General features: G+C 35.2%; 7 protein-coding genes and 3 pseudogenes across 11 annotated transcripts; 3 read left to right on the forward strand and 7 right to left on the reverse strand.

Annotated features, from left to right (window-relative positions):
- Window positions 1-5,200: 5,200 nt before the first annotated feature.
- On the forward strand, window positions 5,201-8,949 carry LOC143609050 (two-component response regulator ARR2-like). The gene is made up of 6 exons (XM_077083916.1): window positions 5,201-5,419; window positions 5,895-6,047; window positions 6,155-6,526; window positions 6,622-6,698; window positions 6,985-8,035; window positions 8,561-8,949. Exons 1-6 carry the CDS (start codon window positions 5,263-5,265, stop codon window positions 8,653-8,655), a joined length of 1,905 nt encoding a protein of 634 aa, XP_076940031.1. The 5' UTR covers window positions 5,201-5,262; the 3' UTR covers window positions 8,656-8,949.
- Window positions 8,950-11,013: 2,064 nt separating this feature from the next.
- On the reverse strand, window positions 11,014-16,716 carry LOC143609051 (importin subunit alpha-2-like). 5 transcript variants are annotated; one of them, XR_013149366.1, is made up of 13 exons: window positions 16,637-16,716; window positions 16,276-16,510; window positions 14,826-14,922; window positions 14,648-14,739; window positions 14,432-14,563; window positions 14,166-14,351; window positions 13,918-14,081; window positions 13,761-13,839; window positions 13,145-13,273; window positions 12,247-12,374; window positions 11,779-12,150; window positions 11,316-11,413; window positions 11,014-11,253 (listed from the first exon to the last, which is right to left on the reverse strand). XR_013149366.1 is itself a non-coding variant. In XM_077083917.1 (12 exons), exons 2-11 carry the CDS (start codon window positions 16,486-16,488, stop codon window positions 11,781-11,783), a joined length of 1,590 nt encoding a protein of 529 aa, XP_076940032.1. In that variant the 5' UTR covers window positions 16,489-16,510; window positions 16,637-16,716; the 3' UTR covers window positions 11,313-11,419; window positions 11,779-11,780. The 5 variants fall into 5 exon arrangements, 1 of the variants encoding a protein (XP_076940032.1); XR_013149367.1 differs by having other exon boundaries at window positions 11,313-11,413; XR_013149365.1 differs by having other exon boundaries at window positions 11,316-11,419.
- Window positions 16,717-23,401: 6,685 nt separating this feature from the next.
- Window positions 23,402-25,485, reverse strand: LOC143609053 (transcription factor MYB12 pseudogene; annotated as a pseudogene).
- A 12,845-nt stretch (window positions 25,486-38,330) lies between these two features.
- On the reverse strand, window positions 38,331-41,976 carry LOC143609042 (acetate--CoA ligase CCL3-like). The gene is made up of 3 exons (XM_077083914.1): window positions 41,660-41,976; window positions 40,263-40,859; window positions 38,331-39,276 (listed from the first exon to the last, which is right to left on the reverse strand). The coding sequence occupies exons 1-3, from the start codon at window positions 41,873-41,875 to the stop codon at window positions 38,380-38,382; spliced, it is 1,710 nt and encodes a 569-aa protein (XP_076940029.1). The 5' UTR covers window positions 41,876-41,976; the 3' UTR covers window positions 38,331-38,379.
- A 1,466-nt stretch (window positions 41,977-43,442) lies between these two features.
- LOC143609045 (large ribosomal subunit protein eL29y-like) lies at window positions 43,443-44,344 on the forward strand (annotated as a pseudogene).
- A 1,217-nt stretch (window positions 44,345-45,561) lies between these two features.
- Window positions 45,562-46,125, reverse strand: LOC143609054 (putative LRR receptor-like serine/threonine-protein kinase At5g48740). Its single transcript, XM_077083920.1, has one exon. It carries the CDS (start codon window positions 46,123-46,125, stop codon window positions 45,562-45,564), a length of 564 nt encoding a protein of 187 aa, XP_076940035.1.
- A 3,042-nt stretch (window positions 46,126-49,167) lies between these two features.
- On the reverse strand, window positions 49,168-49,935 carry LOC143609055 (putative receptor-like protein kinase At5g18500). Its single transcript, XM_077083921.1, has one exon. The coding sequence runs from the start codon at window positions 49,933-49,935 to the stop codon at window positions 49,168-49,170; it is 768 nt and encodes a 255-aa protein (XP_076940036.1).
- A 13,116-nt stretch (window positions 49,936-63,051) lies between these two features.
- On the reverse strand, window positions 63,052-66,697 carry LOC143609041 (acetate--CoA ligase CCL3-like). Its single transcript, XM_077083913.1, has 3 exons — window positions 66,381-66,697; window positions 64,984-65,580; window positions 63,052-63,997 (listed from the first exon to the last, which is right to left on the reverse strand). The coding sequence occupies exons 1-3, from the start codon at window positions 66,594-66,596 to the stop codon at window positions 63,101-63,103; spliced, it is 1,710 nt and encodes a 569-aa protein (XP_076940028.1). The 5' UTR covers window positions 66,597-66,697; the 3' UTR covers window positions 63,052-63,100.
- Window positions 66,698-68,134: 1,437 nt separating this feature from the next.
- LOC143609044 (large ribosomal subunit protein eL29z-like) lies at window positions 68,135-69,049 on the forward strand (annotated as a pseudogene).
- Window positions 69,050-70,253: 1,204 nt separating this feature from the next.
- On the reverse strand, window positions 70,254-70,817 carry LOC143609056 (putative LRR receptor-like serine/threonine-protein kinase At5g48740). The gene has a single exon (XM_077083922.1). It carries the CDS (start codon window positions 70,815-70,817, stop codon window positions 70,254-70,256), a length of 564 nt encoding a protein of 187 aa, XP_076940037.1.
- Window positions 70,818-71,783: the final 966 nt, after the last annotated feature.

The raw sequence follows: 71,783 nt of genomic DNA on the forward strand, positions 1-71,783 counted from the left end.
AGAACACGTCACTTTATCAGCATGATGTCCTTTGAGATTCGCACTATATTATCAACCTCCCACATCAAGACGGAAAAACAAAAGATAATAGTTTTTATTAAAATAGAACAGATTATTGAAAGAGAAAATCAATACAATGTGTTTTTGTAAGGAAATTTAACTTTGACGGGTGGTGTCAAATATCGAAGTTCAAATTGCCATTTTATAAATGACATTAAAGTCTAAATAGCTGTGTAAATTTAATGGAATTCCTGATTTACTTGTTTTTACCGTGAAAAAGAAAATAGGGTAAATAACTAAAATTCGGGTTAATCGTCAATGCCAAAATCGAGGCTTTGGGTGATGGAATCCGGGCCTGATGGTTGAAGGCTTCTTATGTATGTATGTATGCCGCTCACTGAGATTCTTTTTAGCTACATCTTACAAGTCTAGTAACTCTTAATGAATTGAAAGTTATGCTCATTTTGATTAGATAAGGCAGCTTTGTAGATCATGAATTTTGCTTACTTTACACTATTAAATATTAATACTATTAATATATTATTATTACACTATTAAACCCCAAAAGTCTATAAGATTGAACTTCGAAAATGAATCAAACCCTCATTTCTTATAAAGAGCGTCTAGATTTGATAGATAAGATTGAACTTTTATAAATTATAATTTTCAAACTATAAAACCAAGTTAAATGGTTAAATAAACACAGGAATTATTAAATTTCACAATATATATGTTTTTATAATAAAGTATAATCAATTTAGATAGAGAAAATTCATGAAAATTTTGAAACTTAAAACTGTCAAAATGAAGAAATTTGGGTTCAAGAGTCAAAACCTCCTAGGGTTATTATGTAACTTGGATGGTATTTGATTTGCAAATTGAAACAACTAGTAAACGGTTCGCGCGTTGCAGCAGGAGCGTGATACATGTTAACTTGGCGTCGCAATGGGACGTTGATAAAACATAAAGTTATTAAAGTTTGTCCGCTCGTTACAATGTAGATAGAAATAAGGATGTATTTATGCAAAGTTAAGTTGTCGTAAAGAAAAATAAATAAATATTATATTTAACCATTTGTTTTGATCGTGCGTTGCGTGAGGTCAGTGTTGAATGTTTATATTGATGTTTGTATTTGAAATTTATAGTAGCATTACAATGTGAAAAAAGAAAAGTTAAAATATATATTATATTTGGTCCGAGTCAGTTTCAACGAAACTTATACTAGAGCGTAAATATAAATAGTCATGTTGCATTGGTTTCATGAAAATATGTCAAACATTAATTATATGAATGATACAAAATATGTCAAAATTTTTGAGTTAAATTGCAACTACTTTGAAATGCTTTGTACAGATGTAAAATGTAGTTGGTTTATTTTATGAATAGTAAAGTTTATGAGACAACCAACATATAGTTTTTAAGTTCTAGGATTAAACACATTTTATTCTTAGTGAAAATTAATTTGTTATTATTATTAGGTTGGTTTTAATAATTGTTTGATGTTATTTTTTCTTTGTATTTGCTGATTTCCAATTATGAGACGTTATAACTATTTGTTGATTTACATTTTGTTGTTATTATTAGGTTTTTTTTATGTTGTTATAAGTATTTGCTGTTATTATTTTGTTGCAAATTTTGATTCTTTTGTTGTTATTATTATGCTTTTTCTTTGTTATTATAAAGCATTGCTTATATATATTGATATTGTTTTCTACGTTCTCATTTTTTTTGTAGATTGGTATTGTTTCCTACGTTTTCACGCTAAGATTATTTTGTACATGAGTCTTCCCATAGTTTTTAATATATATATATAATATATCTATCTATCTATATAAATGTCAACCATAAAATTCTATGTGTCATTCTTCGGTTGCTCGTCACCCTCTTTCAAGCCACTAGATTACTTGATTTGTGATTTGAGGTTCCCATGCGTTTGACCCGAATTCGCGGGTATGGGTCCCACCAAACCCAGATATTCCTTAAGTGGATTATAACATCTAATTTATTTGTGAAACACTTTCATAATTAAACAATAATTTTCGTGGGTCTTGGGTTTCCCCAAACCCGGATAGCTCTTAAACGTGTTATAACATCTCATTTATTTGTAAAATAACTCCTTAATCATCAAACAATAATTGTCGCGGGCATGGGTCCCACCAAACTCGAATAGCCTTTAAACGTGTAATAACATCTCATTTATTTGTTAAATCTTCATCGTCAAATCATAATTTAATTTCTCTCATCTACATATTCTCAGTTGCCAGTCTATCATCTTCATCACTGGTTAACTTCCGATTATCAACCACCATCGTTAACCTTTGATCTCATGCATCAACCACCATCATAACCTACATCAACCACCCCTTTTTCATAAGACAACTATTTTTGTTCATGTTATTCGTTTAAAAAATCAACATATTCGTGTTTATATTCGTTCGTTAAAAATCTAAAAAATCTACACATCTCAATTGAAAGAGCCCAAACGTTAAAAAATATAATGAACATAACAAACTAATATATACGTATTAAATTCAAACAAAACTGTGTTAAAACATAAAACAAACATTACAAAATATAAAATAGTAAAACAATTAAAAATAAAAGCCTAAATAAACTGCAATACGGGGAACTCAAACTAGTATAAGATATAAGACGATACACACATGATTCCTTTGGTATAAAAATCATCATTGGTCACTTTTCTTAAGTTGACGAATAGATTAATGGGATGGAGATGTGACGATTTTATTTGTTTGGCAATTAACCACTTGAGAAAATAGTTGAGTGTGGCTGAACATTGAGAAATACATCTCAAAGAAGTTGACAATAAGGCTAGTGACCATCACATTCACACTTTTTCTCATTTTACAAAAAATTATAATTCGTTTTCACTTTTAAATATCTTACAAAAACTATTAACATTTCGAATTCTTAGTTATTTAATACATTAACATATAATTAAAAGTTAACTTGGAGAAAACTTAAAACTGATCTCATACCCGGTTCAATACCCATTAGATTACAAGTAGGGATGAGTAGTACCGTCAATATCGAATCAGTACCAAAGTTTTGAGTTTCGGGATGGTACGGTGCGGTACCGGTATTTCCCAAATTTTTTCCTTCAATACCGGTACCGTACCGGTATCGAACCGAATATTTCGGTACCGGTACCAAGAATTTGTGATTTTCGATACCCATATCGGTACGGTACCGAGTTCATCCCTAATTACAAGTAATGGGCATGGTCATCTAATATTTGGTGTATACCCACCGGGCTAGGGCTCTTTTTGCATGTCTTATTTGAAAAGCATGTACATTTGGAAAAAAAAATTATAATAATACCTTTTAAATTTGTAAAAATATAGTGAAAGGAGACTTATGTGCTGTTTGTTTTTCAGAGGTAAAATGTCTATAGTTTACGGACCACATCTGTAAACATCTGTAGAAGAAAATGTGAACAAAACCTCTGTAGTATACAAGAAGAATACTGTTTGTTTTTTTTAATGTCTGTAGATTGCTAAAATAAACTGATAGTGGTGTAGAAACTATGGTAGTGGGTGGTGGTGGTGCTGGATGGTGATAGTGGTAGTGGTGGGTGGATGGTGGCGGGCGGTGGTGGATGGTGGCGGTGTTGGTGGTTGGTGGTGGGTGGTGGACATTGATGGTGGTAGACGGTGGTGGTGTATGATGGGTGGTAGACGGTGATGGTGGGTGGCGGCGGACGGTGGGTATTGGTGGTGGTGGTGGTGGACGGTGGTGATAGGTGGCGGACGGTGGTGGTGGACAGTAGGTGCTGATAGATGTGATGTTTTAATCCTTTACAGACCACAGAAAATCTCAGAAGTGGATTGACCAAGTCTGCACAAAGAAGAGCTTGCGCATACGTTTTTTAACGAAACGTTTCGAGAAAACAAACAGTCTACATATGACAATGTTTGCGTGTGATCTACACGACGCAGACAAAAAAACATACACAAGCATTTTTCAAAAAAACAAATAGTACCTTAAACTCTTTTGCAACAACTTTGGCATCAGAAAAAATGTTGTAGGTGAATAATTTACATAAGTTAAAAGAATCTAATTCTAGATGAATAAAAGAATTTGGTATTCATTCACTGGTGGACTGTTATGATTTTTCGGCACATTCTTTAAAAATATTCTTGTATGCATTGATATTATTTCTACTTTTATCTTTTCGACAACAAATGGCTACTCATGGCACAAATATGTGGATGGGGTACACCTTGTAGTTTGGGAACTTGTGCATCATTAAATCCCATACTACCACAACTTGTAGGAATGATAATAATCTTCATATAAAATCGAATGTAAGTTAAATAGAGCTGAAACCAAAAGTTAGAGACGATTGCGACTTATGAGTTGCGAGTATTATGTCAACTTGTTCAATATTGATATTTTGCCAATTTGTAGAATAATGAAATTAAAAAGACCAAAATACCTCTGAGTTAGCGTTAAAAGTTCAACTAAGTTAATAAATTAACGAATTGAATGTAATGTGAAAAAATCGGAAACCTCGCTCAATTGTCCAATTCCAAATACTTTGTGTATTGGTGAAAAGGACAAAAGAATATTGCTTCTTAGTGGAAAATAGAGACTATCAGTATTGTTTTAAAAAGTTTGAGTCTCTAGCAAGATAATTTTTTTTAAAGTCAACTTTAAAAAACTACAAACTTTGAGTTTTTTTTAAAGTCAACTTTAAATATATGAAAAATAAATAAACATTGAAATGCAATGAATCTAACTTTAATTAAATTATATAATAATTTATATATGCATGACATGTATGCACATGTGATATGTGTTTGGCTGGCATGGGTTAGATAACATCATACATGAGCTGGATCCACACTCAAAGGAAAGACCCACTTTCTAATCAACAAGATTATTAAACTCACAAAATCAATAAATAAAAAAAAGCAAAAAATAAAAAATAAAAAAAAATCAGAAATTGAAGCACAAAACCATGTGCTTCCTAATATAAATAAATCCCATAAAACCCAAGTAATAATTTCTTCCCTCTTTCATCCTCTCTCTATAACCCAAATCTCCCCCAAAAACAAAATTATTAAAAAGAAAAAAAATAAAAAAAATCAGTTTCTTTTTTTGTTAATTTTCTTGAACTGGGTTTTAATCTTTTCATCCAAAACAGTTAAAAAATTTGGGTTTGGTTCATAAAATGATATTTTTACTGTTGTGATTGAGTATTTATTTTCGGAAAAATTAATAAATAACAACAAACAGATGCTGCCCAGTTCAAGCGGTGGTTCTTGGAAATCCGGCGCCGGCGACGGTGGTGTTTCTGATCAGTTTCCGGCGGGTCTCCGGGTGCTGGTAGTTGATGATGACTCAACTTGTCTCATGATCTTGGAAAAGATGCTTAGACACTGCAGTTATGAAGGTACATGCAAACACACACCAAATACACACTCACTGTGTGAAAAAAAAAGATTTGTTTTTTTATGGTGATTTATACCTTAAATTGCTAAATCTTTATACCCTTTTTGTTGATTTTCAGTTTTTGTATTATGGATGTCATCATTTTTTTTAACTTTTGTTATTAATTTTATTATTATTATTATTTTTGCTTAATATACTGTTATATCTATAATATTCCATCAAGATAAAAACTTTGTGGTAGAAAATTGTTATAATCAAAAACCCATTTAGATTTATGGTTCATAATTATAATAAAGCTTTCAGATTTGTGAATATTTCACAAATCTTGTACTTGATTTTCAACTTAATTTAACATTCTTTTACTTTAAATTATTAGTTCATGCTGGTCATGATTTAGTTATTGATTAGTTATAATCTTCTTGTATGATATAAAATTGTTGAATTTTGATTTTTTTTTTGTTTAAAATGTTGCAAAGTGACTAAATGTAACAGAGCTGAGGTGGCTTTATCATATTTAAGGGAAAATAAAAATGGATTTGATGTTGTGATTAGTGATGTTCATATGCCTGATATGGATGGATTCAAACTACTTGAACATATTGGGCTTGAAATGGATCTTCCTGTTATCAGTAAGTCAACTATTCCATATTTGACTTTTTAATGATATTTGGATACTTTGGTTACCTGATTAGCTGGATCAAGATTCTGTGATTTGACCGATTTACCCTTGTTACAGTGATGTCGGCGGATGACAGCAAGAGTGTAGTTATGAAGGGCGTTACACACGGGGCGTGCGATTATCTAATAAAGCCCGTTCGTATCGAAGCGTTGCGTAACATATGGCAACACGTGGTTCGAAGACGTAAGCACGAGTGGAAAGATTTTGACCAGTCGGCAAGTGCTGACGAGCAGAAAGCGCCTGAAGAACCCGACTACTCGTCTTCTGCAAATGATGGGCATAATTGGAAAAACACTAAAAGACGGAAAGATGAGGAAGATGAAGCTGAAGAAAGAGACGATTCTTCTTCTTTGAAGAAGCCTCGGGTTGTTTGGTCGGTTGAGCTTCATCAACAGTTTGTTGCAGCCGTTAATCAACTTGGAATCGATAGTATGAAAATTCTTTACTCGTTTTTTATTTTTAACTTGTTCATGTAAAATTACTAATTATTGGTCATTTGTGTTGTTGAATTTGAATGAATGCAGAAGCGGTCCCGAAGAAGATATTGGAGCTGATGAATGTCCCAGGATTAACGCGAGAAAACGTTGCGAGTCACCTTCAAGTAAAACTTCTTTTCGGGTTTTATCAAGTAAAACGGGTTGCAAACGTGTTATGGAATAAATAGTTCTAAATATATTAAGGGCCGCAGGGTGACGCTGTTTTGTAATAAGTATCAACAAATGACCCTGCAGCCCTTATGGTAGTGTTTATTCCATAACATGGCGGTTTCAAAAAAACATAACGAAAACAACTTGCGTTTTTTCAATTTTGACTTTTTGTTCATTGTTGACTTTTTATGTGATGCATTGAAGACCTTTCTTCCTCACAACTGCAAGAATTTGGTGCAGAAATACCGTCTTTATCTTAGAAGACTCAGCGGGTCCCAGCTTCCAGGCGGGATGAACTCGGGCTTTATGGGTGGCCCAGATGCAGGATACGGGCCAATGTCGTCACTAAACGGGCTTGATCTTCAAGCCCTGGCCGCCAGTGGTCAACTCAGTCAACTTCCTCTACAAAGCCTTGCAACTCTCCAAGCCGTGGCTCTCGGGAGATCAAATAATTCAAAGTCGGTCATTGATCAAAGAAATATCTTTAGCTTTGAAAACCCGAAGTCAAGATACTCAGAAGTACAAAGTCAACAACTGAATAATAATAATAATAATAATAATAATATCAATAACAGTAATACTAATAATATTACTAGTAATATTAACAATAATAGCAAGCAGATGAATTTACTTCCCGGGATTCCTACAAACATTGAACCAAAGCAGTTCGTGAGTTTGCATCAGTCCGGTCAGCATTCTTTCGGGAGCATGAACAATCAAGTTCTGATTCAAATGGGCGGTCAAAGTCAACATCAAGTTCAGTCGAATACAAACGCTCATATGTTGACGCGTGGAGCGGTTGACATGTCATCAAAGGTGTACAATCCTGTGGTATCTGTTTCACAAGCCTCACCCGTTAATAGTTACCCTCTCGGGGGTAGTTTGGGAAATCCAAATGTTCGACCCACGTCATCGGGAGACAGGAACTTAGACGCCAAGGTTTCAGTGAGAGGAATGGCTCCAAGTTATGATGTTTTCAATGATTTGAGTCAAACTCGCGAGTGGAGTTTACAAGACTCGGGTTTGACCTATGACCAGTCATCGTTGTTGCTTCAACACACCCGTTCCTCGGGGACAGAAATGGGAGGGCAGAACCATAATTTAGGTGGTGGAAAGGTGATGTTTTCCCCTGCGGTTGACAATAGAACTCACCTTAACGGGTCAAACGCTGGTCAACAACGTAACACTTATATCAAGACCGAAAGCTATAGTGATGGACGCATTCATAATACTTTGTATTCCGAACAGTATGGTCAAGATGATCTCCTGGCTGCAATCCTAAAACAAGTATGTTTCGAAACCTAGTAGATTGACTAAAATACCCTTCACGGATGTAAAGTTAGGGGTATGCATGAGTTAATTTTGGGCTCAAACTGAACCAATAACCGAAAATTCGGTTTTGGGTTTTTAAAAACCGTTCAGTTTCAAGTTTCAACCTTTCTGGTTTTCAGTTTCGAAATGGGTTCGTTTCGGTTTTGTCATTTGGTGATTTTGGGCATGAAAATTTTGGGCTGACAAAAATGGCACAAAATAATAATTTGGGCGTTAAAGTTTTTATCTAAAGTTTTTTTCTTTTAAGTGATTAGGTCTAAATGTTTTAGCCTACATAATTTGTTAACTTTTTATAAATTATTTAGCATTCATAAATTAGAACTGTAATCCATAAATCCAACAAAAGTTCCGGGTTTTGAAAAAACATAAACCAAACTGTCGCTTTTGGTTGGTTTCAGTTATTTCAGTTAAGTTACGTTGGTTTTTTCGGCTTTGTTACGTTGGTTATTTCAGTTTCATAGTAAAAACGATTAGTAAACGCTAGCTATTGATTTTGTTATGCTGCAGCAAAAAGGTGTTAGACAGTTGGAAAACGAGTTTGGGTTTGATGGGTACGCGTTGGATGATTTGCCAGTGTAAGTAGGACATGTACTCTGTACTTTAGTTGGTGTACATAGCTTGACTTCCGGCCAAAAAGTACAAGATTTCTTGAAACTCCGGTAGCTTAATAATATTGATGTTGTGAATATGGTTGTTGCTACACATAATTATTATGATGATGATGATATTACAGACGGGACTCACCATATGCGAAGCATTATGTGTGTTGAAATTTTTGACTGTTTTAGGCAGCATCAAAACTCGAACCTGTAGTAACGAGCAGGGAAGTATGATTTCTAGGATTGTGAATTTGGTTTTATGCAAAGATTTGAGGATCTACTATAAGTTTTATTTATGCAGTCTTGGGATAGTATGGAGTTTTATTTGACATTTCTTATTTTTAGTTACGAAAGTGTTTCAGCCAATCAAAAGCTTCCATATGGCACACCTTGCTACATTAACGCAACATTAACCTATAAACTAGCTGAATGATCATGAGCATGTGCTTGTTTGTGATCGTTCATTTAACTTTAAACGAACACGAGTACTTAATCAGACAAATATTTGTGTATGTGTTTGTTTAAAAAAACATGTTTGTGTTCATTTATGCTTGTTCCTTTAAAATCTAAGTGAACTATTCACGAACATAATTGAACAAAGATAAATGAACATGTATAAGCAAATGTCAATGAACACAAACGAATAAAATATAAAACATTAAGTAGATGATTTATCTAACATTTCATAAAAAAATGTACATAAACAAACATCAATGAACGAACGAAACATGTCATGTTCGTTCGTTACTAAATGAACACTAACTTTTTGTTAAAGTTCATTTATTAAATGAACGAACATGCATACACGAACTTCCCACCGAGCGACTCGTTGAACGTTGGATTCGTTTACAGGCCAAGCCTATACCAACATATTTTGACTTGACGCATCACGCAACAGATTTTCATTCGACGCAGAAAAATGGATTTGCCGCGAGAAGAATGAAATACGTTGCGCCAAAGTTGAAATATGCCAAAAGAGACTTATTAAACATTGGTTGATTTGGAGGTTTTTACCAGCCAAGACACCTTGCTAATTTATTGGAGATTTTTTTGTGATTTTCCCTACTTTAAAATCATTAAAGTCTCATCAATTTGTTCTCTAAGCCATAAATACAGACGATAATTATTTTTATAATATTATACGTTTTTTTTCTTGAAACTTGCATTACATAGCGTTTAAAGCCTAAGGATGCAGGTATTATTGTAGAATTTCAAGACCGGTTTAATTCGTACATCATCAGTCGAAAAGGTTAAACGAACGCCTAGGTAAGAACTAATGTCATAGACTCATCTAGAATTATAGAAATAACAAAACATGATCACGAGCCAAGTTCGAGTTGAAACAGGTTCAACTCAGCCTTATGCTCAAGATCCTTTACCAAGCTAAAATTTAAGCTCGAACTGCACTTACAACTAGAGTTTGCTTGTCTCGTAGTAAAAAAGGGTGAGAAAACTAGCGTGTATTTCTTATTTTCATATATTAACTTAAGCGTATAACCCTCTACTTCGAAAACGCTTTGCACACATATTTAATGTAGAACCCTATATAATTTCCAAATAAGTTTATGATTACAAGATGTACACGCATGATTACAAAATTAGTATTTTCTTTTGTCTAGCAGACTGTAGAAAGTGTTTCATAGATGACATGTGTGCACATATTTGATGTAAAAAAAATACCAATGTCGATTTAACCACTCACGTAATTTGTAGCAATTATAGCGTGTTATGGTAAGCTAGACTTGTTTATATCCGAAAACTGTCCAAATACCTATTACCCTATAGGCCACCTTTTAAATCTTCCTTTGGCATTGATATGAATACGGGGAAATGGTTTGTTTGGTCATTCCTTCTCATTTTTGTACATGTTTTGTCATCTACAACTTCTAATTAGAATCACCAAAGCCTGTGGTCCACAGGTTTTGTCATCTAAATATTATAGAATGTTTTCAGAACAGGGAGGATTTAGATGCTCGGTTCTACACACTGATGAGGGAGTATTAATACATTTCAAACCATGTGATAATCTCATGTGATTATAGTCACACCAACTATATATAATGGGCAACAAACCACATTCGAATACAAAAAACGTAGTAACTAATCACATTCGCTTGTAAACAAAGGTAATTACACAAAGAAACTGCTTTTTAGTCTCAAATCATGTAACAAACAAATAAGAAAAAGAACACATTCCCATAAAGTGCGACAAAACCATAAAGAACAGTAAACATAAACACTTCCGAGTCCAGACTCAAAAACATAAAAACGTAAAACACTAGCAACGCCCGACACAGTGTAAGAACAAACGTGTCCAAAAACATTAAAGATAAAAAACCCAAAATTAATATGAGACTCCTTGTATATTTGTAACTATTAAACCCACCCTAAAACGAAATAATAACCATAACCACCTCCAGCTGCTTAAGGTATCAACCAAACAATTTACCCACCGACTCGCTAAATAAAAACCTTCGCCAACCCCTTCGTATACTGGAACCGACAGACCCACCTTTCTCATCCCTTCAAAACAAAGACCACTGGCCCAACCAGTCTTAACCCCACGACACGAGATGCTCTGACCCGACGACTTGACCCGACCATTCTGTAACCTGACACGAGATGCTCTGACCCGACGACTCGACCTGACCTGACCTGACCTGACCCGATGACTCAACCCGACCTAACCGGACTTGACCTTTGACGCCACCAACATACTTCATCATACCTTCAAAACCCTGCAGCTTCAAATTAAGTAGGTCAAATAATCATAGTCTACTTTTAATGCATTCACGCTTTCACTCCCTCAATTCGTATGTTGTAAAACTTAAATTATTGTTCAAAAATAATTGTCACTTAAACCATAATTAACACATCTCTAATATAAAAAATGCACAAAAAACTGAGAAAATGGGTCGGCGTGTAGAGGTTGGTTTTTGGATCAGACCAACTCAAAAACAAAAATGGTTTTTGGGTTTTTTGAATACCATCTGTTTCGGTCTTTCTAACTTACCTGAACCACACATCATGCTCCTCCGTAATCTACTCTTAAGAGCTTAAAAGTTAAAATAAATTTGCATATAATAACACAAATAGTAATTACCTTCAGCTGCTAAAATTGAATCCACCAGACGGAACCTGAACATTATTTCCAGTAAAGTCAAAGCTAGTCTGACCACCATCAGCCACATTTTCATCCTCCTCATCCAGCCAATAAGTCTCAAGAATCTTAACCGCCTTCTCATAAATCTCATTATTATCATGACTTTGCAAATTCTCAATCTTCTCTAACCCCTCAGCATCATCAATCAACTGAGCATAGTAATTAACATCACCCGTGTTACCAGCTTGCTTTTCCGCCTCGCCTACTTTCAGAATGTTCTCGAGACCTTCTAAAGACACAGTCACGATTCTTGGATCAGGGCATACGAGAAGATCACACAAAGGTTTTATGCAGCCTTGGCTAACCAAATACCTGTAACAAATAAATCATGGTACGATTTTATGAGTTCTATTGTTGTCGATTATTTTAAAGGTGTGATACTGTAAAAGATGCTGAAAATAGAATTACTTGATTTGATCGTTGGTGCCACCAGAAGTGGCATTTGATATCGCCCATGCGGCTTCTTTTTTAATATCGAATTCAGCAGTTTGCAGCAGGTTCACAAGTGGACCGATTAATCCAGCCTCAATCACAGTCTGTATGTTGTAACAAAGACCGTTAAAACCATTGTAAATATCTCTATTTAACAGAAATTTGGCATTTTATATTCCATGTGGCAAAATAAGTAGGTCAAACAAAGCATGCATGAAACGGAAAAAACCAAATAAAAACTGACCGTCTGGTCTTATATATTCTTAAAAACTGAATTCCAGGTCTGCTTTGGTTTTGCATAAGATTAAACAAAAAAAGGAACCGAAATTACCAAAACCAGACAAAAACAGACAGATTAGTTTTATGTATTCGTAAAAACAGAATTTTTGGTTCAATTGCATCAGTTTTGCATGTAAGTAAAACCTAACAGAAAACGATAACTGAAACAAATGTATTAATATTTATTTTTCGATGTTTAAGTAATTTATAAGTATTTAATAAATAGCCAGAAATGTATAATAATCAATTAATCATTAATTAACAAAAAGATTTAAGCAAAAATTAATTATTTATTTTAAGCCAATTTCTTTTCGGCCCAAATATTTCAAGACATTGTAAAACAAAAAAACAGAAACCAAACCTAACCCAGACCAAAAAAATAAAACCAAACGATTTTCAAAACTTAAAAAACCAATATTTTGATTTTTATTTTTTTTGGTTCGGTTTGAGCCCAAAACTAGCCCATGCACACCTCTAGGCTGGGTAACTGGCCGGGTTGAAATTATCCAAAACAGACTTTTATATCCGAAATGTAGACCGGATAATTGGTATTCAGTGCACTTATTCAAGTATATAAGTTTGCAGAATACTTTACCTGTATCTGTTCTTTGTTTCCAGCAGTGATGTTCGAGATTGTCCAGCAGGCTTCCTTTTTGATGCTCTTCTTGTGGTTGTGAGTCAACAAGCTCAGCAGACAAGGAAGTGCACCTCGCTCAATAATGTGCTGTCAAATTCAATAAGTGTGTCAACACAATTGTAGACTATCTATCTAAAATAAAAAAGCTAAAACCCTATAATCTGAACCCAGATGAACAATGAATCATTTTAGTTAGTTGCCTAACAGTTTGTGTAGCAAAACCTAGGACTTATATATGAAATTATATCCACACTGAAAAAATAAAGGTAAAGAGTTTTGGTTACTTATGTAGTCATATAAAAAGAATAAGTGCCAGAGCCTTAGTTGTATAACAAAACCACATAAAACTATAATTATAAAAATACCTACTGTACATATGATTTAACTTAATAGTTAACACTTCACAAGACCATCTACATACTCAGGACCTACAGTATCCTTTATATTAACATTTAATTCCAAAACAAATGCAACAAGCATGTTTCCAAAAAACGCATACAAACTCTTTTAATTCCCAAACAAATGCAACTAGCATGTTTCCAAAAAACACACACAAACTCTTTGAAGACTGTACCTGAGTTTGTAGATCATCACCCGTGACAATATTCCCAACAGTTCGAAGCGCAGGGATGAGTACCGAAGGAGACGGGTGACTACAAATCAGAAGAAAAAAAAAAGTTTATTTTACTGTATGAATCATCGATCAAACAAAAACATGAACCAAGACCCACAGCAGCAGCTCAACAAGACGTTGGCAGACACCGGCATCAATCACAGCTTGAATTTTGTCATTGGTACCATCAGAAAGATAAGAAAGAGCCCAGCATGCATCGGTCAACACCTCTTCATCATTTGAATGAATAAGTCGCTCAAGTGCTGGAAGAGCAGGCCTTGTCTATATTGATTAAAAAAAATCAGTACCTCGTAACAGGTGTAAAAGAACTACAATTTTAGCACAAAACCAAGTAATATTAATTACCTGCTCAAATGGAGGCTGTGGTTTTCCTCTACAAAAGTTTGATAATGTCCAGGTAGCATTTCTGAGCATGGAAAGCTTAGCATGCTCATTTAACTGAGAAAGTAAAGGAATCAAAGCACCGTGACCAAGAACAAGATCCCGACATCTCGGAGAATCACCAGCAACGTTTCCCAATGCCCAAACAGCCTGGAACAAAAAGGTGGTCAAATACCCTCTTAAAAAATTATATCCAGTTTTACGACAAATTAGCTGAACCCAAGTGTTACCTGTTCGCGCACATCATCACTCTGAGAAGCTAGAAGCTTGACGAAGATCGGAACCGCCCCGTGATCAATGACAACCTTTGTGTTCTCAGAGGTTCCAGAGGCAATGTTTGTGAGTGCCCACGCAGCCTCAAACTGTAGCAAAAAGCCAAAAATAATATTCAGATTATAAAAAGAAAAAATACACAAGATTTAAAATAAAACAACAAGCAACATTACCTGAAGCTGTGGAAAATCTTCCCTCATTAAGAACTCAACAAAGCGAGGCACAACACCCGATTGTATAACTTCCTCTATTGGTGGGCTCCGTTCTGGAAAACAAAGTTCTCAATTAATCAGATCTACAAAAAAAGTATGCTTCTTGCAATTGAAAAATCATTATGTATGTTGTATATACCTATGGAAAGCAGTTTACGAAACTGAGTAGTCGCCTCCAGCTGCAAATTATTATCATTGGAATAAACTCCCGCAACCATAGACGGGAGACTCTCTAGCTGCAATTCAGTTAACACCAATTTTTAGTTCACGTGACAAACAAAATGTATCCATAATATCATCGTACATGCAATGATATAACAACGATTCAACTTATTGATATTCAATAATATAATTTTCAATTACATAAGTGTAATGAATACAGCAAACAATGTTCAAAGAATTTGAACAAAAAAGGTAAATCAAACACGCAGATATGTCAAATTCAATAGCATAATGCTAAACTATACAAAGAGCATTGAATAGAGCAAAGAAAAACAAATAAATCAAACACATAGATATAGCAAATTCAATAACATGATGCTAAATTATATTAAGAGTACTTAATACAGCATTACAGCAATCAAAATTGAAACAATTAGAAAAAAAGAGGTAGAATAATCACATATATGTGTCAAATAATATGCATCCAATGGTATCATTAAAATAAGAAACATAATTTATAAATTTTCATCATAATAAACCTAATCATTATAACAAAGTAACACAATAAGACTTGAAAGCTACCAGATAACCCTAGCTTCATGTCTAGCTATATCAAACTCACATTAATACCAAGCTAAAAATAATAATAGTATCAGTAAACCTATACACCGAATCCAGCAAACTCTATGCATCTAAATATCAACTCATACATCAACGGAAATCAAACAGTACAGAACCTCGTATCAAATCAAATAATGTTCATAATTTTCTTCATAATAAGCCTATTCAATAGAAAACACAATAAGGCTATAAAGTTACCAGGTAACCCAGGCCTCATGTCTAGTTATATCACATTTATACTAATAACAAGCAGAAAACAATAATTATATTAACATTAATAAACCGATACAATTAATCAAGCAAATCATATGCATCTAAGGTTCTAAACACAAACACGTATTAAATTGAATAATGTTTATAACTTTCTTCATAATAAACCTAAGCAATAGCAAACACAATAAGGCTATAAATCCACCAGATAACCGTAGCCTCATGTCTAGTCACATCACATTTACATTAATAGCAAGCTGAAAACAATAATAAGATTACTAATAAACCGATCGAATTAATCCAGAAAATCATATGCATCTAAACACGTATTAAATCCAATAGTGTTAGTAACTTTCTTCTTCGTAAAACTATTCAATAACAAGCCTCGTGTCTAGTTATATCATACCAAAATTAATAACAAGCAGAAAACAACAACAACAAACAATAATAGCAATAATAACAATAGCTTCATAATAAACCACTTAAATATAACAAACACAATGAAGCTCTAAAGCTACCAGATAACCCTAGCCTGAGTCTAGTTATATCATATTCACATTAATAACAATGGATAATAATAATAATAATAATAATACCTTCTTCTCGACTGACGACGGTTGAACAGCAGCACCAGTCAACGGCTGTGATGACGACAGCAACTGCCGCTTCTTCAACAAGTTTTCCTCTCTCTTATTCTTCCGGATCTCAACCATATTATCCTCCCGCCGCCGCCGTCCTTCCTCCGCGTCAACCGCCACCTTGTAACGGTTCCGGCGAACCTCCGTACGTGCGCTAGGTCTCAGAGACATGATCGATTGCTAATTCAAAACCCTAGGTATGCAAACACACATAATTAAACCAAAATTGATCGGTATAACTGTACGGATTTGGTTAATACGTGTGTGAATTGGATGAATTGATGAGATTATTGTTGGATTGAACGGAGTTGGAACGTACCTGAAGAACGGCCGGTTGTACGGAGAGAGAAGAGGGAGGATCGAATTCGTGGAGTGGGTTTGAATGAATGGTAATATTATTTAAATGAAATGAGACATTATGATTATTTGTTTTCATTTCAAATAAAGTAAGTGGACTTTTTGGTAATTTGAGGTGTTGGTCCTCATACTTTGTTATAATTTTCGTTTCAGATATTCTTTTTGAATGACAGTTTGGATCACTGACCCATCCCGAGTACATGGTGGTGTGAATATGTGATAGGTTGGCACGTCTATGAAGGGAAGCGCGTGCATCGATCTGCCCATTAGTTCCTACCTAGAGACCACCCTTGAAAAGTCGGTGAAAAAATCTTTCCCAACCTGTAACCTTTTTTTTTGTCACAATTAGAATTTGAACCCGAGACTTCTCTTTTTAATTTAAATACTTGGGTGTTTCACATCAACCATTTGGGCGATATAATTGGCATTTTTATTTTATTTTTTTATTGCTAAAATTATGATCCCTATTTATAAAATCTATAATATATATAATTGAAAACCCTAAAATTCTATGTGTCGCGATGTAGTTGCTCCCCCCTTTTATAGAAACCACTAGATTGTTTGATTTTTAAATTGAGTCCTCTCATTGATTTAACCCAAATTCATAGGTATGGGTCTTACCAAAATCAGATAGCTCTTAAACGGGTTATAACATCTCATTAAATTAAAAACTAATCTTATCAATTATTTGATAGGAAAATCTTATAAAATAGGGATATACTAAAATTTAATATCCAATTTAAAAAGATATTATTTATAATTAATAAACAATTTTATAGTAAAAAACATAAGCGGGTCATGGGTCACCAAATCTAGATAGCTTTTAAACGAGTTATAACATATCATTTTTTTATGAAACCCTTTCATCATCAATCGCTAAATATATTATTAACTTTCTTATAATAAAGAAAATTAAAATCCAAAAGGTAAATATTAAAAAACGAAATATGTAAAACAACCATTATCTCAAGCCATCAGATTACTTTATTTGTAAATGAAGGCCTCTCACGCATTTGACTCGGATTCAAGGATAAAGGTCTCATCAAACCCATATAGCTCTTAAACGGGTTATAACATCTCATTATATTAAAAATTAATCTCATCAAATATTTGATATGAAAATCCTATAAAATAGGGATATACTAAAAGTTAATATCCTATTTTATTTAAAAAAAGATATTATTTATAATTAATAAACAATTTTATAATAAAGAAAATAAATGGGTATCACCAAACCCATATAGCTTTTAAACCGGATTATAACATATCATTTATTTGTGAAACCATTTCATCATTAAACCTCAAGTATATTAACTATTAACTTTCTTAAAATAAATAAAATTAAAATCCAAATAGACGTGTATAAATATTGAAAACGAAAAATTTAAAACAACCCCTGTAATACGGGGGATAAAATCTATATAAGGGTTTGGTTTTGATAAATGATATGCATTTGAACAAACGTTAATAAGGATGCTAAGCTTTGCAAAATGATGAGTGTCCTTTTTTATTTAGAATATTATTTTAAAGTGAATTAAAATTGTGATAAGTTTTAATACAAAGGACCGTTGGTGTAATTTTTATTTCTTCATGATTAAGAATTATTTTGGTAATCTTAATCAAAGCATGATATCATTAAGTTATGGTATTCTTTCTTTCCAAAAAGGTTAGGGTATGTATTTTTACTTTTGAAAAATTATTAAAGAACAAAAGATTCAAAATTAGTAAAAATAAAGATAGTAGCAGTTAGGTGATGCGAAAACAACCATAATGGCTAAAAAGTTAGACGATGATGATCATCAGTTGGTTGTTGAGGAAGGTGTGAAGAGCATTCTCAGCTCATTCTTTGTCAAATTCATAATTAAATTAAAAATCAATATATTTTTTCTTTCTTATTAACTAAATAATATTTTTATATATTCATCATCATTTATTCTCCTCTCCTCCACTCACAACTTTCATAAAATATTAAAAAATTATACGATTTGAACAGAAATCTATTTTAATCTTTCCATTTAACATATTCTCTCTTATCTACTCATAACCATACCATATAATTTACAAAACTCACTCATATAAATATATGAAACCTCTAACAATGATAAAAATTGATATGAATGGGAAGTATGATGCCAAAAGGCAAACAATGGTTAACTACAAGGTCCAAATAATAAACTCATCCCAAATAAGTGAATAAGAAACAAATTAATAAGGCGTGGTTTAACGAGATATTTACAGGTGTGCCACTGAAATTCGAATTTGAATATCTGCAACCACTTGAAAGTATGGTGAGTGCCAGGGCAGGGCTAACTTTTGCCACCTCATAATTATAATATGACAGGATCTAAACAGGTCACGTATCTATATCTCATATTTTTAATACACCCTTTTAAAAATATCATCATTCGATATAAAAATTGTTTGTAATACGGTTAATGAGAAAAATGATAATGATAATGATAATAGTTTTTAAGGTTATGGTTATCAAATATTAATATTCATAAAATAATTTTAAATTAATAGGTTTGGTGGTGATTCATGAATAATATTAATGTTTTTAAGGTTTGATTGTAATTATTTAAAGAAAACATTCGGAGGGTCTTTCATAGAACCTTCATTGTAAATGTTTGTAACCTTGATAATGAATGCCAACCAACATTGCTTGAAAGTTTCGTGAGAAACAACCATTTCTTGAAAACATAATATTCATGAGTTGACTACATTTGAATTTGATGAATTATGGATCAATGGATGATGGCAAAGGCAGTTTAATTACGGGGAAATTTCTCAAAATTGCTCTATTTTGAAAAGAGATTTCAATTTTGTCCCTCAAACTTAATAATTCTAAAAATGTCTTCCTCTAACTCATCTTTGACCATGCATTAGGAAATCCTCGTGTTAGATTTCTTAATGCATGGTCAAAGATGAGTTAGGCCTCCAAACACATGGTCAACGACAAAAAAAACAAACAAATGAAAGGCTACCTTGTCTTTGACTATATGTTTGATGCTAACACGTCGTTGACCATGTGTTTGGAGGCCTAACTTATCTTTGACCATGCGTTAGGAAACTAACACGTCTTTGACGACGTGTTACGCTAACCGTCGTTAAAGACGTGTTAGATTTCTTAATGCATGGTCAAAGATGAGTTAAAAGAGGATATTTTTGGAATTATTAAGTTTGGGAGACAAAATTAGAATCTATTTCCAAAATAGGCCATTTTGAGAATTTTCTCATAATTACGACATATGTCGAAACTAGGGTTGCATCAGAGATAGCTCTAATACAATAAAAATGTTTGAATAAAAATGTTTGAATGTTTCGATCTCTTATAATTAAAAAAAAATATTAAATTGATTGGCTTAAGCGCCCAATGAACATAAATACAACAAATAACATGGGCCTAATTCATATTCTAATAGTACAATCCACCATAGTCCACCTCCAAGAACTTTCAACAGGCTCGACTCACGTTGGAAATATTTTTAACTACATCATTGTACTCTAACTGGAAAGGGGGATTAGATCTAAATTCTATTATCTTGTTTGTTTGATCTCTAGTTTCCAAATTCTTTTCACTAGTTCATCATTAGTGTATATATAATTTTTTGACTTCCAAAAGGGTACGGACACCACCAGGGTCATGGGCGGATCTACGTTATAGGTACCCGGGTTCACGTGAACCCACTGAGTTTCGGATTTTTAGTAGAACGTTTATATAAAAAGCTGCAGGGAACCCATAAATAAATATAGAGTGAACCTATAAACAAAAAGATCAAATGCTCTGTTGGTTCTGTCTTTGCTTTGTAACTATAGGAACCCGGGTTCTAATCTCTCTCTTAGCATGTTTTCTATTTTTTTTAAGATATATTGCTGAAATGATAACTATATAGGACTTAAGTCATTACTGCATAATTTAGTTTGTATATATTTCCAGAGAATTTAGTTTGTATACATTTTTAGAAATGTACACTGCAACCGTGTTAGTATAGGGTCATTACCACTTGTTCAGAGATGCAATAGCAATGGATAGCCACAATTTTAGTGTATATAATTAATAAACTAAACTTGTCAAAGTTTGCCAAGAGGTATCAACATGATTTTATTTTTGTTTTTTCATTTCTAAATATGTTTTTTTACTATTGTATCGTAATTTTATTGTGTGATGAACCTTACCCGACCCAAGCCGAACCGTCGAACCGACCCGAAAAATTTTATATCCGGCCCTGTGAAATTAGAGCATCTAAAACGAGTGAACCCACTCGAAAAATTTTCTGAATCCGTCACTGACCATGGTAACAAGCATCGACTAAGGTTTTGTTTAAGTTGATTTTGTCAAGAGACATGGTGTAGTCGTGTAGATCACAAAGTAGTATGGGATCAACCTGAATCATGTATGTGACCCGATTTTATTCAAAACTAAATTGCAAGAGAGTTGAGAGACATGATAACTAAACACTTATTTCGATACATTTGTTCAAATAAATTTGAATTTTTCTAAAAGTCATATACCCGAAAGAGGTATACGTAGACAATCTGGAGATGGAGTATGACAGCGAACTTAAGTGACATTTGAGGAACCAAGGCCCATGGGAAGGTGAGCGTTCAAAGGATTTGAGGTGTTTTTTTATTCAATCACCATCTTTAACTGTGTTTTATGATCTGTTGTGTGTTTATTCTTTTTATTTTTCATGTAGTTTATTGATGTTCGGGTACTTTGTATATATATTAGTGTGTTAATTATATAGTTTATTTAGTATATTGTTAGAATTTGGTACTTCAAATGTGCTTTTGTATTTCAGGTCATTGATCGTTAAAGATGTTAAATTGGAGACTTGGACGAGCATGGAATGATATCTCGGAAAGACCGGAGCATAAGTTGAAGTCTTGGGAAGTGTTAGAAGGATTCGAGAAGAGGTTGGATGAGAAATCTAAAGCCGATGCTAAAACTGAACAAGATGGGTTCACAAAAAGCGACCACGAAGTAAAACGAGCATATCCTGGGCTAGAAAATGAGTTACGGAACCCGTGATATATGAATTTTGGGTTTCTCAACGAGAGGAATCCAAAAATGAAGTTATTTTCCATCGCGCTACGCGATGGAATGGGCATATGACCATCGCACTACGCGATGGTCCCCACAGTCGGGAAATTTAGGGTTTTTTTGATATATTACGTTTTTGACGACCCTAGACGACATCATTCAGTTTCCAAAGCAGTTTTAGAGAAGGAGAGCAGCCTACCATCACTTCCAATCATCTCAAGGCCTCATATATGTTCTATAACATCATAATCGAAGACAAAGAGATGCCGAGACGCGGCTAGACCCTTTGAGTCATACCTGGGATGTATAGTTTGTAATCTTTCAGTTTATTTCTCATGTACTAGAACAACTAGTTGTAATTGTCTTGATGTTAATATATGAGTATTGATGTTTAGTATGTTCTTACATTCAGTCGGTTTAGGTTTTTGTCGATTAGAACGATTAGTTTGTCGGTTGCTATAATAATTGTTTGTAGGATTGTTTTGACCAGTTAATTGTGAGAAAGTATACGTTTGCCCTAAGTTGAGTCACACTGGCAGGGACCGTTTGATAACCAGTGCCGTGTGTTAGCGATCGTGGATGCATAAGGTTTAACCGTAGTCAGTCTATAGTTGACACAAGATAGTTAATCTGTTAAGTTGCATGAGATTTCTGTTAGCTTGCTTACTTAAATTCCCGGTTGTGATTTACTTGTTTGATTGATTGAATATTTAATTACTTTTTTGTTTATTATAAAACCAAATTCATTTGCTAGTGTGATCAGCACTGCTTATAGTGACTTCATAATGTTAGGAATCAGTTTTGCATTACACTGACCACATACTACTCGTGATTCGACACCCTACTTACCCTAGCTTGCTTAGATGATTAGGAACACTAATTTTAATACTTTTGACTAAATCGCGATAGTCTAGCATCATTTATTATATTAGCTTAATGAATGTTTATTGTTTTATCTATCTTTTTTTGTTATCATTGAATGAATTTTTTTTTAAAATTTATTTTTCAGTATGTTGTTAACATAATGCTTGTTTTGAATTTCTTTAATTTAATTTTAATTAATAATCTATTATTTAAATATATGAAATATAAAACAAATAAAAACTATTAAAAGTAATTTGATTTATATTAAATAAATGTAAAATTAGATGAAGATGTGGATGGTGAGATGATCGCTTTGTGGAATTGTGGAGGTCTTTGTTGTCAAAGAAAACAAGGGTCTTCTGGCGGATTGTAAATTTTGTTGTTATAGATGTTATTACTGTTGAAAGGTACGCCCAATATTTCTAACAATGCCAATATTTCTGAATTTTTCCTTCTCTTCTTGTTTCGCCTCCGTGGCCAAAGTTAGTGGTGGCCCGTGAGATTGGTATTTACATTTACTTGGTTACACAAAAATCAACACAATACAAAATGAACAAGCCTCAATGTATCTTGCGAGGATCTTATTTTTATCATCAAAAATACAAAATGCAACAATCACACAAATACTATTTCCTTTACTAAATATCACAAATAAAAACCAAATGCAACCAAAACCGATCCAAGGTTTAATAACACCATAATATTGAAGAACTATGTAAAACAAAAAGAAAACGTTATGATCCATTATTAAGCCTCATACACATATATGCTTATTTTGCTCAGCTTCAGCATAAGAGCTTCGAAAAGCCACCTTAATAGTTAATCCCATCCCCAGAGAAACATATCATCATGATCATCAACATTATCACAAATATTAATCCCTTCAAATCCAAGCCCCATCTCTAAATCACTCACCAAATCTCCATCAAAACAAAACCCCATAAGTTGTGATGAATTTGATCTAATGTTTTTATCTTCTAAACCATCCCCATTGCATGCAGTCATCTTGGTATTGTCAAAGTCTACTTCTGTCAAACCTTTTCCTATCTGACCCTCATCATAATCCCACAATATTCCATTTAAATTCATGGCATCATCTTCTAAAACAAAGTTCATGTCCATTAATTCATCATTTTCTGCCATGCTAATCTCATTTGGACAAATTTGATTTTCTTTCATGTTTTCATTAACATAACGTAATGAATTGTTTTCCACTGTTTGACCATCAAATTTCCCCATTTGCATGGCAGGATCAGGTGACAGTACTCTATGGTGTTTGTATTTTTTAGCAAAGCATCGACTCACTCGACCGAGTCTTTGCTTCATTCGATTGTTCATGTTATATGTTTGGACCAAGGGTATTGAGTCGCTTTTAGTTTTGAAAAACATGTAACTTTTGCGACTCAAATGAGAATTCCAGTAGTTTTTAATTTCGTTATCTGTTCGTCCAGGTAAATGACTAGCTATAGCCGACCACCTATACAACCAATTTAAAAGGCTGTGGTTAAAATAAAACGTACTGGTTGTTTTGTTCGGATGTATGTTTAAACCTATACTATAGGGGTTGTTTGGTAGCCTCTTAATGGTTATTAAGAGACTACATCTTAATGGTCCATAACCTCTTAATGGTTAAGAGGTAACCTTAAGTCTGAATGGTTTAACCTCTAAGAGGTTAAACCATTCAGACTTAAGGTTACCTCTTAACCATTAAGAGGTTATGAATCATTAAGAGGCAACCAAACAACACTCTAGTTTCTTTACTACAGTTGATTACAAACATTTGTAGAACTTTTATTCACAAACCTGTTACCCAAAGATCTATGTAACTTGACGATGACTTCTTCTTCTTCTTGAGTAAAATTGCCTCGTTTTAAATCCTCTCTTAAGTAATTGATCCATCGCAACCTACAACTTTTCCCGCATCTAAGTAATCCTTTTGAAGATCCAAAAATAGTATATTAGCAAACAAGATATATAAAAACAGTTTGACAAGAATAGATGTACGTATCTATATATATGTAAAGAGAAGAACTCATTTTTTCTATCAAAGGTCAATATTTATAAACTTTCACTTCTCATATACAAATGTCTATGCTATATACATACAAAAAGCATCTAATCAATTTGTTCATGTTTTTTTTCGTTTTCAAACTATACCTACGCATTTGCAGGCTGTGTAAAAAAAACATACCTACACATTCCAACACGTTCTAATTTATACATGTTTAGGTTCTATAAATAAACGAATTTTGTTTATTTATTTTTAAAAATGTTAGACAGAGTTACATTTTTATTAGTGTGAGATTGACTTTGACAACAGATATGTGAAAGTTAGAGATGCTGTTAGTCGCATTGTTCGATTGTCGATATATAGAGTAAAAATTTTACAATATCATATTCAAATCTTTACAATATCAACTTATAACAAACATAGATAAATATAAGGCGTAGGTTATTCTGACACCACATAGGTTATTTGATCATCAGGTGTCTGTCTATACGACTCGTATAGGGGCTATACGAGCCGTACAAATACAAAATTTTATCATTTTGTGTCGGAGAGTGTCATCTGTTTGAATCCAGCTATACGGCTCGTATAGCGGCTATACGACCCGCATAGATTGAAAAAGTTATCGTCATGCCCCCTCCGTACATTAGTCAGTCATTTGAGTACTATACGACTCGTATAACCCCTATAAGAGCCGTATAGAGTTGTGAACACACCAGAGGGGTGTTTGTTTGAATATAACGACCCTAAATAAAAACATACCTGCCTTCTTAGGTAGAGACCTCCAAGAACCTTCACCATTGGCTTGAATGTATTTAATCAACACCTCATCTTCTTCACTTGTCCATTTTCCTCTTCTCAACCCTACCTTTTCACAACATGGTGTTTTTCCCATTTAGAGAGAGAGAGAGAGAGAGAGAGGACTTTGAGTTTACAAAGATTTTGTCACGCCCCATCTGCTTTTATATGCATGTGGCTCAAAAAAGTCCTTTGAACGACTAACACACCATATAATTGTACTCGCTAATGTCCATTACAAGACTTGAACCCTCTAACTCATTAGGAGGTACACCATTTTATACATCTTGATATTGTTACGCAAATTTCTTTTGTTATTTGTCATGCAAATGATTGTCATATAACTTTATAAACAATGTTTATAAAGTTGCATGCTTAATAAATGAATACATACAACATTCACAACAGATAGAGCATATATGACAAAGGGAATCAACATTTCACAGCAGTAATTAGCAAATAAGTAATACTGCTACACAAGTTGCAAACCAGTATAAAATTTCATTGTAGTAATTAGTAAATAAGTAAAAAATAAAACCATTTTAAGAATTTTAACTATTAATTTACTCTTATGCAATGGGGTTCACCTTAATATATGTTTGGATCAAATACAAATCAATCTAGCCTACTAAGTGTATGAGTCAAGGAAAAAAAACACACGGTGACAAAGTTCAGAGCCGGCTATGAGGCAGGGCCGGGTGGTCGACGGACCCCGGCCCGACACCCCGATAGGCTTGAGTTTTTAATTTTTTTTTTGAAAAGAAATATGCATTCTTAATGTTCAACCCAATTACTCAACTAATTTAAGGCCTCAATTTTTCCGCATTCGACCTAAAATTTTTCAAGATTCTCGGAGAAAACCATGGCAAAGTTGTAAATAATTAATCATTTTATTGGGAGAAAACAAATAGTAGTTGGTCAGTACACATTATTGGCAGTATTTGGCACCAGCTATGTTGTTTCCACATCAAAAACGACCAAACTCAAACAAGGTACACCTTTTATTTGATAAAATACAAGCAGCAAATGTCTTCCTAATGTCTTACTATTCTAGAGTTTGGTTCGCTTCCACTCTATTAATAAACCCAAATTAAATGAACATGTTATAGTATAAATGTTATAGTATGGGGCCGTGGATGTAGCATAGGCTGAGGGGTTGCCTTTGCTTTCTTTTAATTTTTTTGGTGAAGTTTATTTTTGGTACAATTTTTTTTCTTATTTGATTTATTGTCGTGAACAAATTTGTTTAGTCCGTGGTACCACTTAAGGCTGTCAATTCCTGACACGACCCGAAACCCGACACGAAAAAATATTGGTTTTGGGTCGGCTGACACGACCCGTTTTCTTAAATAGGTCAACCCGAACCCGACCCATCTAAAAATTGGGTCAACCCGAACCCGACCCGTCAAAAAATGGGTTGACCTGTTAAGCCGTTTAAAAATTTTATAGAAGTTAATATTTTGATTTTAGAGATAAGAAGTGTTAAATTTTAAAGTTAAATACTTTGATTTATAATTTTTCATATAGCTATTAATATAAATTAATTAATTACTTTTTAAATATTTTTGTCCACTCTTCACTTCTATTATTTATATTTTATTAGTCTTAACCATCTATTCTTTTATTATCTCTACTCGTTTATTCTTATCTTAAGCAAAATATGTGAACCTAAGTTTGTTAATTGGAAATGAGAGATAAATTGACAAAAACAATTAGATCTATCACAAAATTGTTAAAATGCTTTATATGAATAAGAGTAATTGATTGTCCAGGTTAATATTAAGCCACTAGATATTAATCATATTCGTAAATGAACGTAAAATGGGTTGACCCGAAACACAACCCGAACACGACACGAATTTAAATGGGTCGACACGAATAAATATATGGGTTGGGTTATGGTTGAAGAATCTCGACACGCCAACCCGAAACCTATTAACCCGCCAACCCGACACGATTGACACCCCTAGTACCACTCAACTTTTTTTCTAAATTTCTCATTGGTTATACCCGAAGCCCTTGATGCTACAAACCATAAACCCTTTTCGGTTTGAGCAATCTCAACACTCAATAAGGGACGACTGTGTGCCCTTATCTTGTACCTTCACTGAAGGTACTGAGTACAAGATAAGGGCACACACTCGTCCCTTAATGAGCGTTGAGATTGCTCAAACCGAAAAGAGCTAATTTATGGTTTGTAACATCAAGCAAAATGTGAATTAAGATATAAGCCAAGAAATTATATATTACACTATTACTTTACATGTGAAACAACTGCGTTTTCATATGGAAATATTAATAAAAAGTTTTGATAAAAGTCATCTTTTTTTCAATTATATTTTTTTACAAAATTATTTTAAATTTGAAATAACTTGGATTTACTATGAAATACTGTCCTCGCAACTGTCGTTTTGTTTAAATTTCACTTTTTATAATATATAGATTAGATAATGTTATTTCACATGTGAAACAACTTTGGCTCACTTACAAATATTAATGAACAATCTTTGTAACTTTCATATAGGTGGTTTAATTGATGTAAAAATCTTTTAACCTCGGGTACACTTAAATATATACTATAGGTACTTGGCTTAACCGATGCAAAAATCTAAATACGTGATCGATCTTTACATACGTGATAAGATGCATTTATGCTTGTCTTCCAATTTCAATTTGGTATGCGTAAAATTAGACATCTTTAAAATGACATATAAAGCTATAAACCGGTAATGCAGCTAGTTGAATAGTTGGTTGATATTTTTATACTGATTATCCATTTTTCATTTTAACTTGTGACAAAATGTCAGTTGCGAGCCATGGTTTTACCACAATGAGCTTTAGGGCGAAGGGTTTCCTCTGAAATTGGTGGCAGGCAGGGTCACCAGCGTTGTCTGCGATTGCGGACGTTGGCGACCTTTCGCCAATGGGTATACCTGGGTGGCCAGACTCTGTTGGCTGTTCAAGAAAAGGTATGTATCGTTCAAATCTTTTTTTTTTCTTTCTTTCTAAGTTTTAGTGAGAGTTAAAGTCAATAAATTAAGCCACATGGAAAACTAAATAGACCTCGATGTATAAAGTGAGATATGATGGGTACCATTCGGGTCCATTAAACGTTTGTCTACATATAAAAAGAAGTTTGTTATTCCTTATCAATCCTTACAACCCAAATAAACATTACTAAATAAGTGAGCCACACACTATTGCCCACGGATCGACAAAACAAAAAACATGAAAATTGTGAGTTAAATAAAACTGTCAGTAAACATGTTCATGAGCACATTGATGGTTATCGACGAAGACTAGCATGTACACGAACCAAATGAACATGATTGGGGCATGTTTGTGTTTGTTTTTTAACGTAACCGAACAAACGATCTAACATGTGTTGGAAATTGGGCCCTTGATCTAACACACAAACACGAATGAACGTAAAATGGGTTGACCCGAAACACAACCCGAACACGACACGAATTTAAATGGGTCGACACGAATAAATATATGGGTTGGGTTATGGTTGAAGAATCTCGACACGCCAACCCGAAACCTATTAACCCGCCAACCCGACACGATTGACACCCCTAGTACCACTCAACTTTTTTTCTAAATTTCTCATTGGTTATACCCGAAGCCCTTGATGCTACAAACCATAAACCCTTTTCGGTTTGAGCAATCTCAACACTCAATAAGGGACGACTGTGTGCCCTTATCTTGTACCTTCACTGAAGGTACTGAGTACAAGATAAGGGCACACACTCGTCCCTTAATGAGCGTTGAGATTGCTCAAACCGAAAAGAGCTAATTTATGGTTTGTAACATCAAGCAAAATGTGAATTAAGATATAAGCCAAGAAATTATATATTACACTATTACTTTACATGTGAAACAACTGCGTTTTCATATGGAAATATTAATAAAAAGTTTTGATAAAAGTCATCTTTTTTTCAATTATATTTTTTTACAAAATTATTTTAAATTTGAAATAACTTGGATTTACTATGAAATACTGTCCTCGCAACTGTCGTTTTGTTTAAATTTCACTTTTTATAATATATAGATTAGATAATGTTATTTCACATGTGAAACAACTTTGGCTCACTTACAAATATTAATGAACAATCTTTGTAACTTTCATATAGGTGGTTTAATTGATGTAAAAATCTTTTAACCTCGGGTACACTTAAATATATACTTGAAGAAACACTAACCTACCCCGGGCAGATTACGGGTAACCTGGGGGTTAGAGAGTCGTTTCCCACGAGGGGTTAGATCCGGCAAAGATGGTTCTTCTGATAACCTGCAAAACAGACACCGTGAGCTCGTCACTGAGAAGGGGGGGGGGGTACCTCCTTGTGACCACCCTCCGGCGTGAGAATCAGACTAGATTGCTCTTGAATATAAGTGTATATTAAGAGAATGCTATAACAGTTATCAGGAATATGATATAAGATACAAGATAAGATGAGATGATCATACCATTTGGGGTATTTATAGCCGAAGGTAGGTTTCCAAGAGGGTATAGCCGGCTGAATAGTATTCCTGTTCAACCAACTGTGGCCTACGCACGTGCCATGCTGGTAGTTGGTGGGTAGGCAGCGGCTGATAGTGACCAGGCCTGCTGTGTACTATTCCTTTTCCACCAACTACAGGCTATGCACGTGGTATGACAGGAGTTGGTGAGTAGGTAGCGGCTAATAGTGACATACAGTACAAGAGCATGCTGCTCGCCATACTGTTGTCAATGAGCTGTCGTATCTTTGGTCAGATCTTTGCCCATACCTCGTCAGGTACAATAAAGATCTTTCAGTATCGTACGGACTGGCTCATTTGGGCGGGAGTATTCCCCCTCCCGCCTTTGTGCGGGAATGTTCCCGGCTTGCTCATTCCTTCTTCAGGTGACTACTGAATTATTATGAGAGTTAATCCTTGTGCGTGTAGCCTTGCTGCGCGGGTAGCCTTCCCTGATGGCTGGTATCCGTAACTGCGAGAACAGGCGGAGTACTTGGAGACCATTGGGAGGCGTTTCCTGCGGGAACAGCTTGCGTACTGCACGTGAGGACGTCACGTCTCTGAGCGTGGTGGGTCCTGCGGATCCAGTTGGTCTCTGCGCAGACGTCCCTAAAGTTAAGTTTTGCGGGTTCAACCGTGCAGACGTCCGTTAAGGAGTCCGCGGGTTCAACTGCGCAGACGTCCCTTTTCAAGGTGAGTCTTGCGGGTTCAACCGGGCTCTGCTGGGACCTACCTCTTCAAGTCCCCCCAGTCCAATGTTCTTCTCATGAATGTTTAATAAAGTGAGGTGAACTTTTGGACTTAAGCAAAGGGTTTTTGAAAAGGGTTTAGTTTTAAGGTTTTCCATGGGGATTCTTCCCGCGGAAGTCCTAATGTCACGCAGAATTTCCCACTGTTCTGCTTGATCTTTGGGTATGATGCGGGTAGGTCCGTAACCTCCTCGCAAGTCAGGAGCGTTGAGTACCTCTTGTGTAGATTCTCCATGAGGTTTTGGTAGTTTTGAACATAGTGATCAATTATGTTAAAACCACCAATTCCATCTTGAAGCTTCACACAATCTAGTTCTCGACGTTCCCGCTATGCGGGGATGTTATTCCCGTTTCCGCAAGCATGGCCCAGAAGATCCTTCTTGGTTTCATTTCCCTGCGGAGTGCTAAGTATGTGAAGGGTTTTGCCTTGACACTGTACCCGCACTCGTCTTATAGTTACTTTACTTCCAAGGTATTCCTGGCGTCAATTCCCTGCAGGTGCTAGGTATGTGAAGGGTTTTGCCTTAACACTGTACCCGCACCCGTCTTATGGTTGGTTGCCGAGGTATTCTTGGCTTCAATTCCCTGCGGGTGCTAGGTATGTGAAGGGTTTTGCCTTAACACTGTACCCGCACCCGTCTTATAGTCACTTGGTTGCCAAGGTAAGGGGTATTTTCCCGCTTACTTTTGAATCTTTGGGACTTGCGTTATAAACGTTACATGACTTGCGTATGCATATTTTAGTTTATTTTAGCAATTTTCCCAGTGTTTTGGATAAGTTAACCGTTCGACGCGCGGTTGTCTATAGGTTTGGTTTCCTCTCATGATTTGTGTGGTTAGGACCGGCACTTTCATTTAGTGGGATGACCAAAGTTTACCTATGACTGACCTGCGTGAAGGTTTGCGTTTTTTGGGTTTATGCGGGTTTTGCCGCCTTCCCCATGCAACGACTTTTCACGTAATTATGCGGTGAATACCGGCATATCAGTGTTTTGAATAATTTAACCGTTCGACGCGCGGTTGTTAATAGGTTAGTGTTCAGTTCTCTATCATGATTCGTGCGGGTAGACCGGCACTTTCATTTAGTTGGATGACTGAACTTTACCTTTAACTGACCTGCGTGAAGGTTTGCCCTTTTTTGGGTTTATGCGGGTTTTGCCGCCTTCCCCATGCAACGACTTTCCACGTAGTTATGCGGTGAAGACCGGCATATGCGTGTGGAAAGTTCATAAGTATAAATGTAAAATCATCAGCGTCAATGTGATAAGGAGAATCATTTCCATTAGAAGTGGCTCTGGGCCTTTACAAATTTGGAATTGATCTACATGTAACATTTGCGTAATTGAGCTCCGTTCCATGTTCGTGGGATGGGAGTGCCATCGAGCCTTTCGAGCCGGTATGCGCCCTTTCCCAGAACTTCTTTGATAACGTACGGACCTTCCCAGACAGGGGCCAGCTTTCCTGGGCGTTCTTGGTTCGAAGCCTCGTTGTTACGCAATATGTAGTCTCCTACATTGAAGTTGCAGAGTTTTACCCGGCTTTTAGTAGTCTCCTACATTGAAGCCCCGTTCTTGGTTTGCGTCGGTGTCGGATTCCTCCCGATCATCGTCCGAGGACTCGCACTCACTGCTCATGTTGAGCTGTTGTCGAGTGCTTCCAAATTCGTCAGCCTGTTGGACGGAACGCAAGCGTTCGTCCAACTCAGCTTGGAATTCCTTCTGACGTGTCTCCGCCCACGCTTTAACTTGTTCAAGTGTTTGGCGGGGGAGTCTCGTCTGTTGTCTTTCCGCCTGGGTATTACTGAATCCCAGGGGATGGTTTTTTACTGCACTTGCCCCGGCTTGGGTAACCGGGGTAGTGTTCGTAAAATTTACTGCACTTGCCCCGGCTTGGGTAACCGGGGTAGTGTTCGTAAGATTTGTGTGCTCGCCGGTGTTCCCCCCAGTAGCTGGGGTTGTGGTTACCGGGGCTTCTTGGTAACTCGTTGGCCTTGGGACCGGAGTAACGTTAACCATCTTTCCAGAAGTTTTGAAAAAACTGGAGAAAAATTAGTTCTAGCTTTTATGCACGGATGGCGCCAATGAAGAAACACTAACCTACCCCGGGCAGATTACGGGTAACCTGGGGGTTAGATAGTCGTTTCCCACGAGGGGTTAGATCCGGCAAAGATGGTTCTTCTGATAACCTGCAAAACAGACACCGTGAGCTCGTCACTGAGAAGTGGGGGGGGTACCTCCTTGTGACCACCCTCCGGCGTGAGAATCAGACTAGATTGCTCTTGAATATAAGTGTATATTAAGAGAATGCTAGAACAGTTATCAGGAATATGATATAAGATACAAGATAAGATAAGATGATCATACCATTTGGGGTATTTATAGCCGAAGGTAGGTTTCCAAGAGGGTATAGCCGGCTGAATAGTATTCCTGTTCAACCAACTGTGGCCTACGCACGTGCCATGCTGGTAGTTGGTGGGTAGGCAGCGGCTGATAGTGACCAGGCCTGCTGTGTACTATTCATTTTCCACCAACTACAGGCTATGCACGTTGTATGACAGGAGTTGGTGAGTAGGTAGCGGCTAATAGTGACATACAGTACAAGAGCATGCTGCTCGCCATACTGTTGTCAATGAGCTGTCGTATCTTTGGTCAGATCTTTGCCCATACCTCGTCAGGTACAGTAAAGATCTTTCAGTATCGTACGAACTGGCTCATTTGGGCGGGAGTATTCCCCCTCCCGCCTTTGTGCAGGAATGTTCCCGGCTTGCTCATTCCTTCTTCAGGTGACTACTGAATTATTATGAGAGTTAAGCCTTGTGCGTGTAGCCTTGCTGCGCGGGTAGCCTTCCCTGATGGCTGGTATCCGTAACTGCGGGAACAGGCGGAGTACTTGGAGACCATTGGGAGGCGTTTCCTGCGGGAACAGCTTGCGTACTGCACGTGAGGACGTCACGTCTCTGAGCGTGGTGGGTCCTGCGGATCCAGTTGGTCTCTGCGCAGACGTCCCTAAAGTTAAGTCTTGCGGGTTCAACCGTGCAGACGTCCGTTAAGGAGTCCGCGGGTTCAACTGCGCAGACGTCCCTTTTCAAGGTGAGTCTTGCGAGTTCAACCGGGCTCTGCTGGGACCTACCTCTTCAATACTATAGGTACTTGGCTTAACCGATGCAAAAATCTAAATACGTGATCGATCTTTACATACGTGATAAGATGCATTTATGCTTGTCTTCCAATTTCAATTTGATATGCGTAAAATTAGACATCTTTAAAATGACATATAAAGCTATAAACCGGTAATGCAGCTAGTTGAATAGTTGGTTGATATTTTTATACTGATTATCCATTTTTTATTTTAACTTGTGACAAAATGTCAGTTGCGAGCCATGGTTTTACCACAATGAGCTTTAGGGCGAAGGGTTTCCTCTGAAATTGGTGGCAGGCAGGGTCACCAGCGTTGTCTGCGATTGCGGACGTTGGCGACCTTTCGCCAATGGGTATACCTGGGTGGCCAGACTCTGTTGGCTGTTCAAGAAAAGGTATGTATCGTTCAAATCTTTTTTTTTTCTTTCTTTCTAAGTTTTAGTGAGAGTTAAAGTCAATAAATTAAGCCACATGGAAAACTAAATAGACCTCGATGTATAGAGTGAGATATGATGGGTACCATTCGGGTCCATTAAACGTTTGTCTACATATAAAAAGAAGTTTGTTATTCCTTATCAATCCTTACAACCCAAATAAACATTACTAAATAAGTGAGCCACACACTATTGCCCACGGATCGACAAAACAAAAAACATGAAAATTGTGAGTTGAATAAAACTGTCGGTAAACATGTTCATGAGCACATTGATGGTTATCGACGAAGACTAGCATGTACACGAACCAAATGAACATGATTGGGGCATGTTTGTGTTTGTTTTTTAACGTAACCGAACAAACGATCTAACATGTGTTGGAAATTGGGCACTTGATCTAACACACAAACACGAGATTAAACAACTTGTTCGACTCTTTTTATTATTAACTAGTTTTTGAACCTGCGTATTACACGAGATTGTCAAATGATAAAAATAAATTAGGTCCGTTATTTCAACTATGATTCTCAAAATACTTATGATTAATTTAATGGATGACTTTATAAAATAATAACCAAGTTTTGAATTTGTTCCAATTAAGTCAATCATAAAAAAATTTGTTCTAATCAAGTCGCTAAAGTTTATTTTTTGTTCCAATCCTAAATATTTTACCTGTATAGCAGGTAATTTAGGTTTTTTTTTAAATAGTTTGATATTGCATAATATTTTTTTTAAAATTAGTAAAAATGGAGAAAAATAATTTTTAAATTGCCAAATAAAAATGAAAAATTCCAAAAAATTACAAGATAATTAATACATTCCTTTTTTTGGTATTGAATCGATTAATAATTCTACTATTAAATATTTTAATATCAACTAACTATCTTTTTTATATTTTTCTAAAAGAATGATGGTTTCTTATAAAGAAACCGTAACTTAAAATTTTCTACTTTTTTCTTTTCCATTTTTCGCAATTTAAAAATTATTTTCTCATTTTTTGCTACTTTTTTCAATTTTTAAAAAAATATTTAGCAATGTCAAGATATTTAAAAATTAAAAAAACATATATAACATGCTATTCAGGTAAAATATCTACGATTGAAACATATATGAACTTTAGTGACCTAATTGAACAAAATATTTTATGAGTGACCTAATTAGAATAATTTTAAAACTTGGTTATTATTCTATAGAGCAATCCCTTATTTTATAATGTACAAAGTAAAACTTATGAATTATGTTTTTTTTTCCAGTTCACGACTTATGAAATGTATCTTTTTATGTTTCACCCATGTACTACACATGATGGAAAATAAGAACTTAATGGTAGTTTGGTTTGTTTATCTTTCTTTTCTTTTTTTAAAAACCGTCTCGGTTCATTTATTTTTGCTAAAAAAAGTGGCCGGGCTCATTTATTTTTGTTAAAAAAAGTGGTTCGTTTTTTTTTTTGTTTTTTTAAGTAGTTCGGTTCGCTTATTTGTTAAAAAATGTATTTCGGTTTGTTTATTTTTGTTAAAAAAATAGTTTGGTCTGTTTATTAAAAAAAAAACTGGTTCAGATAATTTACTTTTGTTAAAAAAAAGTAGTTCGGTTCGTTTATTTTTGTTAAAAAAAGTAGTTCAACTCATTTATTTTTTACCATAGGGTTAAGTAAATGATAAATGAAATAAATACTATTCTATCCACGACTTAATGGAAAAAACAAACGGGGTTAACGAAAAATACTAAAATAGCATGATTTGGAAACGTCATGTATTGATTTGCACGAAATTAAAAAAATGTACTAAAGTTGCGTAGTTGGTTAAACTTCAGGTATGCAAATGGCACTTAACTTAATAATGAATAAAATCTACACTATGCTATAACCCAATTGACTAAATAGTTTTGACCCTTTTTCCATTGGTAGCAAATGGTTATCCATTAAGCATAGGAAATCTTAGCTAACATAGACCCCTCTTGCAAGAACGGACTAACAGGGTCAGCTACCCAGCCAACCTTCATAATTAAATACCGTTACTGTATAGGTAGAGCTTGTTGTGAAAGACCTATTACTGGATAATTCATGGGTAGAGCCGGCCCATGGATAAATAGAATGAATGAAATAAAAGATGAGAAATTAGGAGAAATACATGCTTAACACTTAAGTTTCAACATTTTCTTTTATTAGCAGAGTAAGATCAACGAAAGCATACTAAATATAATACCCCTAACCATTTATTTATCCTAAACTCATTCCAACCTCAACCCAACTCAAGCTCTATTTTAATAAATAAATATAAATTCCTAGATAAGCCTAATTAATTTAAACTAATAATTATCTCTAGTTTAAATATAAAATTCAATAAATAACTCACCAAGAATTATCTATAATCCGTTTTATCTTTCTCTCTTAAATTCAAGACATATATGAATGGCTTGCTTTCTTGTTTTGTTGTTTTGTGTTCTTTCTTTATAGTTAGTTATAAACGAACAATCCACGAACGTAAATGAACACAAACAAACATATATAAATAACCAAAAATGAATTTAACTAAACTAACCCCTACGAAAAGTAAACATGAATATCCAAACATAACTATTATCAAAAGTAATTTGAAAACAAGTTGAATAAACTGAATAAATTTACAAACGAAACAACATAATCGAACGTAAAAAAACCGTTTCCAAACATATATGAATGAAGGTAGACAAACGTTCATGTCATTCGTTTAACTAAATGAACAAGTAAATGTGTAGCCAAAACAACCCCCTAACATGGCAATGCGCCAATGCCTTGTAGTAGAGGTGCACAAATCGGGTTTTTCAAATAGTTGGTTCCGGGTATGACCGGGTATTAGACAATCGGGTATTTGTAATACCTGGGCCGGGTTCAGGTCCGGGCATTGTCTCTAAAAACCATACCCTATCATCGGGTTCGGGTCGGGTATAGAATCGGATACCAATTTTCGGGTATTGAAAAACCCCTATTTTCGTGTTTTTTCGGGCTTTTTCCGGGGTTTTTATGGGTATAGATTGAATATTTTTAAGGGGTTACAATTTTTAGAGGTATTTTCGTGTATTTTTCAGGTATTTTTCGGTTACTTTTGGGTATAGATCGGATATTTGAAAAACCCGGTTTCGGGTATTGGAAAACCCGGTTCCGGGTATGGAACCGGTTTCGGTTTTCGGGTATTAGTGGGTATAAATCGGGTCCGGTTCCGGGTACGGGTTTTGCACCCGAAATGCATACCCTATGCGTACCCTACGAGTAGGGTTGGGTACGGGTATTAAAAATCCAGGTATAAAAAAACCGGTTCCGGATATTTTTTTCGGGTTCGGTTCCAGGTTCAGGTTTTTTGTGCACCTCTACCTAGTAGTGTAAAATAATCATGTACATTTATCACGAGGCCCAAATGATTTATCATGACCTAATATGAGTTTGTGTAGCCTGAACAACCCACTAACACATGACAAGCCCATTAAGGTCTAAGTTGTTATTAATTTATTATTATTATTATTATTATTATTATTATTATTATTATAAGTTACTGATGTCAATCCGTCAGTACATTTATGGAAGCAAATGGCTGTATGCAATGGGAATGAGATGATCAAGACTCAAGAGCATTGGTTAATGAGGATGAAATGCACCAGGGAGACCTGTGCTCATAAATTCTTAGCAGCCTTGTGACAAACATGAGGATGACAAGTGGGTTTGGTAAGCAAATAACAGTGCCACATTGCGTAAAATCTCTCCGGGTATTGATCGAACAAATGTTTGCTGGTAGTACTCAGGCGAGGTGCACAAAATACCCGGTTCCGGACCCGACCCAGAACTGGTTCTACCCGTACCCGACCCGCAGGCACGACTTGGTATAGGATTTCTCCCCGGAGCCGTACCCGGAATCGAACTGACCCGGACTCGCCATAACCGGAAATATCAGGTCAAAACCAGACCCTACCCTACCTTAAAAGCCTAGAAAACCCAATCAAAACACGGTCAAATACTCTATCTTATTACGAATCAAATAAGAAGAATAAATCTTAAAGGTCAGTTAATAACATGATACAGGATAGACCAATAAAACAAAAAACAATGCAACAATTTCATACAACTTTATTAAAAGTCCCTTTAATTTAAAATCCAACATAACCCTTATTCATATCCCAAATCCAAAAACTAACTTTATAACTTACTAATCTTAACAGGACCCATTTCCTTAGCTTTAGCCCTCAACAAATGTTTCTGAACCTTCCCAGTAGCCGTCTTCGGTAACGGCCCAAACACAACCGATTTCGGGACCCAGTAAGCCGGCATCTTCTCCCGACAAAACTTCATAATATCATCCGCAACTTTCCCCTCATCCGATTTCTCAACCGGGTCCTTTAACGTCACAAACGCACACGGTGACTCGCCCCATCTATTATCGGGCCGGGCCACCACCGACGCTTCTGAAATTAATGGGTGTTGGTATAATGTATTCTCAACTTCCACACTGCTAATATTCTCACCACCCGATATAATAATATCCTTCGACCGATCTTTAATTTCGATATACCCGTCTGGGTGTTTCACTGCTAAATCACCCGAGTGAAACCACCCGTGTGCGAATGCTTCCGCGTTCGCTTTCGGGTTCTTTAAATAACCTTTCATGACAATGTTTCCACGGAACACGATTTCACCGACCGTGGTCCCGTTTGCTGGGACCGGTTTCATGGTTTGCGTGTCGACAACGTCTAGGTGTTCGAGGGCAGTGTATGGGACACCTTGGCGGGCATTCATTTTGGCTTGGGTTTCGGGGGGGAGGTTGTCCCACTCGGGCTTCCATGCACATATCGTTGACGGGCCATAGGTTTCCGAGAGGCCGTACGTGTGGGTGACGCGTAACCCGTTCTGGGACATTTTGAAGAGGACGGATGGTGGTGGGGCGGCTCCAGCGGTCATGACGTGGACTAGGCGGGGAAGCGGGAGGACGGTGTCTTTAGCCGGGGCGTTTACTATTGTGTTGAGGACTACAGGGGCGGCACAAAAATGGGTCACCCCTAGATTGGCTATAGCCGAGTAAACACCTTTAGCCGTTACCTGCATAAAACATCAAGAACAAGAACTTAATGCTATCGACAAGGGCGGGCCATGGAGTGGGTCACAATGGATTCGGGTCAAAATATTACTCCAAATTTAGTTGATGAACAAAATGATTTACAAAAGTTTTTATGTTTTGAAAACCTACTTTGGGTTCTTTTAAGCTATGTCTTTGACATTTTTTTTTATATTATGCACACGTAAGTGGTTCAAAATTTCAAGCCTAGACGTGGCAATATTGACCCATTTACTTATAAATGGGTCGATTTGGGTTAACTTTAATCTTGAACATGTGAAATAAGGATTAAGGAAAATTCTAAAGGAACAGGTAAAATGGGCTAAACAGGTCATTTAGGTCGCAAAAAACCTAAAGCGCATTATTATTGTAATTATATTGACTTCTAATCCATTTAATGGATTAGCTTAAAAAAACGGACAAAACCATGCTTTGATATCAAAATGAACTGAGTTGCTCGTGACCTACTCGAGGCTGGCTCATTAAAAGCTCGAATCGGGCTGAGTTTAAATGAGCTCGAACCGAAAAACAAGCTTGTTTAATAAACAAGCTAAGCCCACCCTTCACTTATCAAGCCTGATCTGGTCCGCGAGCCTAAACGGGCCTATTATTTATATAATTTTTTTAATATATTAAATATATACTTGTGTAAAAATTATTATGTATAAAATTGTAATAAAAATAACTACATAACATATACTATGCTATATACTTATATGTAAAAATTATAATTAGAAAGTATATAAAAATAATTATAGATGTATATAAATTAAGTTAATTAATAAATAATGAACCAAGTAGAACTTAAGCTTTAAAAAGCTGCTCAACAGCCAAGCTCGAGTTTTAGAATTAGATCTCAAAATGAGCTGAGCTCGAGCCTAGTCAAGCTTGGGCTTGGCTCGTTTGCACCTCTAATACGTTAAACCAAAACCTGTTACATGAACCGCCCATACAAGTAGACATAAAGTACCTGTCGGAGGCATATGTTGGTCCCACATATAGCAGCAAGAGTCCAGGTAAAACACCACCCGTTACAGTGAAACATAGGCAAAGTCCACAAATACACCGCTCCTTCTGGTATACCCCACACCAGAACATTACTAGTAGCCGCCAGATACGCCCCACGGTGATGCAACACCACCCCTTTAGGACTAGACGTTGTGCCCGAAGTATACCCCAACGCAATACTCTGCCACTCATCTTGTGGCGGTGTCCAAACAAACTCCGGATCACCAGATTCTAGAAACGCCTCATACTCAACCGCACCTTTCGCTAAAGCGTATTGGAGATTCTTTGGATTGCATTCAACGCTTTCGTCTTTGATAACGACCAGAAGTGGAGATTTGAAATTGGTTTTGATTTTATTTTTTAGGATCTTTAAAGCTTCCTCGGCTAGCTTGAAATATTCTTGGTCAACCATTATGACTGCGGATGATGAGTGTTCTAGAAGGAAGCCGATGGTTGGAGCGTTTAGACGAATGTTGACTGCGTTTATAACCGCTCCGCTCATTGGAACTCCATAATGGGCTTCAAACATGGCTGGGGTGTTTGGTGCAATCACCGCCACCTGTTGGATTGAATACAAATTGTGAACTTGGAAATTTGTTTGAGATATGAAATAAATCAATTAACCTCCAAAGTCCAAACACCCCCCTAATTCAATCTTGAATCAACTTACAGCAATACCTTAGGTCAAACAAATCACTCAATCAATTTGACTTTTTTACAAAATCACGATTTTGACTTCGAACTTCCAATCGATTTTGACTTTTTCCAAAGTCAACGTCATATTAATCGCCAGAACCACAACTCACAAAATCCAACATATACTTATCATCAAACACAAGCGTCAATAAAACCAAAACTAAAAATACAACTAAAACTAAAATCGAAGACGGTTGAACCAAACCCCTAATTCTAACTTTAATCACCTATTCGATCATCTATTTAAAAATTCAAGATTTTTACATGACATAAATCAATTAAGCATCCAAACACCCCCTAATTCTAACTTAATCAACCATTTGATAAATAAATCAAATAACATCCAAACACCCCTTAACTCTACCTTCAATCAATATTTGATTATATCCATTAACAACAACACCCCAGGTTAAACACATCACCCTATCAATTTTGACTTTTTCAAAATCCCAACTTTGACTTCAAACTCCCAATCGATTTTGACTTTTTTCCAGTCAATGCTATATTAAGTACCTTAATCAGTTAATCACAACTTACCCAATATAACATCCTTCATACTTATCAGTTATCATCATCAAACACAAGCACCAATCAATAAAAAATAAAAATAAGTTTTTTATTAAAAAAATTAATAAGATTAAAATCTTAGACGGAACTCGTTACCGTTGAACCAAACCCGACGGACCGTCTGGTAAGCGCAGAGGCTAACCGGCAACATCGTTCATACGTCTGCCGCCACGTGTACTGAACCGAACCGTGAACCACCGATCTACGGTCAGGATGAACCAAAGCAGCTCGCTTTAAGAACCAAACCGGAGTTAGTGCCGTGTAATTCGCTTCGTTTTTGGGTAAATCGTCGATGTCTCTCTGAACCGCCATAATAATAATATTATTATTATTCCCCGGTTATCTCGGAGTGTTGTGTATGCATGTATGGCTGATAATAATAATAATATAATCGATGGTGTTTTTGTGATGATGAGGAGTTGATATACAGGAACCGTTGAATTTATACGAGTTACACTATTTATTAAAATAAAATTATTAAAAAGAGTATAGTTTTGTCTTTTATACTATTTAGTTTAACTTGGAGAATTTGTACTTGGGTACTTCGTTTGTTTTTTTGTGAGATTTACAATAACGGAAAAATAAAAACGTGACTGGTCGGATGTGTCACGTAAGTAAAATGCTTATCTAATAAAAAGAATGTTCAATTAATAAAAATACATTAATGTGTCAAAAAGTTTTGTTACATTATCATTCAGAACCGCTCTTTTGAGAAGGAATGTAAACGTGGGTACGGCATTGTGCCCTTTTTGCTCGGATTTTGCTACCAGAACCACCATTTGCTGTTATTTTGCTAGACCTCGAATTTGGTTCGGCATGATGTTGTACCTTGGTGCATGCTTATGCATTTCTTTGCTTTCTCAATCAATGATGTGCTTAATTACCATGACGGATTGGGCCCAAATCAATCGCATAGCAAACTAAACCAAGCAATCTTCCGTTTCATGGTTTGGTGTATTTGAGGGGCAAGCAACGATAACATCTTTAATGGTGTTAACATATGTTCTAATCAAATCACGGAGAATATAAAAATCCTTAGCTTCTTATGGGTGGTTTCAAGATTGAAGGAATTCGAAATAGATTGGATTAGATGGTGGCTAGTTGTTGTTAGCCGCTTTGTGAATATAATACCGCCATTCGATAGCAAAAGAATGAGTTTGCAATTACGACTGAATCTTATTAGTTTAATAGAACATATGTAAATATTTATTGTAAAGTTAGAATCAAACTTTATAAAAGGGTTTTAAACTTATGGTAAAAATTAAAAGCTATAAAACTAAAGTAAAAACTTAGATATAGATATAGAAGTCCTTTAGTTTTATAATATTTAAATTAATATTATTTTTAAACTTTTTTATGAGAATATATATAATTGTTTTTAGTATAAGCCAACACACCCACACCCAACTCCACCCTTTGCACATGAACGCCAACACAAACATTCTCACGCAATGACGAAGAACGCCAACCCAAACCATCTCATCCTTGGAAGAACGCCTAAAACCTACCTATCAAGGATGGCTTAAAATACTTCTACATCCATAAGACCATAACTATAATTATAACTTCTTTTTTATCTTTCCATAATAAAAAACTAGCATAACATAACTACCTTCGTAGAAAAATATCATTTTTTAAAAGCAAGGTGTATACTTGTATTCAATAAAATTTACAATCATTTTAATCCATTTAACATGCATTTCTTTCTTTGGGCCGAGCCCAATCCAAACGGGCTATTTCGTCAAAAAACCAAATTAAGGATTTTAAAGACCAATTCGTACAACATATCTTCGTTCCTATCTTATCTTGCAAGCTCTAATTTTTCATTGTAGCAGTAGCAGCCAAGCCAAAAAGGTTCGTATTAACAGTGTGTGTGTGAGAGAGAAAGAGAGATGGCTAAGTCTAAGAACCACACGGCACATAACCAGTCTTACAAGGCTCACCGTAACGGCATCAAAAAGCCAAGGAAGCAAAGACACACTCCGTGTGTGTATTTTTTAGTTTAATTTCTTATTTGTTATGTTGGATTTGTGAATTCGGGTTGATGGTTTTGGTTATGGTTAATCACCGCTTAATCGCTAAGATTAGTTGCAGAGTAATTGCTATGTGATCAAAATCGTTCGAAATTGAAAATTTTATTTATAAAATTACATACAAATTCCAATATTAATCGCTAGTCCATATCTCACCCTCCGAATAGGGTCTAGCTAGTTTACAACATTGGTGCGTGTAGAAAACTAAATGATTCAATTTGTAAATACCTAACTTTCAGTTTTTGGGATTTTTAAGCAGATTATAATAATTCAATATATAGTGCCTTTCAAATATTATAGGTCTAATAATATTAGTTAATTTTTAGTTTACAAAAATATTAAAGCCCAAATTTAACGTTCTGGACTATATTTTTTGGCCTAAAGATTTTTGGGCCAAAAAATTTCAGTCCTAAAAATTCAAAGCTCAAATAATAAATGTATTCAAACTGAAAACCGCAAAATCCCAAAAAAAAAAGGTTGAGTTTCAAAAACTCGAAATCCGAATGTTTGGTTCGGTTTTAGGCCAACAGCAGTCTGAATGTTGACTTGTTAAGGGATGGGATTAATATGTTTTAGTTTAAATAAAGTAGTGAGTATTTTTTGTTGGTGTTTGGAAATTAGTCTTTCTTAACAAAATAAGGTTGTTAATGATGTTTTATTGTGTTTAGGCTTGTAGATGGATCCTAAGTTTTTAAGGAACCAGAGGTATGCAAGGAAGCACAACAAGCAGAGTGGTGAATCTGCTTAAGAAGAGTAGATGTTTTCGGTTTAGCAGTTTAGGTTAACTATAACATTTATATTCATGCCGTCTCTTAGAAACTGGCCTAGATTCTATATGATGTTATCGATGATTATGGTTTTGTGTTTTGACTGTGTTACCAGATGAAATTTATTCTTTTGAACATAGGTTTATGATTTTCATAGTTGTAGCTCAACACAACATAGTTTGCTCATGAGCTGACTTGATATAAGGAATAGATGTAATGTACTTTTAAATTATTGAAATTGTTTATACGAACAATCCATTTTCTAAAAGGATCCATTTTTTAAATTATTGAGTTAATGTTACAATATTTTTTAAGCTTTGCAACCTTCAACTATTAAGCAGGTGACTCAAGTATGTATAAATCTGCTTCAGTTTTAAGTTAGACGAAATCTGCATGGGGTTACATGCCTTTTAGCATATCATGATCAGGAAAGCACAAAACTATATATACAAAAATGCATGATGTAGTAGAGTCAAACATACAAGCTTATTTCGTAAGCATGAGTCAAAATAAAAGCAAGGCAAGCTCAAACAATTTGAAAAACAACTTAAGTTTAAACATAAGAAATACCCGTTAAACAAACTACGTCTTCAAAAGTTAAGCAAAACCATCCTTTTAAGAGGCTACCTCTTCTTCGTCATCCATGTCTTCCAGATTGATTTCTAGGTCTCGACAAAGAACTACAAAATATTCCCTTTGTCGGCTTGTCCAATTCATAAAGACCTCTTTTGTCAGAGACCTATAGGCATGCACATAATCTTTCACCTCCTTTAGGCTTTTAGACATATCAAGACATTTATCCGATTCATCTGTATCCAGGTTGGGCTGATCAATATAGTCAGCAGAAATTGTTTCTTCTGTGTGTGAATTACTGATTAATCATTCACCTTCGGTTTTGTAGGTACCTACGTATAAGAAAAGACCTTTTAAACAGGTATAAACGGGAATTATATATACAAAGAAAAATACATAATTTAAATTAAATTTGACGAATCTGCTCTTACTAATATTGCATAAATTCTATCAAAAGGTTAAAACTTAAAAAGATAAGAATGTGAGATAGACCCATTCTTGTTTTGACCTCTTTTGACTCACCATTTGTTTAAAAGATTTATACATAAAGTTTTATGTCATTAAAGAAGTAAAAAGTTTTGGTTTATATTAAAGCATTTAAAGGAACTAATGTGGCAAAACTATGCTAATTACTCACTTGGAATTCCAAAGCCATCTTAAGTTGCATTAAAACTTCTTTTGTTGTCGGTCGTTTTTCTTTTTCATCATGTAGGCACCGGTATGCAATCTCTTGAAATGTAGTCAATGATTCAGGCACAATCTGCTCCCTTATTTGCTCGAACACCACCTCAATATGATTTCCTTCTTCAAATTTGTTTTTAATGAGCTCGGGGAGATAGTAACCTGGATGTTCGTGGATTGCAAATGTTGATCTTCCGCTCAAGATCTCAAACATAACCACACCAAATGAATAAACATCAGATTCTACTGTTAGGTATCTTGATTTTTTGTATAGTGGGTCCATGTATCCCTGGGTGCCACATGCATAATCGATGACATACTCTATATCTTGAGTTATTGGGCTTATTTGTGAAAGCCCAAAACCTGAAAGTTTTGCTTTCCAATCATGGTTTAGTAGAATGTTTGCAGTTTTGATCTCCCCATGCATCACCCTTGTTTGTTTTCCAACTCCTCCATGAATGAAGTCCAACGCGCTTGCAACATCGATGCATATATTAACTCGTTTCATCCATGTCAGAGAAGCATCGTTCAAGTACCTATAAAGACTTCCTCTAGGCGCATACTCATAAACAATGATTTTTTCTTCCATTCATCACAGTAGCCTACAAGACCAATAACATTCTCGTGTTTATACTCCCGAAGAATTTGTATCTCACTCAAGAACTGTTTTTTCACTTGACCAAGCCTTGTATCCAATCGCTTTGCTACAATGGTTTTAAATTCATCACCATCTTGAAGGTTTCCTTTATAGATTTTCCCAAATTCTCCTTCACCAATACAATTGTCATCATGGAATTTTTGTGTGGCCAGTTTTATGTCTTCAAGTGGAATTCTAAGGCTGTCCTTTCCTATCAACCACGAGAAGATAATAATGAACTGTTAAATTACGATGGATGATTAAATTAGTATTTGAAAATAATATATAAATACGATTGACTCATTGCTTATAGATAAAAGTAGCTTGTTAAAAACTCAAAAGAGTGGTTTTTCAAAATTAACCAGAACGGTTTAAGTTCAGATACTACTGTACATTTGTACATACGAAATTCACTTTGTACTTCATTAAGTTAATCTAATGGCAACAAGCATTTTACATTTGTACAAAATGGTAATTAAAGTTTTAGGATATTGACTTACTTGAAAGAATAATGCTTTCTCTAGTTGCTTGACAACGACTTTCGTTGTTGGACGTTTGTCTTGAGTTTCTGCCACACACTGATGTGCAATTTCAATAAATGTGTGCAAAGAATCCTTGTTGGGTCCTCTATTTAGAACAAAATTGTGTTCATTGGTTTCTTCCTTTATTATAGGATCTATCATCTCCTCTGTTGTTCCTTTGCTGAAGCTACGTCTTGCCATAGGGGCCAACCCTTTGTCACTCTCTTTCAGGTAAATTGGATCATTCGCTAACCTCCCACATAGAATTTCAAACAAAATTACTCCAAAACTATAAACATCCGATTCTCTTTTTAACTTACCACTCTTCACATATTCTGGATCAAGGTAGTACTCGCTACCGTACGGCGTCTGAGCGGGCATCTTGAGATGTAGAGCTTCATCTTCTTTATTTGGAGGCATGGATACGGATAACCCAAATGAATCGATCTTTGCCCCCCAATTCTCATCCAACTGAATGTCATAGTTTCTTAAAAAACGGATTATTACCTTCCTTTGGTCTTCAATCTCGAAGTGAAGGTAATTCAATGATTGTGCAACATCAATGCAATTTTTCAAGCGTTTCTCCCATGTCAAAATACGCTTGTTGTTGCCGTTGTTCAAATATTCATAAAGGTATTTATTAGAAACATTTTCAGTGACAATGATCATCTCAGAACCTTCAATACAAAATCCAAGTAGACTGACAATGCTGTGATGCTTAACACTACTAAGCACTTCAATCTCTGTATAGAACAATTCTTCTCCTTGCTCGTTATCTCTAGGATGGACACGTCTTATAAGTACAGTGTTGTGTTTCTTGGGTGGTTCACCTTTGTTTTTCCCTTCTATGGATGGTGGGGTTTCTTTATCAAAACAGTCGAGTTCACCTCTATACCAGGTATAGTAACGGCTAACTCTAGTTCTGCATGTGTCTGAGAAATTATCGGTTGCTGAAATAATATCATTGAGAGGAAGCTTCAAGTGTTCCAAGTTGTTTCCCTGCAAATACGTGACAAGGTTGTAAAGAGAGTTGCAACTTGATAAATGATAAGAAAATTGGAAAGAAATATAACGCGGTTGCAACATCAATGCATATAGTAAGGCGTTTCACCCATGTAAGAGAAACATCCTTCAAATACCTATCAAGACTTCCTTTGGGTGCATACTCATAAACAATGACGTTTTCATCTTTTTCATCACAATAGCCTATAAGACCAATTATGTTCTCGTGCTTATACTCCAAGAGAATTTGGAGCTCATTCCAAAATTGTTGTTCCCCTTGACCAAGCATTGTATCTAGTCGCTTTGCAACAATGGTTTTAATTCCATCACCGTCTTGAAGCTTTCCTTTAAAAACTTCCCCAAATCCTCCTCCACCAATGCAATTGTCATTATTGAAGTTTTGTGTGGCTACTTTTATGTCTTCAAGTGAAATTCTGGGGTTGTTGATCTTGTTTTTCTGTCAGACATGACACACCAATTAAATTACATATACTGATCACAATTATATGTTGTTAAAATTATAACGGCTGATTAATATGGTGTTGAAAACAATATATACAAATTAGTAGGTGCTATCAGAAAACAATAAATTGTCAAAATACATGTTAGTAATGAAAGACTACAAATTAGTTAACAATTAGTGATGAGGTTGCTTTGCTGCTATTTAAAATGGTGATGGTAATTTACAGAAACTGTAAACAATGATAAAAACTTACCACAGTAAAATATTTTATAAAAACTAAAAAATGATGATGAAATTAAAATTTTGATGATATCATAGACTTCAAACAATGAACAATATGAGTTTAACATGCGTGATAATTGATCAATGCCCTTTTATCCATTAAAGATGTGCTTTACTTAGTTTTCAAAAGTTTTAAATTGAACTTTGATCATATTCTTTTCTTTACACTTTCATATCAGCAGTTCAGCAAAGCTGCAGACAGTCTAAAAATGTTTAAGCAACAACGATAAAACAAAGTAAACTCAGAAAGTGGAAAAGATTTTTACCATTGTGCTTTATCAATTATAGTATAATGTCATATCAGTTTACATTTTTATTAAACTAAAGTGAATCATCACAATCACTACTTCTTAGGATCAATAATATGAAGTTAGAACAATGACTTACTTGAAAGAATAATGCTTTCTCAAGTTCCTTGACAACATCTTTCATTGTTGGACGTTGATTTTGAGTTTCTGCCACGCACTGATGTGCAATTTCAATAAATATACGCTTTGGGTCCTCTATTTAGAACAAAATTGTTTTCACTTGTTTCTTCCTTTATTGTATGATCAATAATGTCTTGTATTGTTCCCGAGCAGTAGCATTGTTTTGCCACATGAGCCAGCCCTGCTTCATTCTCTTTAAGGTAAATTGGGTCAAAGGCTATCCTCCCACATAGAATTTCAACAAAACTACTCCAAGACCATATACATCCGATTCTCTTTTTAACTTATTAGTCTTCTTATATTCTGGATCTATGTGGCGCATTCTGCCAATCCAGCTGATATGGAGTGCTTCGTCTTGTTGATTTGAAGGCAGGAATACAGACCACCAAAAGTTAACAGTCTTTGCCCCGCAGTTCTTGTCCAAAAAGACGTTGTAGCTACATATATCACGGTTTATTATCATCGTTTGGTCCTCCATCTCATAGTGAATGTACTTTAACGCATGTGCAACATCAATGCAGATTTTCAAACGCTTTTCCCAAGTGAAAATGCGCATGCTACTGTTGACGTCTTCCAAATAATCACCAAGGAATCCATTAGAAGCATTCTCAAGGACAAGGATCATCTCAGAAGCTTCAAAACAAAATCCAAGTAGGGTGACTATGTTGGGATGCTTAACAGCGCTAAGCACTTCAACTTCTGTAAAAAACTCTTTTTCTCCCCAGTACTCATGTCCAGGAGGAGGGTAGCGTTTAATAAGCACATGATCAGTCCCTTCAACAACGGATGAATGATTTTCTTTACCAAAATGGTCGTCGAGTTTTGCTCTGTACATAGTACACCCACCCCCATCTGGAATTTCGTAAGCCTTTGAAAAACCATCCGTTGCTAATTGAACATCAGCCAGAGGAATCTTCAAATGTTCCAACTTCTTAATAATTAGCTGCTGCTGCTGCTGCAAATTATTTAAATATATATATGTCATAAGGCAATTAAATTGAAATTGTGTTGTTCATATTTTTATAGAGAAATTGGAATTCATGGCCGATTAGCTGCTTCTTTTTTCCCCTTTGTTTTGTGACTAGACCCTTCTTTTAACTATTCAAGGCCAGCTCAACACATTTGCCCAAGCCCACAAACCATTTATAGTTTGTTCTAAACTAGGCCCAAATACAAAGTTACAATTTGTTAAACCAAATTATTTTAATGCTAGATTAAATGTTAATATGAAAGGATTATAAATCCTCTGTATTAGCTTACTCTAATTAAATTGTTCATGCTTATAATTATAGATGATTTGCTAGAATTTCAAAGTATTTGATTATATGCGTGTATTCTGCCACTAAAGTGAAAAAAGTTGTTTGACCAACTAGTTATTTTAAATTGTAGGTATATAAGAAAGGTGGATTATATATGTTCATATTTATTATATAAATTAGATGAAATTGATTAAGAAAGAGTAAAAAAGGAAAGTTGAACAAGTATATTGCAGCACTTAGATTACTGAACGTACGTATATAATTGCATGATTCATAAATTTAATTTAAAATATTTTAATTGATGTTATATTAAACTAAATGGTAACGAATATGAACAGACATGATTATAAAACAATAAGTTAGTAAGAGCATCTCCAATGCTTTATGCATGGTTTGAAATCCAACCATCCTAATCATTCACTCACATTCTCTCTCCTTCCATTCTCACTTCTTCATCCTTTCACACACACCTTACAGACCATATTGAAATTCCAAACTCTTTTCACTCTCTCCTCTCTCTCTTCCACCTAGGAGACACCTATGATTCAAAACACCCAAAACCTCACCATTGGAGATGCCCTGATAATAAGGAAACATAAAAGTTATTTTAATATACATTTTCTTTATTTATCTTTTGGCATGTGAAGAGGTAACTCTGGGATTTAGGTTATCGTAAGAGCATTCTCAATTCATTCATCAAATTATGTGAGATGGGTTTTTTATAAGTTAAGGAGTGATTTAGGGTGTTGTAAGCGAGTCCTATAACTTTTTAATATATTTTGAAAGTGGTTATGAGTGAAGGGGAGAAAAAAAGTAATGATAAAGGTATAAAGAAATATTATTTAATTGAACAGGAGAGAGAAAATGCAGTGATTTTTAGTATAATTTTGGATTTGAGGTTATGAGATGGAATGGGAATGTTCTGAGGTGAGGCCGTGCTCCGATATGCAATGTTTTCAAACCTTGCCCGGACGTCAACCCGGACATCTTGCCGGGTCAAAAGTCGAACCGACCTGGGAGGACGGATCGGTGTTTGACCTGGTAGACCTCATAAATAATTTAAATATTATATATATTATATATAATAAAATAATAACCAAACTTTCATTTCATGAAGCATGTTTCATTAACATAGCCCAACCAGACCAAGTTTTATGAAGTGGACTAAGCCTAACCAACCCAATCAAGCAACACAATCAAATGGTCCAACAAAGGAACCCTAAGTGATATAACGGAGATAGAGCAGTGACCAAGAGAAAATTGACTGGTGTTCATGTTCTTCTTCCCATCTTCTTCCTATGTCATATAATCAGTCAATTACCATCCTCGTGCTTATTTTGTGTTAAAATCAAACCACTTAAGCAACATGGGAAGTTCAAATCGACGAAGTTTCAATCAAGTAATTGATTCAGAAACGAGACGATTGCAGAGTTGGGGACGAAGCCGCGTGGTTCAAAGATGGAATCTAGGGTTTTCAGTTTTATTTTGTTGGTTTCTTTTATTAATTTTTTAAAATTTCCGGTCCACCCAGCGGGTCATCGGTTCCGGTATGCTTAGCGGGTCCCGGTCGGACCGGCCGGTCCTGTCCTTGTTTCAAAACACTGCCGATATGTTTTAGGGCCGTCCAAACTGTTCGCCGCTCGAACTCGCTCATCGCTCGCTAGGAAATTTCTCGAAAAATACTCTCTCGTTTTTCGCTCGATTGTGAACGAGCCGCTCGGTTCGGTTCGGTTTGTAAACGAGCAAAGGTTTGCTCGGTTCGGTTCGGCTCGAATATTTTTAATTTATTTTTATATAATTATATATGAGCAAATATATAATATATAGACAACACACATAAAATATTAGTATACAACTGTTTAAAACCTTTTAAAATTTTCCTATTACGTCAACTTTATAATTTCATTGGTTCTATTCAAGTTTTTAAAATACTAAAAGTTTGTTTACATGTTTATTATATCTCACTTCAAATTTGTATCTCCAAAAAATTTACAACCTATAACACCTTTGTCTAAAAACTACTAATTTGTTTACAAAATGTATTATTTACAACATTCAAACTTGTTTCTTATTAAAATTTTTAGAGTGAAAAAGAAATAAATAATGCTCGAAAATCGCTCGGCTGTTCGATCGAAAAATGCTCGATTCGATTTTGGCTCGGTTCGAATTTCAGCCGTTCTGTTCGGTTCGATTGTAAACGAGCCAAACAACGAGCAAGCCTTCGCTTGTTTCGGCTCGGCTCGTGAACAATGTTTGATCCTTATCCCATTTCATAATTCAGCCCAATAATCTAGTATGTGGATTAGATGATGTTATAATCAACATAAATTTGGTTCTAAAAAACACATCATACATTAATCATAGTTATATTTAATAATGGTTAATTAAAGGATAACTCGGACCATAGTCGGGTCATTCATCCCTTGTTTATGTACTTAGGCCCACATTGTACAGGAACCATAACACTAACAGTCCTCTAAACCTTACTAAAACTGACCTTATTAATCATGCAACAACCCATGCGAGTAAAGAGAAAACAATGTAGCCGTTTGTCATCATACGCCCACGTTATCTATTTTCACTGTTTTCCACTTCTAACCCATAGGCTTGAATTATTGATTTACAACTTCAATTGATGCATAATTGCATAAATTGATCAAATTAATTCTTGATAACAAATTTCAATATTTTAAGTAATACCGTAGTTTTATTTTTATTAATAATTTTGACAAAAGGTCATGAATAACTTGTATATATCAACTCTTATATTATAGTTAATTATTTGGGTAAAGTTAAAATAAAAGGACAACGAAAATGAGAAGGGTGAGAATCAATTTAATCCATTAATATTAGATTTTAATGGTGGAGATTAATTTGAGAGAGAAAATTGATGGGAAGAGCATAAATGTAACAACCCACTTTTGTTGACTTTCTCTTTCCATATGCAAGTCACATGCAAGACTCATTATGAAAATTCGAAGGTCAGTGAATAGACTTTACAAAATCAATTTAAAAATTGCAAAACCAGTTTGTTTTGCAGCCTACATAGACAATGAAGCTTGGTTATGGCATGCAAGGATGGGCCATGCAAATTTTGTTGTACTTGAGTCAATGGCTCGAAATGATTTGGTTATGGGAATGCCTCGCATAACCCATCCAAAGCATGTGTGTGAAGGCTGTCTGGTGGCTAAACAGGTCTCAAAAGAAATTCCCAAAGAGGCTCAGTGGAGAGCTAGTGAGCCATTGGGCTTGGTCCATGCAGATCTATGCGGTCCAATTACACCACAAACAGCAGGTGGTAACCGGTATTTCTTACTTTTTGTTGATGATTTTACAAGGTTTATGTAGGTTTATTAATGTGCTAAAAGTATTTATATAAAAACACGTTAATCTAGACACTAAGTAATAAATTCTAGACTCTTAAAATTAACTAAACTACTAACCGGCAAGTGAACCAGTCGACTCTAGTACAGCTAAGTAAGTCAGGATATCGAACCCACGAGACTCTTTAAATTACGTTTACTAGCTAATTAGACTCGACTACAAAACACGACTTATTATTTATATTTGTTTAAGGGGGTTATTTAAAATACTAAATTAATACTATAATTAAAACTAATTAAGAAAACAAATAAATTAAACGAAAACAAAGTTTGTTATGAAAATAAGATGATGATGAGAAAGCTACCTAGGCTAGACTCCCCTAAATTTTGGTAATGAATTGACTCGGGAAAATATTTAGTTATTGACTGGGATCGTAAAATAGACACTTAAAAGAAAAACCAAATAGGACCCCTGACCCTTCTCAAGAGAAAGCCTATGGATTTCTAACAAGTTTTAACGCACACCAGTATTAAAAATCAAGTTCGCTTACGGTCACCCAATTGTTTACAATTAATTCCTTTATACGAAATCCTACCTTACGCGCGGAAATCAAAGGCAGTTTAATATATCGAATTGATTCAATAGACAATAATTAAATAATCAAACCTAGACGGACTCTTTACGAAGAACTAAATCTAGCAATATCAAATAATAAAGATCTATCAATAACCTAGCACCTTACATATTTAGGTTAGCAGCACACTTAGGTTTAATTAATTAATAATTATTATTCCTATGATCTTAATGCATATCAATCATAAAATAGTCAAAAACACAAAGTAGATGACCTAATAGCAACCTATCATAATGACAAACAATAATCTACGCAACTATGGAATAATAACAATTAATCAAACAATCCTAAATATCCATATGCATCAATTTAATATGATTAAACCTTTTACTAAATCATAAAAATCATAACGATAAATAAATCCCAAATCAAAACACAACGTCATAATAGGTTCATCATAAGTCTAGGCAGTCTATAATTTTTAGCCTAACATCATAAAATAAAACAAAACAACAATAAAGGAATTCATGGTGGAAAACAAAAGAAACGAAAGATTAAAGGCGATAAAACCTGTGGTCTTCGTTCTTGGATGATAAGCACGCCACCGTATGATTCCAAGCCTTCAAAACCTCCAAAAGATCACCTCTTGAGCTCCAAATTTTGTTTATGGCTTTCAGGTTATTATTAGGGTTAAGTTTATGGGTGTTTATATAGACTTTTAAGGCCCATAAACTTAAAATTAGTAGAAGATTCTGTAAATCTAAGCCCATAAACTTAATATTTGTAGAATATTCTAGAAAACTGAGCCCAAAGTGCCGCGCGATGGGCCTTCTCCCATTTTGCTTGTTTTCGCCCTCTTTTTGACATGGTTGAAACCCGGAACCTAAAATATTCAAATAAATTAATAATATACAAATTCTAATAAAAACCGAACGAAAACTAATAAAATATTATATTAAATATACGAGGGATTTATATATATTTAGCCTTATATCATATATGTAATCAGTTCGAAGGATCAAGCTTTCCAAATGTTTAAAGTGTTTAAAGCCCAAGTTGAAAAGGAAAGCAAGCACAAACTGAAAATGCTAAGAACTGATAAGTGGGTGAATTTACTTCACATGTTTTCAATGAGTTTTGCAGAAATGAAGGCGTGAAGAGGCAATTAACAACTCCATACAACCCTCAACAAAATGGGGTCGTGGAAAGATGAAATCGTACGATCATTGAAATGACTCGCTCATTGTTAAAATCTACGAATGTACCTGAGGTGTTATGGGGGGAAGCCGTGAGGCACTCAGTTTACATTCTTGATCAAATAGCAACAAAGGGGCTAAAAGGGGCAACACCGTACCAGATGTGGAAGGGTCACAGACCGAACCTTAGCCATCTAAGGGTCTTTGGTTGTGTGGCATACGTGAAGCAGATGAAGACTCACCTCACCAAGCTAGAAGATTGAGGTCAAGTAATGGTGTATTTAAGGAGTGAAGAAGGCACAAAAGGGTACCGAATGCTAGACCCTGTCAAGAACAAGATTGTGATTGCAAGATCAGTAGAGTTCATTGAAAACAAGAAATGGGCCTGGGGAGAGCCCAATGTTGAAAGACCTTTAACGAGTTGGGCTAGTGTACCTGTTACAAGTGTGGTAGCAGAAACTCAAAGCCCAAGTCAGAGTGTGAATGACGACCAAATCCTTAATACTCCAGCCAATCATCAGTCAGCTATTTCGTTTGTTTCAAGTAGCCGAAGACAGCATTCAGAGACAAGGCAAGACACTAATACGGTTCCATTTGATGACACTCCGTGTCAGGGGTTTTGATCAATTGGAAGGCTGTACCGTAACTCAACAGCCATGACTGACAAAGAGGTACAAGATAGGTACAACCAAGAGTTAATGTTGATTGATGACGAGCCGGCTTCATACGATGAAGCTGCAACCAAAGAAGAATGGGTAAAGGCTATGAAGGTGGAACTCGACTGCATTAGGAGAAATAACACCTGGACTTTAGCCCGGCTGCCGCCTGGTCATAACGCAATAGGGTTAAAGTGGGTGTATAAAGTGAAGAAAGATGCAAATGGGAATGTTACTAAGTACAAGGCTCGTGTAGTGGCAAAAGGGTATGTACAAAGAAAGGGAGTTGATTTCGAAGATGCGTTTGCACCAGTAGCCCGATTAGAAACAATTGGACTCCTTCCTATTGCTGCAAAGGAACAGTGGCTTGTGCATCACCTAGATGTCAAGTCAGCGTTTCTAAATGGTGATCTCAAGGAGGAGGTTTATGTGACGCAACCTAGCGGGTTTGTAGTGAAAGGTAAGGAGGAGATGGTGAACAAACTGAACAAGGCTCTGTATGGCCTGAGGCAGGCCCCACGAGCATGGAACGCAAGGCTAGATAAAGTGCTGAAAGAACTCGGTTTCAGTAGATGTGTTCATGAACAAGCCGTGTACATAGTACATAAACCAGATTTCGTCTTAATTGTTGGGGTATATGTAGACGATTTATTAGTGACTGGATCTAGCGAAGGGAAAATTCATGAATTCAAGAAAAGAATGAAGATGGTATTTGATATGAGCGACATGGGGAATTTGTCATATTACCTTGGTATTGAGGTTGAGCAGTCAAGGACGGGAATAATGCTCAAACAGGAAGGGTATGCAAGAAAAATTCTTAGCATGGCAGGTATGAGTGCTTGCAACAAAACAACATTTCCCATGACTCCCAAATTGCAGTCGACCCTAAAGATGAAGACGGGGAGGATATCGACCCAACCATGTATCGGAAGATAATAGGGAGCCTTCGCTATTTGATTCACACCCGTCCAGATCTGAGTTATCCAGTAGGAACAGTAAGCCGGCTCATGCAAACTCCAAAGCAAAGTCATTATGCAGCAGTTAAACAAATCCTAAGGTATATTAGAGGAACAGCCGGATATGGGCTAAAGTATAATAGTGGCGGAGATGGCAGATTAATCGGGTACAGTGATAGCAGTTATGGTACTGATATTGAAGAACGACGAGGCACAACTAGTATGGCGTTTTATTACTCGAATAATCTAATCACATGGAGTTCACAAAAACAGAAGACTGTAGCACTCAGTTCATGTGAAGCAGAGTTTATGGCAGAAACATCAGCAGCGCGTCAAGCATTGTGGTTAAGAAACTTGCTGAGTGATTTAGTTGGAAGAGCTGCAGAGAAAGTGAAGCCTCTGGTTGATAACGAGTCAGCAATTGCATTGATGAAAAATCCTGTTTTCCACGGAAGAAGCAAACACATTGACATGAAGTATCATTTCATTCGTGAATGTGGTGAAAATGATCAAATTTCTGTTGAACATGTAAGCGGGAATCTGCAGAGGACTGATATTTTAACGAAGCCATTGGCCCGGATTAAATTTGCAGAAATGAGGAGCCTTGTGGGTATGGAGAACTTTAGCAAAGAGGTCAACACTAAGGAGGAGAGTGTTGGATTAATGTTGACTAAGCCACCAGAAAAAGAGTCGTTGGTGTGGTGACCAAGTTATGGGCTGAATGTACGTTGGAGTCCAAGAATAAAGGAACAGAATGAAGACCAAGTTTATCTGCTTAGTTTGCTAAATTTTTTTTTCTATTTAAGCATCTTTAGTTTGCTTTGTTTATCATCACTTTCAATTAGCCGAAATCCACTTTTGTAATCTTTCAATCATTCCTAAGCATTTGGCTATTATAATAAAGATTACTTTTGGCAGCAACTAGTTCCAGTTTCTTTGATTCATTTAAATTTCCTGATCCAAATCTTACAGTATATCCCTATTTAATAGGATTTTCATATCAAATATTTGGTGAGATTAATTTTTAATTTAATGAGATAACCCGTTTAAAGGCTATCTGGGTTTGATTAGCCCCATAGCCGTGAATTCGAATCAAATGCATGAGAAATCTTCATTTACAAATAAAACAATATGATGATTTAAGATGTAAGAAACAACCAACTAGCTTTTAAAAGTTTTATTTATATATATTTAAGATAAGAATAGTTTAGCCTGTTGTTATCCACTGACTACTTTTTTTCAAGGAAATCCTTCCAAACCAATTTTTTTTATTGCATGGTAACAATTAAGTCTCCTTTTTTGTCATTATTTTCCCTGGAAATCCAAATTAAGCTTATTATTTGTATATAAGCGTATGAAGGTAGGAAAAATATAGTTTTGTCTTGTTATTTATGCCTCTATATTTATTTATCTATTTATTTTTAATAATTCAGTTTTGATAAGATGTGGACTCATAATTTAGTAAGGTTTAGGATCCTCTCACACCACTTGGGATTCCCACACAATTTTTTTTTCCTATACGGCTCGTATAAGGCTATACGGTCGTATAGCACCTGAATCATGTCAGTTTGTGTCATAGATTGTCAGTCATTGTTTATAGTGCCTCGTATAGCCAGTGGCGGATCCAGGAATTTTTTTTAGGTGGTTCCCTCTTAATTTATAAGGTGGTTCCTACGCGTCTTCTATATATCCGTACACTATTATTTCGAAACTCGGGAACCACCCGTTTGTATGCTGGATCCGCCAATGCGTATAGCCCTATACGGGCCGTATAGGGCTATACGGGCGTATAGATAATTATTTAGACACAATTTTAAATATTAATATGTTAATATGGCCGTATAGACCTATACGGGCGTATAGACAATTTTTTGGACAAAATTTTAAATATTAATACGTTAATATCTTACATTTTAATGTATTGAGTACATAACATACTTGGCCAAATATGATATTTTAGAATAGAATAAATTGTCTATTAACATTTACATAACATATTCGGCTAACTAATTTGTAGTTGTACTCCGAGAATATTCGTTTAAGATTATATTATGCTACATTTTATAATAGTTTATACACAATAATCAATCAATAATTAAGCAAACAAGAAAACATTTAGCCAAAACATACTGATAAACATTTGGTCCACATACATAAAAATAAACATTCCTTATCAATCCTTCCAACCCAAATAAACATTACTAAATAAGTGAGCCACACACTATTGCCCACGGATCGACAAAACAAAAAACATGAAAATTGTGAGTTGAATAAAACTGTCGGTAAACATGTTCATGAGCACATTGATGGTTATCGACGAAGACTAGCATGTACACGAACCAAATGAACATGATTGGGGCATGTTTGTGTTTGTTTTTTAACGTAACCGAACAAACGATCTAACATGTGTTGGAAATTGGGCCCTTGATCTAACACACAAACACGAGATTAAACAACTTGTTCGACTCTTTTTATTATTAACTAGTTTTTGAACCTGCGTATTACACGAGATTGTCGAATGATAAAAATAAATTAGGTTCGTTATTTCAACTATGATTCTCAAAATACTTATGATTAATTTAATGGATGACTTTATAAAATAATAACCAAGTTTGAATTTGTTCCAATTAAGTCAATCATAAAAAAATTTGTTCTAATCAAGTCGCTAAAGTTTATTTTTTGTTCCAATCCTAAATATTTTACCTGTATAGCAGGTAATTTAGGTTTTTTTTTTAAATAGTTTGATATTGCATAATATTTTTTTTAAAATTAGTAAAAATGGAGAAAAATAATTTTTAAATTGCCAAATAAAAATGAAAAATTCCAAAAAATTACAAGATAATTAATATATTCCTTTTTTTGGTATTGAATCGATTAATAATTCTACTATTAAATATTTTAATATCAACTAACTATCTTTTTTATATTTTTCTAAAAGAATGATGGTTTCTTATAAAGAAACCGTAACTTAAAATTTTCTACTTTTTTCTTTTCCATTTTTCGCAATTTAAAAATTATTTTCTCATTTTTTGCTACTTTTTTCAATTTTTAAAAAAATATTTAGCAATGTCAAGATATTTAAAAATTAAAAAAACATATATAACATGCTATTCAGGTAAAATATTTACGATTGAAACATATATGAACTTTAGTGACCTAATTGAACAAAATATTTTATGAGTGACCTAATTAGAATAATTTTAAAACTTGGTTATTATTCTATAGAGCAATCCCTTATTTTATAATGTACAAAGTAAAACTTATGAATTATGTTTTTTTTTCCAGTTCACGACTTATGAAATGTATCTTTTTTATGTTTCACCCATGTACTACACATGATGGAAAATAAGAACTTAATGGTAGTTTGGTTTGTTTATCTTTCTTTTCTTTTTTTAAAAACCGTCTCGGTTCATTTATTTTTGCTAAAAAAAGTGGCCGGGCTCATTTATTTTTGTTAAAAAAAGTGGTTCGTTTTTTTTTGTTTTTTTAAGTAGTTCGGTTCGCTTATTTGTTAAAAAATGTATTTCGGTTTGTTTATTTTTGTTAAAAAAATAGTTTGGTCCGTTTATTAAAAAAAAACTGGTTCAGATAATTTACTTTTGTTAAAAAAAAGTAGTTCGGTTCGTTTATTTTTGTTAAAAAAAGTAGTTCAACTCATTTATTTTTTACCATAGGGTTAAGTAAATGATAAATGAAATAAATACTATTCTATCCACGACTTAATGGAAAAAACAAACGGGTTTAACGAAAAATACTAAGATAGCATGATTTGGAAACGTCATGTATTGATTTGCACGAAATTAAAGAAATGTACTAAAGTTGCGTAGTTGGTTAAACTTCAGGTATGCAAATGGCACTTAACTTAATAATGAATAAAATCTACACTATGCTATAACCCAATTGACTAAATAGTTTTGACCCTTTTTCCATTGGTAGCAAATGGTTATCCATTAAGCATAGGAAATCTTAGCTAACATAGACCCCTCTTGCAAGAACGGACTAACAGGGTCAGCTACCCAGCCAACCTTCATAATTAAATACCGTTACTGTATAGGTAGAGCTTGTTGTGAAAGACCTATTACTGGATAATTCATGGGTAGAGCCGGCCCATGGATAAATAGAATGAATGAAATAAAAGATGAGAAATTAGGAGAAATACATGCTTAACACTTAAGTTTCAACATTTTCTTTTATTAGCAGAGTAAGATCAACGAAAGCATACTAAATATAATACCCCTAACCATTTATTTATCCTAAACTCATTCCAACCTCAACCCAACTCAAGCTCTATTTTAATAAATAAATATAAATTCCTAGATAAGCCTAATTAATTTAAACTAATAATTATCTCTAGTTTAAATATAAAATTCAATAAATAACTCACCAAGAATTATCTATAATCCGTTTTATCTTTCTCTCTTAAATTCAAGACATATATGAATGGCTTGCTTTCTTGTTTTGTTGTTTTGTGTTCTTTCTTTATAGTTAGTTATAAACGAACAATCCACGAACGTAAATGAACACAAACAAACATATATAAATAACCAAAAATGAATTTAACTAAACTACCCCTACGAAAAGTGAACATGAATATCCAAACATAACTATTATCAAAAGTAATTTGAAAACAAGTTGAATAAACTGAATAAATTTACAAACGAAACAACATAATCGAACGTAAAAAAACCGTTTCCAAACATATATGAATGAAGGTAGACAAACGTTCATGTCATTCGTTTAACTAAATGAACAAGTAAATGTGTAGCCAAAACAACCCCCTAACATGGCAATGCGCCAATGCCTTGTAGTAGAGGTGCACAAATCGGGTTTTTCAAATAGTTGGTTCCGGGTATGACCGGGTATTAGACAATCGGGTATTTGTAATACATGGGTCGGGTTCAGGTCCGGGCATTGTCTCTAAAAACCATACCCTATCATCGGGTTCGGGTCGGGTATAGAATCGGATACCAATTTTCGGGTATTGAAAAACCCCTATTTTCGTGTTTTTTCGGGCTTTTTCCGGGGTTTTTATGGGTATAGATTGAATATTTTTAAGGGGTTACAATTTTTAGAGGTATTTTCGTGTATTTTTCAGGTATTTTTCGGTTACTTTTGGGTATAGATCGGATATTTGAAAAACCCGGTTTTGGGTATTGGAAAACCCGGTTCCGGGTATGGAACCGGTTTCGGTTTTCGGGTATTAGTGGGTATAAATCGGGTCCGGTTCCGGGTACGGGTTTTGCACCCGAAATGCATACCCTATGCGTACCCTACGAGTAGGGTTGGGTACGGGTATTAAAAATCCAGGTATAAAAAAACCGGTTCCGGATATTTTTTTCGGGTTCGGTTCCAGGTTCAGGTTTTTTGTGCACCTCTACCTAGTAGTGTAAAATAATCATGTACATTTATCACGAGGCCCAAATGATTTATCATGACCTAATATGAGTTTGTGTAGCCTGAACAACCCACTAACACATGACAAGCCCATTAAGGTCTAAGTTGTTATTAATTTATTATTATTATTATTATTATTATTATTATAAGTTACTGATGTCAATCCGTCAGTACATTTATGGAAGCAAATGGCTGTATGCAATGGGAATGAGATGATCAAGACTCAAGAGCATTGGTTAATGAGGATGAAATGCACCAGGGAGACCTGTGCTCATAAATTCTTAGCAGCCTTGTGACAAACATGAGGATGACAAGTGGGTTTGGTAAGCAAATAACAGTGCCACATTGCGTAAAATCTCTCCGGGTATTGATCGAACAAATGTTTGCTGGTAGTACTCAGGCGAGGTGCACAAAATACCCGGTTCCGGACCCGACCCAGAACTGGTTCTACCCGTACCCGACCCGCAGGCACGACTTGGTATAGGATTTCTCCCCGGAGCCGTACCCGGAATCGAACTGACCCGGACTCGCCATAACCGGAAATATCAGGTCAAAACCAGACCCTACCCTACCTTAAAAGCCTAGAAAACCCAATCAAAACACGGTCAAATACTCTATCTTATTACGAATCAAATAAGAAGAATAAATCTTAAAGGTCAGTTAATAACATGATACAGGATAGACCAATAAAACAAAAAACAATGCAACAATTTCATACAACTTTATTAAAAGTCCCTTTAATTTAAAATCCAACATAACCCTTATTCATATCCCAAATCCAAAAACTAACTTTATAACTTACTAATCTTAACAGGACCCATTTCCTTAGCTTTAGCCCTCAACAAATGTTTCTGAACCTTCCCAGTAGCCGTCTTCGGTAACGGCCCAAACACAACCGATTTCGGGACCCAGTAAGCCGGCATCTTCTCCCGACAAAACTTCATAATATCATCCGCAACTTTCCCCTCATCCGATTTCTCAACCGGGTCCTTTAACGTCACAAACGCACACGGTGACTCGCCCCATCTATTATCGGGCCGGGCCACCACCGACGCTTCTGAAATTAATGGGTGTTGGTATAATGTATTCTCAACTTCCACACTGCTAATATTCTCACCACCCGATATAATAATATCCTTCGACCGATCTTTAATTTCGATATACCCGTCTGGGTGTTTCACTGCTAAATCACCCGAGTGAAACCACCCGTGTGCGAATGCTTCCGCGTTCGCTTTCGGGTTCTTTAAATAACCTTTCATGACAATGTTTCCACGGAACACGATTTCACCGACCGTGGTCCCGTTTGCTGGGACCGGTTTCATGGTTTGCGTGTCGACAACGTCTAGGTGTTCGAGGGCAGTGTATGGGACACCTTGGCGGGCATTCATTTTGGCTTGGGTTTCGGGGGGGAGGTTGTCCCACTCGGGCTTCCATGCACATATCGTTGACGGGCCATAGGTTTCCGAGAGGCCGTACGTGTGGGTGACGCGTAACCCGTTCTGGGACATTTTGAAGAGGACGGATGGTGGTGGGGCGGCTCCAGCGGTCATGACGTGGACTAGGCGGGGAAGCGGGAGGACGGTGTCTTTAGCCGGGGCGTTTACTATTGTGTTGAGGACTACAGGGGCGGCACAAAAATGGGTCACCCCTAGATTGGCTATAGCCGAGTAAACACCTTTAGCCGTTACCTGCATAAAACATCAAGAACAAGAACTTAATGCTATCGACAAGGGCGGGCCATGGAGTGGGTCACAATGGATTCGGGTCAAAATATTACTCCAAATTTAGTTGATGAACAAAATGATTTACAAAAGTTTTTATGTTTTGAAAACCTACTTTGGGTTCTTTTAAGCTATGTCTTTGACATTTTTTTTTATATTATGCACACGTAAGTGGTTCAAAATTTCAAGCCTAGACGTGGCAATATTGACCCATTTACTTATAAATGGGTCGATTTGGGTTAACTTTAATCTTGAACATGTGAAATAAGGATTAAGGAAAATTCTAAAGGAACAGGTAAAATGGGCTAAACAGGTCATTTAGGTCGCAAAAAACCTAAAGCGCATTATTATTGTAATTATATTGACTTCTAATCCATTTAATGGATTAGCTTAAAAAAACGGACAAAACCATGCTTTGATATCAAAATGAACTGAGTTGCTCGTGACCTACTCGAGGCTGGCTCATTAAAAGCTCGAATCGGGCTGAGTTTAAATGAGCTCGAACCGAAAAACAAGCTTGTTTAATAAACAAGCTAAGCCCACCCTTCACTTATCAAACCTGATCTGGTCCGCGAGCCTAAACGGGCCTATTATTTATATAATTTTTTTAATATATTAAATATATACTTGTGTAAAAATTATTATGTATAAAATTGTAATAAAAATAACTACATAACATATACTATGCTATATACTTATATGTAAAAATTATAATTAGAAAGTATATAAAAATAATTATAGATGTATATAAATTAAGTTAATTAATAAATAATGAACCAAGTAGAACTTAAGCTTTAAAAAGCTGCTCAACAGCCAAGCTCGAGTTTTAGAATTAGATCTCAAAATGAGCTGAGCTCGAGCCTAGTCAAGCTTGGGCTTGGCTCGTTTGCACCTCTAATACGTTAAACCAAAACCTGTTACATGAACCGCCCATACAAGTAGACATAAAGTACCTGTCGGAGGCATATGTTGGTCCCACATATAGCAGCAAGAGTCCAGGTAAAACACCACCCGTTACAGTGAAACATAGGCAAAGTCCACAAATACACCGCTCCTTCTGGTATACCCCACACCAGAACATTACTAGTAGCCGCCAGATACGCCCCACGGTGATGCAACACCACCCCTTTAGGACTAGACGTTGTGCCCGAAGTATACCCCAACGCAATACTCTGCCACTCATCTTGTGGCGGTGTCCAAACAAACTCCGGATCACCAGATTCTAGAAACGCCTCATACTCAACCGCACCTTTCGCTAAAGCGTATTGGAGATTCTTTGGATTGCATTCAACGCTTTCGTCTTTGATAACGACCAGAAGTGGAGATTTGAAATTGGTTTTGATTTTATTTTTTAGGATCTTTAAAGCTTCCTCGGCTAGCTTGAAATATTCTTGGTCAACCATTATGACTGCGGATGATGAGTGTTCTAGAAGGAAGCCGATGGTTGGAGCGTTTAGACGAATGTTGACTGCGTTTATAACCGCTCCGCTCATTGGAACTCCATAATGGGCTTCAAACATGGCTGGGGTGTTTGGTGCAATCACCGCCACCTGTTGGATTGAATACAAATTGTGAACTTGGAAATTTGTTTGAGATATGAAATAAATCAATTAACCTCCAAAGTCCAAACACCCCCCTAATTCAATCTTGAATCAACTTACAGCAATACCTTAGGTCAAACAAATCACTCAATCAATTTGACTTTTTTACAAAATCACGATTTTGACTTCGAACTTCCAATCGATTTTGACTTTTTCCAAAGTCAACGTCATATTAATCGCCAGAACCACAACTCACAAAATCCAACATATACTTATCATCAAACACAAGCGTCAATAAAACCAAAACTAAAAATACAACTAAAACTAAAATCGAAGACGGTTGAACCAAACCCCTAATTCTAACTTTAATCACCTATTCGATCATCTATTTAAAAATTCAAGATTTTTACATGACATAAATCAATTAAGCATCCAAACACCCCCTAATTCTAACTTAATCAACCATTTGATAAATAAATCAAATAACATCCAAACACCCCTTAACTCTACCTTCAATCAATATTTGATTATATCCATTAACAACAACACCCCAGGTTAAACACATCACCCTATCAATTTTGACTTTTTCAAAATCCCAACTTTGACTTCAAACTCCCAATCGATTTTGACTTTTTTCCAGTCAATGCTATATTAAGTACCTTAATCAGTTAATCACAACTTACCCAATATAACATCCTTCATACTTATCAGTTATCATCATCAAACACAAGCACCAATCAATAAAGAATAAAAATAAGTTTTTTATTAAAAAAATTAATAAGATTAAAATCTTAGACGGAACTCGTTACCGTTGAACCAAACCCGACGGACCGTCTGGTAAGCGCAGAGGCTAACCGGCAACATCGTTCATACGTCTGCCGCCACGTGTACTGAACCGAACCGTGAACCACCGATCTACGGTCAGGATGAACCAAAGCAGCTCGCTTTAAGAACCAAACCGGAGTTAGTGCCGTGTAATTCGCTTCGTTTTTGGGTAAATCGTCGATGTCTCTCTGAACCGCCATAATAATAATATTATTATTATTCCCCGGTTATCTCGGAGTGTTGTGTATGCATGTATGGCTGATAATAATAATAATATAATCGATGGTGTTTTTGTGATGATGAGGAGTTGATATACAGGAACCGTTGAATTTATACGAGTTACACTATTTATTAAAATAAAATTATTAAAAAGAGTATAGTTTTGTCTTTTATACTATTTAGTTTAACTTGGAGAATTTGTACTTGGGTACTTCGTTTGTTTTTTTGTGAGATTTACAATAACGGAAAAATAAAAACGTGACTGGTCGGATGTGTCACGTAAGTAAAATGCTTATCTAATAAAAAGAATGTTCAATTAATAAAAATACATTAATGTGTCAAAAAGTTTTGTTACATTATCATTCAGAACCGCTCTTTTGAGAAGGAATGTAAACGTGGGTACGGCATTGTGCCCTTTTTGCTCGGATTTTGCTACCAGAACCACCATTTGCTGTTATTTTGCTAGACCTCGAATTTGGTTCGGCATGATGTTGTACCTTGGTGCATGCTTATGCATTTCTTTGCTTTCTCAATCAATGATGTGCTTAATTACCATGACGGATTGGGCCCAAATCAATCGCATAGCAAACTAAACCAAGCAATCTTCCGTTTCATGGTTTGGTGTATTTGAGGGGCAAGCAACGATAACATCTTTAATGGTGTTAACATATGTTCTAATCAAATCACGGAGAATATAAAAATCCTTAGCTTCTTATGGGTGGTTTCAAGATTGAAGGAATTCGAAATAGATTGGATTAGATGGTGGCTAGTTGTTGTTAGCCGCTTTGTGAATATAATACCGCCATTCGATAGCAAAAGAATGAGTTTGCAATTACGACTGAATCTTATTAGTTTAATAGAACATATGTAAATATTTATTGTAAAGTTAGAATCAAACTTTATAAAAGCTATAAAACTAAAGTAAAAACTTAGATATAGATATAGAAGTCCTTTAGTTTTATAATATTTAAATTAATATTATTTTTAAACTTTTTTATGAGAATATATATAATTGTTTTTAGTATAAGCCAACACACCCACACCCAACTCCACCCTTTGCACATGAACGCCAACACAAACATTCTCACGCAATGACGAAGAACGCCAACCCAAACCATCTCATCCTTGGAAGAACGCCTAAAACCTACCTATCAAGGATGGCTTAAAATACTTCTACATCCATAAGACCATAACTATAATTATAACTTCTTTTTTATCTTTCCATAATAAAAAACTAGCATAACATAACTACCTTCGTAGAAAAATATCATTTTTTAAAAGCAAGGTGTATACTTGTATTCAATAAAATTTACAATCATTTTAATCCATTTAACATGCATTTCTTTCTTTGGGCCGAGCCCAATCCAAACGGGCTATTTCGTCAAAAAACCAAATTAAGGATTTTAAAGACCAATTCGTACAACATATCTTCGTTCCTATCTTATCTTGCAAGCTCTAATTTTTCATTGTAGCAGTAGCAGCCAAGCCAAAAAGGTTCGTATTAACAGTGTGTGTGTGAGAGAGAAAGAGAGATGGCTAAGTCTAAGAACCACACGGCACATAACCAGTCTTACAAGGCTCACCGTAACGGCATCAAAAAGCCAAGGAAGCAAAGACACACTCCGTGTGTGTATTTTTTAGTTTAATTTCTTATTTGTTATGTTGGATTTGTGAATTCGGGTTGATGGTTTTGGTTATGGTTAATCACCGCTTAATCGCTAAGATTAGTTGCAGAGTAATTGCTATGTGATCAAAATCGTTCGAAATTGAAAATTTTATTTATAAAATTACATACAAATTCCAATATTAATCGCTAGTCCATATCTCACCCTCCGAATAGGGTCTAGCTAGTTTACAACATTGGTGCGTGTAGAAAACTAAATGATTCAATTTGTAAATACCTAACTTTCAGTTTTTGGGATTTTTAAGCAGATTATAATAATTCAATATATAGTGCCTTTCAAATATTATAGGTCTAATAATATTAGTTAATTTTTAGTTTACAAAAATATTAAAGCCCAAATTTAACGTTCTGGACTATATTTTTTGGCCTAAAGATTTTTGGGCCAAAAAATTTCAGTCCTAAAAATTCAAAGCTCAAATAATAAATGTATTCAAACTGAAAACCGCAAAATCCCAAAAAAAAAAGGTTGAGTTTCAAAAACTCGAAATCCGAATGTTTGGTTCGGTTTTAGGCCAACAGCAGTCTGAATGTTGACTTGTTAAGGGATGGGATTAATATGTTTTAGTTTAAATAAAGTAGTGAGTATTTTTTGTTGGTGTTTGGAAATTAGTCTTTCTTAACAAAATAAGGTTGTTAATGATGTTTTATTGTGTTTAGGCTTGTAGATGGATCCTAAGTTTTTAAGGAACCAGAGGTATGCAAGGAAGCACAACAAGCAGAGTGGTGAATCTGCTCAAGAAGAGTAGATGTTTTCGGTTTAGCAGTTTAGGTTAACTATAACATTTATATTCATGCCGTCTCTTAGAAACTGGCCTAGATTCTATATGATGTTATCGATGATTATGGTTTTGTGTTTTGACTGTGTTACCAGATGAAATTTATTCTTTTGAACATAGGTTTATAATTTTCATAGTTGTAGCTCAACACAACATAGTTTGCTCATGAGCTGACTTGATATAAGGAATAGATGTAATGTACTTTTAAATTATTGAAATTGTTTATACGAACAATCCATTTTCTAAAAGGATCCATTTTTTAAATTATTGAGTTAATGTTACAATATTTTTTAAGCTTTGCAACCTTCAACTATTAAGCAGGTGACTCAAGTATGTATAAATCTGCTTCAGTTTTAAGTTAGACGAAATCTGCATGGGGTTACATGCCTTTTAGCATATCATGATCAGGAAAGCACAAAACTATATATACAAAAATGCATGATGTAGTAGAGTCAAACATACAAGCTTATTTCGTAAGCATGAGTCAAAATAAAAGCAAGGCAAGCTCAAACAATTTGAAAAACAACTTAAGTTTAAACATAAGAAATACCCGTTAAACAAACTACGTCTTCAAAAGTTAAGCAAAACCATCCTTTTAAGAGGCTACCTCTTCTTCGTCATCCATGTCTTCCAGATTGATTTCTAGGTCTCGACAAAGAACTACAAAATATTCCCTTTGTCGGCTTGTCCAATTCATAAAGACCTCTTTTGTCAGAGACCTATAGGCATGCACATAATCTTTCACCTCCTTTAGGCTTTTAGACATATCAAGACATTTATCCGATTCATCTGTATCCAGGTTGGGCTGATCAATATAGTCAGCAGAAATTGTTTCTTCTGTGTGTGAATTACTGATTAATCATTCACCTTCGGTTTTGTAGGTACCTACGTATAAGAAAAGACCTTTTAAACAGGTATAAACGGGAATTATATATACAAAGAAAAATACATAATTTAAATTAAATTTGACGAATCTGCTCTTACTAATATTGCATAAATTCTATCAAAAGGTTAAAACTTAAAAAGATAAGAATGTGAGATAGACCCATTCTTGTTTTGACCTCTTTTGACTCACCATTTGTTTAAAAGATTTATACATAAAGTTTTATGTCATTAAAGAAGTAAAAAGTTTTGGTTTATATTAAAGCATTTAAAGGAACTAATGTGGCAAAACTATGCTAATTACTCACTTGGAATTCCAAAGCCATCTTAAGTTGCATTAAAACTTCTTTTGTTGTCGGTCGTTTTTCTTTTTCATCATGTAGGCACCGGTATGCAATCTCTTGAAATGTAGTCAATGATTCAGGCACAATCTGCTCCCTTATTTGCTCGAACACCACCTCAATATGATTTCCTTCTTCAAATTTGTTTTTAATGAGCTCGGGGAGATAGTAACCTGGATGTTCGTGGATTGCAAATGTTGATCTTCCGCTCAAGATCTCAAACATAACCACACCAAATGAATAAACATCAGATTCTACTGTTAGGTATCTTGATTTTTTGTATAGTGGGTCCATGTATCCCTGGGTGCCACATGCATAATCGATGACATACTCTATATCTTGAGTTATTGGGCTTATTTGTGAAAGCCCAAAACCTGAAAGTTTTGCTTTCCAATCATGGTTTAGTAGAATGTTTGCAGTTTTGATCTCCCCATGCATCACCCTTGTTTGTTTTCCAACTCCTCCATGAATGAAGTCCAACGCGCTTGCAACATCGATGCATATATTAACTCGTTTCATCCATGTCAGAGAAGCATCGTTCAAATACCTATAAAGACTTCCTCTAGGCGCATACTCATAAACAATGATTTTTTCTTCCATTCATCACAGTAGCCTACAAGACCAATAACATTCTCGTGTTTATACTCCCGAAGAATTTGTATCTCACTCAAGAACTGTTTTTTCACTTGACCAAGCCTTGTATCCAATCGCTTTGCTACAATGGTTTTAAATTCATCACCATCTTGAAGGTTTCCTTTATAGATTTTCCCAAATTCTCCTTCACCAATACAATTGTCATCATGGAATTTTTGTGTGGCCAGTTTTATGTCTTCAAGTGGAATTCTAAGGCTGTCCTTTCCTATCAACCACGAGAAGATAATAATGAACTGTTAAATTACGATGGATGATTAAATTAGTATTTGAAAATAATATATAAATACGATTGACTCATTGCTTATAGATAAAAGTAGCTTGTTAAAAACTCAAAAGAGTGGTTTTTCAAAATTAACCAGAACGGTTTAAGTTTAGATACTACTGTACATTTGTACATACGAAATTCACTTTGTACTTCATTAAGTTAATCTAATGGCAACAAGCATTTTACATTTGTACAAAATGGTAATTAAAGTTTTAGGATATTGACTTACTTGAAAGAATAATGCTTTCTCTAGTTGCTTGACAACGACTTTCATTGTTGGACGTTTGTCTTGAGTTTCTGCCACACACTGATGTGCAATTTCAATAAATGTGTGCAAAGAATCCTTGTTGGGTCCTCTATTTAGAACAAAATTGTGTTCATTGGTTTCTTCCTTTATTATAGGATCTATCATCTCCTCTGTTGTTCCTTTGCTGAAGCTACGTCTTGCCATAGGGGCCAACCCTTTGTCACTCTCTTTCAGGTAAATTGGATCATTCGCTAACCTCCCACATAGAATTTCAAACAAAATTACTCCAAAACTATAAACACCCGATTCTCTTTTTAAC

This window comes from Bidens hawaiensis, unplaced genomic scaffold (genome assembly GCF_021521415.1).
Source record: "Bidens hawaiensis isolate Kalapana, Puna unplaced genomic scaffold, B.hawaiensis_p1.1 tig00419488_1, whole genome shotgun sequence".
In the NCBI taxonomy this organism is placed as follows: Eukaryota; Viridiplantae; Streptophyta; class Magnoliopsida; order Asterales; family Asteraceae; genus Bidens; species Bidens hawaiensis.

Coding starts and splice junctions, on each gene's coding strand:
- LOC143609041 (XM_077083913.1), bottom strand. CDS start 66,596: ATGGCGGTTCAGAGAGACATCGACGATTTACCCAAAAACGAAGCGAAT. Junction 65,581..66,380: donor CCGTCGGGTTTGGTTCAACG/GTAACGAGTTCC, acceptor TCAATCCAACAG/GTGGCGGTGATTGCACCAAA. Junction 63,998..64,983: donor CCAACATATGCCTCCGACAG/GTACTTTATGTC, acceptor TGTTTTATGCAG/GTAACGGCTAAAGGTGTTTA.
- LOC143609055 (XM_077083921.1), bottom strand. CDS start 49,935: ATGACATATATATATTTAAATAATTTGCAGCAGCAGCAGCAGCTAATT.
- LOC143609051 (XM_077083917.1), bottom strand. CDS start 16,488: ATGTCTCTGAGACCTAGCGCACGTACGGAGGTTCGCCGGAACCGTTAC. Junction 14,923..16,275: donor CGTCGTCAGTCGAGAAGAAG/GTATTATTATTA, acceptor ACTGAATTGCAG/CTAGAGAGTCTCCCGTCTAT. Junction 12,375..13,144: donor GAAACAAAGAACAGATACAG/GTAAAGTATTCT, acceptor TACAACATACAG/ACTGTGATTGAGGCTGGATT.
- LOC143609054 (XM_077083920.1), bottom strand. CDS start 46,125: ATGAAACGAGTTAATATATGCATCGATGTTGCAAGCGCGTTGGACTTC.
- LOC143609042 (XM_077083914.1), bottom strand. CDS start 41,875: ATGGCGGTTCAGAGAGACATCGACGATTTACCCAAAAACGAAGCGAAT. Junction 40,860..41,659: donor CCGTCGGGTTTGGTTCAACG/GTAACGAGTTCC, acceptor TCAATCCAACAG/GTGGCGGTGATTGCACCAAA. Junction 39,277..40,262: donor CCAACATATGCCTCCGACAG/GTACTTTATGTC, acceptor TGTTTTATGCAG/GTAACGGCTAAAGGTGTTTA.
- LOC143609056 (XM_077083922.1), bottom strand. CDS start 70,817: ATGAAACGAGTTAATATATGCATCGATGTTGCAAGCGCGTTGGACTTC.
- LOC143609050 (XM_077083916.1), top strand. CDS start 5,263: ATGCTGCCCAGTTCAAGCGGTGGTTCTTGGAAATCCGGCGCCGGCGAC. Junction 6,527..6,621: donor TAATCAACTTGGAATCGATA/GTATGAAAATTC, acceptor GAATGAATGCAG/AAGCGGTCCCGAAGAAGATA. Junction 8,036..8,560: donor TGCAATCCTAAAACAAGTAT/GTTTCGAAACCT, acceptor AGTAAACGCTAG/CTATTGATTTTGTTATGCTG.